General features: G+C 39.8%; 1 long non-coding RNA gene across 2 annotated transcripts; it reads right to left on the reverse strand.

The window, feature by feature from the left end:
• Positions 1–18,381: 18,381 nt before the first annotated feature.
• On the reverse strand, positions 18,382–20,096 carry LOC148852725 (uncharacterized). Of its 2 annotated transcripts, none has more exons than XR_016098719.1 (3): positions 19,796–20,096; positions 19,626–19,697; positions 18,382–19,543 (listed from the first exon to the last, which is right to left on the reverse strand). It is a non-coding gene; the product is annotated as an uncharacterized LOC148852725 (long non-coding RNA). The 2 variants fall into 2 exon arrangements; XR_016098720.1 differs by having other exon boundaries at positions 19,626–19,715.
• Positions 20,097–72,089: the final 51,993 nt, after the last annotated feature.

A 72,089-nucleotide genomic window follows, 5' to 3' on the forward strand; every position in this document is an offset into this window, starting at 1 on the left:
AGGAGATAAGCATCTTTACCACCTCCCTTTTAGGATCTCGGGATCTCCCCCATAAATAGAGATCCTCCTCGTAATGAAATTCATTCAGCAATCAAGTACCTTTGCCATCGATTCTCCGCTTCACCACCCGAGCTTGATGCCCTAACCTGAGATCCAATCCCCTCTAACTCTCTGTCTTTCTCTATCTTTCAAAGAGACCGTTTCCCCAACCTAGCTTTTACCCTACCTACACATCTTTTATCTAAGTTGTACACATGAATAGGTTGCGTTTATGAAAATACAACGGTTAGGAAAAGTCCTAATGATGACCGCCACATCATCAACACCTAATGTCTTCCTCGTCCCTTTAATGGCAACCGAATGCAAAAAGTCACCAAGTGATAAACTACTAATCAATGTTGTGTATTGGCAACAATCACGACTTCCACACACAAAGGGGGCTGAATGCATACTTCACATTTCCTTACTTATCTTTTGATAAATTTCTTCCTGCCATTAGGCAGGGGCACTAAAACTTGCTTACAAACCGGGCATAGAATTGCCTACTAATAGAAAGCAAATTATCAAAAGACAGGAGAGCTGAATCATAGAATGGATGAAAGCTAACCAAAAATGAATATCCAACTCCTATCCGAAGTTACTAATAAGCCAAATGCATGATTGCCTGTTGACTAGTTCCCAACTTGTCAACAGGCAGGGGGGCTAACAAAATGAATTTTTCCTCACCCACAAGAGATATAATCAAAATAGGAATGATCACCAGACCTAATGCAAAAAAATCAGTACACCACTGACCCCCTTGCTATGTAGATCCATCATAGAACCTCAAGGCAAATCTAAGGGGAAAATGCTTATTGGTAAGATTCCACTTTCTAATAAGTAGGGGGCTAATGTAGGTACATAGTAGTCGCTCAAACCATTAGAGCATAGAAGGTGTCGAATCTTGCAATGAGTTCATAACTCATCAGATGTATGCAATGAGTTCATAACTCATTAGATGCCATAACTCATTGCATGATTGCGATGAACCCGTACCCAAAATGGGTTGCGATAATGTCTGGCCAGAGTAAACTTATGATAAGCTTCAGACACCCATGGACTTGCGATGAGTTTTAGACGTGTGATCCCACGATGAGTTTTGCACACACGCGGATTTGTGATGGGATTCAAGGTTATTGCAGAACCGTGACAAGCGTAGGACTACTGCAGACCAGGGATAGATGCTAAAAACACGTGCACCTTTAATTTATGTGTGTGATGTGATGGGCCTAATAAAGACATGCTAGCTAAATAATGACATCATTTGTGCTATGCCGATTAAATGTGTCATGAAAGGAAGTAGCACACGTGGATTATGAGAATCCTCAAATGAAAGGAAAGCTCATCCTTAAGAGATCTCATAAGACACTTGGCAAAATCCTAGTAGTGCTCCTTAATAACCCACAACAAATCCTATATTCCCATTCCTAGTGGGAATCAAACACTTCTAGCTCCTTCCATTCGGGACCTCGGGATCTCTCCCTATAAATGAGAGCCCATCTCATAATGGCTTCATGGATTTAATCATTCTATCCTACCTTCTTATCATCTACATTTGTCCTAGCCTCCAACCTACCTCCTACATCTAGTCTTCCTTTGTCTTTCAAGGAGACCACTCTTGCATAGCCTAACAATCATACTTACAGAAGTTTCGACTAGCTAGGATCTCAACAACCTAGTTTCATCCAATATATCCAAAACATACTTTTGTTGGGACAAAGAGATTTCCCGCCGTGATCGAGCTACATCAATTTCAAGAAAACACTTCAAGGTTCCTAGATCATTAGTTTGAAAGTATTGTGTAGGAACTATTTTAACTCATCAATTCCATGTGTATCATTGCAAGTGAGAACAATATCACCAACATACACTAATAGAATGATTTTCCCAGATTAGAGTCCCTACTAAACACAAAATTATCAACACTGCATTGTTTTATGCCAAAATCTTTCACTACACTACTAAAATGACTGAACCATGCCTGCGATGATTACTTTGGCCCATAGATAGCCTTCTTCAATTGACACACCTTTCTTGACTACTGAGCAACACACCCAGGGGGTTGCTCCATATATACCTCCTCTTGAAGATCACCATGGAGAAAAGAATTTTTAACATCAAGCTGAAATAGGGGCCAATCAAAGTGGGTAGCTAAAGAAATGAGCACTCAAACAAAACCTATTGTAGCCATAGGAGAGAAGGTTTGTAAATAGTCTACACCATAGGTTTGAGTATACCCATTAGTATCAAGTCAAACTTTGAATCACTCAACACTGCCATCTTAATAGTGTTTAACTGAATAAATCCATCGACAACCAACAACCTACTTCCTAGGTGGTAAGGAAGTGAGATCCCAAGTATTATTGGATTGAAGAGCATGAAATTCTTCACCCATTGCCTTCTTCTAGTTAGGAGATGAGAGGGCTCCCTATAGAAAACACTATAGAGAAATAGAGGATAGAAGGGAAGTGAAATGTTGACGTTAAGGAGACATACCGAGAAAGGGATGATCTATGCTAGTACAGTTACCCTTACAAAGAACAATAGGAAGATTAAGATCTAAGGGTGGTGGATTTGTCAATGACAAGACTCTAGTGGCATGTCAGAAGCTGGAATTGGATTAACTACTCGTGACAATTTTGGTTATCTATCACGTCTAGAGTACACTTTATGAATAGATGGTCAAATAGGATCCTCCATAATAGGCAAGGGAATAAAGACATTACCAGAGTCAGAGAGAAGAGAAATAGAAAGAAAAAGTTCATGTCAAGAGAAATAGGGTAAACTCTCAAGGAAGGTAACATCCGAAGGAACAAAAGCTTTCCATAAAATAGGATCATAACAATTGTAACATTTTTTGAGTACAAGAATAACTAAGAAAAACACATATAATAGCCCTAGAGTTAAATTTATCATGGCTTAAACCCAATTTGTGAATAAAACACACATAACCAAACACACAAGGAGGAAGAGAAAGGAGAAGTTGAAGGAAACAATATAGAGAAAGATGACTCATTGTCTAGGATTGAAGAGGGCATACCGTTTATGAGAAAACAAGAGGCGAGAATTGCATCACTACAATAGATTTTAAGGGCTAACATTTGAATCAATCACATGATGATTTTTCCTCTTAGCCACACCATTTTTGCTGAGAATTGATGTATAATACCATGACAGTCAAAATAAGACTAAAAATTATTATGAACGTATTCCTTGGCATTATTAGAACGAAACACTTTAATGCATACACCAAATTGATTCCTTATCTCATCATGAAAAGATAGAAAAATAAACAATTTTGTACGATCCTTCATTAAGTAAATCCATCTCATTTTTGAATAGTCATCAATAAATGATACAAAATATCTGAATCCATTATAAGATGACACCTGACTAGGACCCTAAACATCTAAGTGGACTAAAGAAAAAGAACTCAAGACTCTCTTATCATTCCTAAGGACAAAAAACACTCTCTAATGTTTACTTAACTGGCATGACTCACAATGTAGCTAAGTTATAGACTCCAAAGTTGGGACTTGCTTTTTCAAAACACACTAAGAAGGATGACCAAGAGGACAATGCCACTAATGTGGTGTAAGAGAGGAATGAAGAGCCTCGTGAGGACCATGGTCATCCAAGTAGTATAGTCCTCTAACTTCACGACCACCACCAATTGTCTTCCCCGTCTTGAGATGCTAAAAGACATAGTATGAAGGATAAATTGTCACTAAACAATAAAGAGCTTGAGTAAGCTTACTTACATAAAAGATACTAAAGGGAAACTTGGGAGCATAAAAAGTAGAGTATATACTAAGGGAAAAACAATGAAACACTTTACTAGTACCAATAATAGTAGAAGAAGAACCAATAGCTAAGGTAATGATTTGAGAGGAACATGATGACAAGGATACAAACATATCTGAGGAGCCAGTGATGTGGTTTGAGGCTCTAGAATCAATTACCTAGGGTAAAGGTGAAGAACTAGAAACAAGGCAAGTAGTACCTGACTTCACAACTGTTGTAGTGGCAAAACTAGAAGAGGCAGACTGGTGAAGATTTTCATACTCCTCATGTAAGATTGAGATTGTGTCTTTATCCTTACAAACATTAGAAGTAAGAGCACTTTCAGCCACACTAAGACTCCCAAAGTCACCTTCCACCATTGCATGGTTAGCCAGGAAGATGGAGGGCCATAAAGATCATAACAAAAGTTGTTTGTGCGACCTTCTAGTCCAAAATTTGAGCACTCATGAGCTGAACCACAACCTCTACCACTATGACCACCAATACTTCTTGCACCACCGACCTCTCTACCACCTCCTCGTGCACTTTTGGGCCCACAACCGAAACCCCGCAAATTACCTCCACCTTTACCATGCATATTCCTACCTATAGAACCTCCTTTGGAAACCACCATGGCTAATCTCTTTGAAGGTGGGGGATGATCACTATGTGGATTTGAGACTCTCCCTATGCGGGACAAAACCTCAGACAAGGATGGAAGATCACTACTCCCTAAGATTTGGGCCCACATTAGTTCAAATTCAAACTTCAACCCAGATAAAAGTCTTACCACATTTAGATGTTCTCTTTGTTCTTGTTGGGTCTTCAAATCAGTGGATAGGGGTTGATAAACATTGAGCTCATTTCTTAAGATTTTTAGAGAAGCATAGTATTCTTCAACACTTTTATCCCCTTGTTGAAGAGAAAAATAATCTTAGTATAACTGGTAAATTCTTGTGACAATGTCTTGTCCATATTACGACTGTTTGGCATGGTCCCAAATCTCCTTGGTCGTGTCTAGAAACATAAGGTTCACACTAATGTGTTTCTCCATACTATTCCAAAGGGGCGTCATAGTTTGGGCATTCTCTTGTACCCATTCATTGTACTATTCTGATTCACTTTTCAATGGACCTTCCTTGATGTACTTCAACTTGCCTCTTGCAATGAGACATACCTCAATAGACTTGGCCCATGGGATATAATTAGTACCATTGAGTTTCATCATACTTAATTGAGAAGTCATTGAATTGGATTGCCCAACTATGTAGTTTTAGTGCTACTATTTTGATGAAGCCATGAGTGAGAAGAAATCACTGATTTGTCACCTAGGCAAATTGTCAAGTGTATGCAACTATTGTAACACACCTTTTTCTTTAGGGAAAACACTAAAGATCATCAGCCCTCTACTTTAAAACACTTGGGAAAGATTACACACTTACCACAAGGTGTCACCACACTACAAACCACTACAAAATCACCATATAGTGAGGAACATCTACCTCACAACTTGAAAAGTCACAAGGCTTCCCTCTTCGAACATCCAAATAGAGGGCTTTTAGAAAAACACCACCAACTCTCACAACATTGAAACTCAAGGCATTAAAGACTCTTCTCCAAGTGGGTGATCAGTCCTCTTAAGTCCTTTTCCTCTCCAACAAAGAATAGAGAAGATACTCTATTCCTATGTCACAAAAAGTTGAGATGTGAACAGTGCCATGAACAGTACAATTGACCTCAAGGCTGTGATACCATGTTCCAACTTTAAAAAAGAAAAGAAAAGGTGAATAAAATGATAGGAGAAAGAAAGAGAAGATAAGAAGAGAAAGAGAAGGGAAAGAGAAGAAAAGGAGAAGAAAGGAGGAAGACTAGCAAGGAGAAATCTAATCTTCTCTCCATAGTGGGAATGTAACTGCTTGAGGACAAAATGGGGGAGCCGCCTAGGGAGTCTCGAGGTGCTCCTTCCTTTTCTTTAGTGGTTGTTGCCTCTGCGATCCACTTTCCTATTGTTCTTAATCCACCAACGGTGGATATTCCTTTGAAAGTACCTTCAATCAAGTGGGGAGAACCTGTTGTGCTATTCTCAGAAGAAGATATTGAGAAATCTCTCTCCCCTCTCCAATTCGCATTGGATCGAAATGCTCATATGGTCGCCTTTCCCTTGCGAAAATCAGGGAATTTTTGTTAGGTACTTTCAGACTCCAAAAAGCTATTGTTGTCACTGCATTGGATCCAAGGAATGTGATTCTCAGATTTGAAAGTGAGGAGGAATACCTTAGGGTTTGGCTGCGAGAGGCTGTTTTATCAAGGATTTTCTGCTAAGATTTCTAAAATGGATGCCTGGGTTGGAGTTACGATTGGAACCTTCAGTGGTTCCTCTTTGGATCTCTCTACCAATGTTGCCGATTAATTTGTACAGTGACAGATATTTGTGATCAATTGCGTAGGTAGTAGGGAGAGTCCTAAAAGTGGATCCGACAACTACTCGTTTAACCAAAACAACGATAGCTAGTGTTTGCATGGAGGTTGATCTTTTGAAATAAAACCCTAGTTGTGTTCGGGTTGGGCTCGACAAGGAGGGTTTCTAGTAGAAAATAGTTTATGAGAACCTTCCCAAATATTGCACGTTCTGCTTCAAACATGGTCATAGTTAGGGTGAATGCAAACTGAAACTGAAGAGAACTTTGAAAACAAAGGGAGAAGTCACCAAGACCAAGTCCACTTCAAATTCAAAACCTGTAGATCCTAAACAAGCACCTAGGAAAAAACAAGTTGTGAAACAGGTTTACTAGGAAGTTCATAGAGCTCCTACGACTATTACAGAAAGGAAAGTGACAGAAAATCTAAATACAGAGGAGATCCAGATTCAATAAACTGAATTCCCATAATAGATGACAATTCCTATAGAGGGGGTGCGCAAATCCTTTGCTTCCAAAGACGACATTAGTTTGAAGCCTATTCGATCGATCAATTTGGAGATGGTCGCCTTTTCATCTAGGAAGCCTGACAGGATCTGGATTCTTGAGGATCTATGAAAATCCAAGCTGGAACTAGATGAAAGGCTCTCTCGTCGAGGGCACAATATTGACAACAATTCTGATGTTGAGTTGCTCGACAAAATTACTGAAAGAGCTAAGGGGTCTTCCTGCACCCTATCTGAAGATGAAGCTGGGTTAGAGATGGAGATGAATTGGACACAGGTGGTTCGCAAGAAAGGCCTTGTAAAAAATATGTGCAATGTGAGAATAGTCCAGTCACCAGATCACAGCCTTGCGAAGGTACGATTAGTTCTAGATGTTCTCAATGAATGGTCTATTCTGGGATATAGTAATCCCTCTTTGACTCATTTGATAAGACCTTGCAAGCTGCATAAGTTAGGTGTGGTAGCAATTTCTGAACCCATGATTGGGGATGATACTTTCCATGATTTCCAGGAGACTCAACATGACTAGTTTCATGGTTAATATCAGTAGTAAAATTATTTTGTTTTGTAATAGCTTTTTCTCTATATAGTTGATAAAGGACCTGCATATATTTTAAAAATAAAATATAATTATCATTTGAAAAAAATATAGTTATTACTTATATAAATATGCTAAACAAATAATATTTCACAAAATTAATAAAATAAAAAATTATAATTATAAAAACTAAAATGGACTGAAAATAATAGTTATAGTAACATAGAAAATTTATATATTTATTAAAAATAATATAACGAAAGCATACTTACAATTTATATAAATATATTAAACAAGTAAATTTTGAAAATTGAAATTATATTTAAAATAAAAATTAAAAATAAAGTGATAAAAACTAAAATAGAGTGGTAATTATTTGAAACCATATTGATTATTTGAAAAAATAGGATTAAATACTAAATATATGAATTTTTCCAAGAAATTTAGTAGAATTTAAAAATTATAATTATAAAAACTGAAATAGAGTGGTGATTATAAAACTTTAAATAATTTAATATTTACTTTTTTAGTAATTTAATAAAACTAAAAATTATAGAGTGGTGAAGGAAGAGTGTTAGGTGGGACATGATGAAAGGGATGCATAGGAGGCTGCAGTTACTTGCTAGCCTGGGCATTGTTGTATTTCTGTGATAGTGGAGGTGTGTTAAAATCTTAAGGCCAGATAGATTTTTAAGGAAGTTTGGGTACAACGTAGTAGGGGCCTTTTTCTTAACTTCTGAGGGTGACCTTGTATAGGTTTCTTATCTTTCTCTTCCTTTCCCTGCCTTTTCCTTCAAACCAAACATAACCTTATTAAATGTAGTGAGATACAAATTGTTGCTCATGACCTCAAGCTTGTTATGAGGTGCAAAGAGGTTTCTAGTCTTAGGCAACAATTCATTTTGTTAGAGGAATTCCTTGACTCGTGGGCAGAATTTGTGAAGAAATTCCTGTCCAAATGGTTCACCCTTGAATGGAGGTTGACGATGGTAGACCTGCGCAACACAGTGCAATGTGTCAGAGAAGACCTTTTGGCTTATGTCATTCAGTCTTCGATGAAAATGCGACAGAGAAGAGTTTCGTTGAACAGTGTGTGCAAGGGATGCACCTGGCCTATAGAATTGGCATCGAGAATATTGAAGTTGAGACCTTCAATCAACTATGGAAGTGTGCAGAAAGAACAACATGCACCATTTCAAATACCACACCTTAGTCAGTTTCAGCAGCAAGGGACCTAACCAAGGGCCTTATTATCGTGGTGGCAACCAGAATTGATGGAGTGGTCCACTACCATCAGCCCCTCCCCCTTTTTCCTGCACAAAAAGTGAGGTTATTATGATCATGAACAAGTTGGAAGAAGACCATGTAATCAGCTTGCCACCACCCCCACCTGGAGTTGATCCTAAGAAAGAAAGGCATGGGGGAGGTGGTGCAACTACCACCAATCACCCAACCATGATCTAATGGATTATTTCACCCTCTAGCATCTTTTTCTACAAAAAGTAAAGTTAGATGACTTTGTCAAGAGGAAGCCGACTCAAGTAGAGACCAACCCCCTCCCTGCACATCCCTAAGGGGGTAGTATAAATGTGGTAGGAACGCCAGGGGGTGACCATATAGATATGCTGATCCGACGATTTAAGAAAAGCCCAGATTTGCAATAGTTTCTTAGTAAGCAAGGGGCTAGTGCTACAATGCGGTGGCTTTCCATCAGGGCACTAGTAAAGGCCTTTAGGAGGCTACCCGAACCTCATCACATTCACAAGTACCACGTAGAGTTCACCCCGGATGACATGCTAGCCATAGACCCCCACCACAACCGACCTCTCTACATCATAGCCAAAATAATGGGATATGAAATGCTGTGCTCATTGATTGATCAAGGAAAGCTCCATAAATTTGATCTCCTTTCACACCTTGAAGCTCATGAAGATACAAAAGGAGATTGCTAAAGGGTTGCCTATGGAAGTCATATACTTTAATGGGAACACATTTGTCGCAGAGGGGTCAATTGAGTTGCCAGATTGAGCCATTCTGCATCAACCAAGAGTTCCATGTGATTTTTTGAAGAACATCATATCATGCCTTGTTGGGGTAGCCCCCTAATACTCGGCCTAGCATTGGTCCCATCCACATATCATCAATGCATAAAAGCCAAGCATAGAGGCTGCATTGATAGGATCCTGACCACTTGCGTCCCATTCGATGTAATAGAGACCTACCTCCAGGATGCCATATATTACACAAATCTTGCTGAGGAAGGGGAGACTAGAGTGGCCAACGTAGAAAGTGCCCAATTTCTGAACCCAGCGAGTAAGCCTCCAACAGCCCCAAAAATAAAGAAATGGTCTAGGTGTGTATGGGTGATAGGTGAGTGGTGTGTCCGGAAGCGTGTCGTTAATCACTTTAGAACACCAGTTTCAATATTTATAAATTTATCAATTCTCAAAATAACTACAAAACGTAGTTAGTGGTGAGAAAGGGGTCATATCCACAGGGAAACAAGGGAAAAATTGTTATGTACATCAATCCGGACAAAATAACAAGATTTGATATTGCAGAAACATAAAATTTAATTAACTAAATTGGAATCCATTAAAATAAAATCTAACAATGCTTCAAGTAAAAATTGCAGAAAAATGAATAAATAATAGAAAAAAAAAACTAAATAAAAGATCTGCAACTTAGTCAGAGGTAGTAGTCTCCAGATCTATCCTTTGACCATTGAACTCCTTGAGCTAAGCCTTCCATCTTACCTGGCCAAATTTTAGATCTGTAGAAAGGAAGACAAAAATTAAATTTGATAAAAATAAATTGCATAAATAAAACAAAACCTAGAAATTAAAGATCAGAAAATAAAAACACACATAAAAAGTAAATCTAAAACTATGGGAAACTGGTTGGGATTCGGATCCAGAGGTGGTAGTAGTGGCTAGACGAACTGCAAGCAGGAACCCCTCCTCTTGCCTAGGCATTCTCCTCTTCCTCTACCCTTGAACTTCTCAAGAACAACCTTCCATCTTACTTGGGGGCAGAATCCAACCGAAATTAAATCTAAAAGATTGCCAAAATAAAAATAACATAAAAGAAAATAAAGAAAACGAAAGGGATGGTTAATCAAATCCAGTGGCAGTAGTTGCAGATTGGCTAGACTGCTTGCAGGAACCCCTCTTGACAAGATTTGGGTGAATTTACCCAAGGGCCCTTTGAACTCTTGAAGAAACCTTAGCCTTATGAATTTGGTGAATTGACCAACCCCTCCTCAAGGGCCCCTTGGGTCCTTTTTATAGAGAAGGGTGGACATAACTGGGATTAGAGAGGAAGAGATAGGCAGCTCTTAGGTTTTTGCAAATATATGGGTGCCCTAGGGTTTGAGAATGGAGGATTAGGATTGTTTTAAGGAGATCCAAAGGTTGAAAAGAGAAGGAGAGGGTGCCCAATATTATGTAGGGCTGAGATTTGGGCGCCCAGAATGGAGGGAGCAGATTTGGGCACCTAGAGCTGGAGAAATGTGATTGGTTGGTGTGATGTGGCACCCTAAGGTGATTGGTTAAGGTTTAAGGAATGAGGTGTAAGGCTAGGATGCTATCTAGGGAGAGATCTAAGGGTATAAGGGGCTTCTAAGGCTTGGATGGTTGAGATTAGAGGCTAGGAGAGAATAGAGGGTGGAGATTTGATAGCCTAGGGCGGATAGGGTTTGTTAAAGGTGAAAAGAATGAGTGGGGAGGCACCCTAGGGTTTGCTAAGGAGAGGGGAGTATGTTAATACAGTAGGAGGGGCACCTATCTGGGTTTGGTAGATAGGAGGCGCCCTCTTGTGGTCAGTTTTTTCACAGAAACACCCCTTCTCTCAGCTAGAATTCACACTAGCTTCCCAAAAACTGCATTTCAGCCCTAAAACATTCCCAATTTTCTCCAGGATTTGCATAGAGACTTTTAGAGGCCACAATATTGAATTTAACTAAGAAAATGGCACGTTTTGACTATTCTAAGGCCTAGGTAACCCTAAAATGATGTCTGTTAGGACATCAAAATATAGAGTTACCAGTGAGAACAGGGAAAGCTACTACACAATCGTAGAGGAGTATGAAGACACAACATACCAGCCACAAAGAAAGCCATCCTGGAGGTATGAATTATTTTATTATTGCATAGCTTTCAAAAATTGATCAATCATTGTAATCTACATGTTTCCACAAAAAAGAAAATAAAATCTTACATACTCTAAATCTTATTTCAATCAGAATACACCACTATGAAATCTCTGTGCAAGGATATCGTGATGATCTCTTCGCAAGTAGACTCTAAATAGATAAAAAAAAAATCATCAACCTTGAAGGTACAATATAACATACTTAAACATACAAATAGCAATAAGAAAAATACTAAAGCTACGTCAATAACAGGAACACAACAAAGACATAGTGGAATATTACGATGAAGTCCACACACCTTCTAGGCACATGCAAGACTCTAATGGTGCATTGGAAGAACCCCTAGAAGAAATTAACAAGGCCACGAAAGGAGTAGATAAAAGGCCATTGTATGTGCCAACCAAATTAGATCCTGAGGAAAGAAAGAAGTTGTTGGGATCTCTTAAGAGGTACAAAAACTTTCTTTTCTCCAATGGAAAAACTAGAATACATGATGAACACAATTAAACTATCTTTTTCTCTCATATTGATAGAATTCCAGGATGTCTCCGCTTGGTCATATGACCAGATGCCCGGATTGGACTTATCACTAGTCAAGCACTCACTCTGCATCAATCCTAAGTTCAAACCTTTGAAACAACCATAGAGAGTTTTCAAGCCAAAGATCAAATAGGAGTTGAACGACTCTTGAAAATGGGTTTCATCAAACCAATTGCTCACCCACAATGGTTAGCCAATGTGGTCCCATTCATAAAGAAAAATGGTCAATTAAAGTTAGCACCTAGATCCTAACACACTAGCTCATGACTATTAGTAAAGGACCAACGCACTAACTTTTCCCACCCCTACCTTAGGTGTTGCATCAACTTCAGGGACCTAAACAAGGTCTTCCCAATGATGAATTCCCATTGCCAAACATGGACACTCTTATTGATGCAACGGACGAGAACCAACTGTTCTCCTTCCTAGATGCATACTATGGTTACAATTGGATATACATGGACCCTATGGATGCACCCCACACAACGTTCAGAATGCCAATTGGGAATTTCTACTACAAAATGATACCCTTTGGTTTGAAGAATGTTGGAGCCACATATCAAAGGGAAATGACAAGTGTCTTCCATGATATGATGCACAAGGAAATAGAATGCTTTGTAGACAATATCATAGTGAAGGAAAAGAAAAGAGGGGATCACTCCGACATATTGAGAAAAGTACTCACCAGATGTAGGGCTTTCAACATATGACTCAACCCACTAAAGTGTGCATTCGAAGTATAGTTAGGAAAGTTCTTGGGGTATTGAGTTGACCGTACTAGGATCCACCCAAATGCAAACAATGTGAAAGCAATCCTAGACTTACCACCCCAAGTACTAAGTCACAATCAAAAACCTTCTTAGGGAAAGTCTCCTACCTTAGATGGTTCATCCCTGGTCTAGCACACGTAGCAATGCCTCTAATTAAGTTGACCAAGAAGTCCATAGAATACAAATGGTTAACACAACATCAACATGCTTTTGACCAACTGAAGCAAACACTAGCCAAAGCCCCAACCACATCTCCTCCAAAGAATGACCGAGAATTCTGGGTGTAAATAGCATCAAACTCATAAACCATAGGATGTCTATTAGCCCATGAGAATGATGAGGGCATCGAGTGTTCGATCTATTACACCAATAGAACTCTGAAGCTAACATGAAAGAATTATTCACACATGGAACAATAGTGTATGGCACTAGTCTTCGCTATACAAAAATTCAAACACTACATCTTAGGCTAGAAGGTGAAGTTGATCACAAGAAGTGATCCAATCAAATACTTCATCGACAGACCACCACTCTCTAGAGGACTGGTGAAGTGGATGATGCAGTTGAGTGAATACAACATCGAGTACACCTAGCCCAGGGCAATTAAATGCCAACTAGTCGTAGATCTCCTATATGCCTTCCCCACTAATGATGATTTTCCCATTTCTAAAGAGGTACCTAAAGAACTACCTAAAGAACTCCTCTATAGGAGATAGAGTCACATTGACTTCACCTTCTAGAGAAACACCAGCCTTCTTAATTCAAACAATAATTCCCTTGCTTGCACAACATCATAGAATATGAGGCATTAGTGCTAGGCCTGATAGTAGCAAGGGATATCTGGGGCAAATAAGGTAAAAGTAATAGGGAACTCCAAACTAGTGATGGACAAATGGAAGGCTTTATAACAGTGAAAGAATTGACAATCCTGCCATATAGAACACTGATCCAAAGATTGACCAGAGATCTAGGAGTAAACTATGAGCACCAGAATAGGGCCAAAAATAGGTATGTTGATGCACTAGCCACCTTGGGATGTAAAATACAACCGAGTGAGAGCCCAATCACCATAACAATTCAGATGCAGTGTGAGCCATCAATAGAAAGATTGGGGCATTGGGTTGAGACAAAGGATGATGTCAAAGAAGAAGATTGGAGATATAGATTAATGCAAAAATTAAGTATCCAATGGTAGCGATGCAAGATGGCAAGATTTGTTTAAGGTTTCAATGGTAAATGGGGTGTTATATATTAGAATGGCAGATGGAGTAAGAGCAAGGTGCTTAGAACCCAAGGAAGCATCAATGGTCTTGAATGGAACTCACAAAGCCTATTGTGGAGATGTAACAATGCACTTTATTGGAAGTTGAAAAGGTTGGGATATTATTGGCCTAAGATGAAAGCTGACTCGGCTAAGATACAAAATGACTGTGAGAAATGTATATCAGAGGTAGATAAAAACGAATGCCTCATAGTGGGTGATGTGGATTGGCGAGACATGTACATAGGTTACATCTAGAATGGTATTACACCAGTCGACCCAGTTTTGCGAAGGAAATTTCTAACCAAAGCCAAAAGGTTTTACCTGCAAGATGGAGTGCTATATAGGAAGTCCTACATGGGGAAGCCTCTATGCTGCCTAGCCGGTGAGGAAATAGAAGAAACATTGGATGCAGCCCATAGCTCTGAACCAAACCCACACCAAGGACAAATGGCCTTGCATAACCATATTCTACACTTAGGTTTCTACTGACCAACCATGTTGGAGGATACCGAAAAACATGTATGAAGGTGCCACACATGCCACGTACATGGCTAGCAGATACACTGACATGCCAATGACCTTCACCCCATCATCACACTATGTCCTTTCCACACCTGGGGGTAGACCTGGTATGCAAGATACACCCACCCTCTAGAGGTTATTGCTTCATCATTGTGGCCATAGGTTACTTTACAAAATGGGCAAAGGCCATACATTTGAGAAGGATTTGTGCAGGGGCAGGCAGATGCAACTAATAAGACTTTGTTGAAGATGCTAAGCAAGATAGTAGCCAAAAACCAAAAGGACTAGGTCGATAAGTCGTCTGAAACACTAGGATTATCACACAACAATTAGGAAAAGCACACAGGAAACTCCATATACTCTTTAGTCTATGGCCAAGAAGTTGTCTTACCAGTAGAAATACAAACAGTTGCCACTAGAGTATCTTACGCAATGGGAAAGCGTTTTCAAGTGGATGAGATGAACCAGATGCTTAGCGATAAATTAGAATGTACAGAGGAGGCCAAAGAAAAATCACTACAAAAATAAATTAAATACAAACTCATGGCTTCCAACTTCAACAAACTAGTAAAGCCTAAAAAATTCAAAGAGGGTGATAAGATATGATGAACCTACAATTTATCTATATTTTATGAGGTTTTTGCATGAAATTTTATGATGGTTTAATTAGATTTTGCCCTATTTTAGCTTGATTGCAAGAAAGATTTCAGGGGGAGCCAAATCAACAAAAAGAAGGCAAAAGCAAGAAAAGAAAGCCCAAAATTTATCAAGTTCAGCCCGGCCCAGCCATGAGAGCAAGAGAATTTCATTCGGCCCAAGAAGAGCAAGTGAAACTCTTTGGAAAATCCAAGGGAAGAAGCCTAGCAAGAAGGAAATTTCGGCCCAGCCCATTTTTAGCCCAAATAACAGCCTAGAGTGTAGCCCACTTGAGCTCAAAAGCAAGCTAAATTGTAGCCCAAATAGCAGCCCAAAGGGAGATAGGGGCGGCAACTCCTAGAAGTTTCTTGAAGAGAAGGAGGGAGCACTCTAGAAGGTTCATGAGGGGTGTAATACACCCCATTCTAGAGGCTTCAAGAAGGGGCAAGAGCCCCTTTGAAAAACTATATAAGGAGGCCTCTAGGAGGGGAGAAAGGTGTTCAATTGCTTGAGAGAAAGGCTCTCCCACTCTTAGAGGTTCGGCCACCTTGAGAGAAGAGAAGAGAAGAAGGCTAGGCACAAGGAAGAAGAAGAAGAAGGGCTGAAGGAAGTTCAAGACAAGCAAGCTAGAAGAAGAAGGTGAGTTCGAATTGAGAGTTTGTGATTCAAAGATCTTCTGTAATAAATCATTTGTAGTTTCATTCTCTTTTGATTTGAATTCAGTTTCTTAGTTATATGTTCTTTCTTCTTTCTCCTTGTTTCCATTCTTCCTTGATGTATTTCAGCTTGTAAAATTTCAGTTCAGCAATCTAATTCTTTTTGATTCATTCAAATGGTCATGCATTGTATTTGAAGTTTCTTGAATAGGGGTGTGATTGTAGATTAATTCGGCCAACTAACCTTCAAAACTCATATCTGAATTCTCAGATCTGAGATTGCAAGATCTGAATTGCTTGAAAGAGAATTCAGATCTGCAATTTTCAGATTGGGCGAATTAATCTACAGCTTGGAATTCCTAGAGTGCTTGAGAGAGACTCTAGGAATTCAGATCTACTATTCAAGAACTGAATTGAGTGCAAGGTTAGAGATAACTTGCACAATTCAGTTGGTGATCAATTCAGATTTGAATTGATGCCTTAGAAGTGTTTGAAGAAATGCATGCATGGGGATTAGATTCTTGCTAGAGATAGAAGAACCGTCACTCATGCATAGGATGAACATGCACTTGAGAGAGGCTGTTCATGACCTTGGGGTTTCACCAAACCAAGGCTCAATCATGATTCATTCGAATGATCCAAATTGATAGATTGCTGAATTCTGAGATTGACATTTACTACTTACTCTTCTAACCTGAATTGAAGGCAATTGGACCAATGATTTAGATAGATTTTAATTTAGTATTTCTTAGCTTTCATTAGAGTTTTGATTTATTTGTTGATCAGATAAGAAGTGCTCAATTTAGTATTGGTAATTGTTTCCTAAATCCTCGTGGGAATGATACTTCACTCACTACTTTATTACTTGAACGGCTAGTGCACTTGCTAGTGTCACAATGAGCAACACACATCAAGATATTATAGACAACACTCCATTTAAGACAAGGAAAATTAGTTGGGAAGTTTGCTCCTAACTAGGTCGGACCACATCATCCAAGAAGCTCACCCGACTAGATAGTATGTACTAAAAGATGTAAACACAAATGAATAAGATGAAACAATGAATGGTCATTGTTTGAAGTCATATAATGAATGATATATGTGTAATTCCTGTCTGATTATACTATGTTACTTTTGTAGATGAGATTGATTCCAAACAAATGAATCATACTATGTTCCCTTTGCAATTGTGCAATTCCTCTCTGATTTATCTTGATTTACTAACCATGCTTTGTGCAATGAAATATTCCACGACAACCTCAAGAAGGCCTTGGCAACCCAAGAGTGATGCCATATGCCCTAGCAGCCTTGGGAATGCCTTGGCAACCCTAGGTGCAATGCAATATGCCCTAGAAACCCCAGGATGGCCCTATCAACCCCAGGAGCGATGCCATATGCCTTGACAACCCTGGGAAGGCCCTAGCGACCCCAGGAGCGATGCCATATACCTTAACAACACCAGGAAGGCCCTAGTAACCTCACGTGCAATGCCATATGCCTTGACAACCCTGGTAAGGCCCCGACAACCCCAGGAGCGATGCCATATGCCCCAACAACCTCAAGAAGGCCCTGGCAACCACAGGTGCAATGCCATATGCCTTGGAAACCCTCAGGAAGGCCCTAGCAACCCCAGGAGTGATGTCATATGCCTCGGCAACCCTAGGAAGGCCCTAGCAACCCCAGATGCAATGCCATATGCCCTAGCAACCTAGAGAAGGCCCTAGCAACCCCAGGAGTGATGTTATATGTCCCGACAACCCCGGGAAGGCCCTAGCAACCCCATGTGCAATGTTATATGCCCTGGAAACCCCAAGAAGGCCTTGACAATCCCAAAAGCGATGTCATATGCCCTAACAACCCCATAAAGTCCTTGGCACCACAGGCGCAATGCCACATTCCTTGGGAAATCCAGGAAGGCTACAACAACACTAGGAATGGTGGTATATAGCATATAACCTAGCATTCCAAAGTGTGATGACATAGTTTAACTACAATTGGTAGACCCTGGAACTGCGATGAGCAATTCACATACCTTGGCAACTCTAGGAGCTACTTTGGCGTTGGTTACTAACACCACAAGTGGGAACATAATGTTCCTAATTGCAAACTTGGATAACACTAGGAATAATCAAACAACAATATTCTAGGCAGAGACAAATCAACAACCCGCCATGACTAAGTACATGCACACAATCAGATATCATTTTCTAACTACATATCCCATCAAGAGAATATACACCTGAGACAGATGTTTCACCATATCCCATGATAACTTCGCATATTAGGATCAGCACACATACCCCATTGCAAAGATGGTATTGCAATGCCTTACAAATCGTTTACGAAAATCTTTTCTATCACTTTAGCATCGTCTAGTTATTAACAACACCAATTAAACACTTTGGTGCTCTAAAGGTTCCAGGCTCACAATTAAGACACACAATTAAGGCCAATGGGGACTCAGGACGCAACTTAGGGGATGATCACCCTAAAACGAAACTTATTAAGTCACCCATGAGTCTACTAATGATATATACTACACTTAACACAACCCACAACAACAAAAGCCCATCACGTATAGCCCAAGCGGATAACAACCGTGACAAAAATCAAAAAGGAAATATTCTAATCATCAAACCATTCCTTCCTCATTAACAATATTTTCTCTAAGCTTTGCTGCTGCGTCTGAATTTCGATAATCTCTTGCTCCTCCTCCCGAAGTTGCGATAGCACTTTCTGCTGCCGAGTAGTCTCATCAAGTAGGGCCTCCAACTTCTCCTCAGTCTTAGAGATATACGCTTAGAGAACCTTCAAACGGTTATGGAGATCATCAGAGGCTTGTATAGTTAACGGTCTAGATTCTTTATATCCCGCCTTCCAAAAACATGTGCCACACAAACCATCCGCTCTTTAATCCGCTCCATATTGAAGCCCATCGTAGCAAATGACATGCATGTCTTCAACCATCGGGCAAACCGAGACCATGAGAGCTCGTCTATTGGACGGGACTTGATCGAGTTCATCATACCTGCTATAGTGTTCAAAGAGGCACTCATAACCATAGGTGGGAATTTAGTAGAGGGCAACCACCTCTTCTGAATGACCAGCAACACCCTTTTAGAAACATTGTGTGACATGACATACTGCTCCCGCTTACAAACCCCTTGAACGATGACAGGATCAAACATTGAGAACCCAAGGCACAAGTTCCTCCCTCTTATAATGGTCTTTCAGTTCCTGGCGCACCACCCCTGCAAGCTCTTCAACAAGAGTTAAATCCCCGGACTGCAAAGCCAAATCGGCAACATCCACCTGAACCGACTTAGATGTAACTTCAGTATGTTCAGGACGGTTTACTAGAACTTCAAATGATGATAGCTGAACAACAGAGACATCCCCATGGACATTAGATGCCACATGCTCTGCAGGGGAAGTTTCCTAGCTACATTTAGACTCACCTACAATAGGTGCATCCACAGTCTCACTGGCTACAAGACCCCTGGGGGGTTCCCTTGATATTGCAACAATGGCTTCAGCATTCACACTAACGTCAGTAGGCATGGCATCCTCGTCACAAGCGATGATTTCCTAATGAACACCTCAGCCAATGTCTTGAACACTCGCTCTTCGACAAGAGGCTCAAGAGACTTCAAATCTTCGATTAAATGCCTAATGGTAGGTGCCACAGGCTCGCTAGCCAAGTTGATATCGAACACTCCCTGTGGCAAAATGAGCAGGGCATCACGAACATAAACAAAACAATATAGAAAAAGATTGAACACACAATATGCTTACACACACCTCTTTATCCACAACGCTTTCAAACGACACTTGTGAGGCGACAACCACAGGGGGATCCTCCCCAACCTCTACCTATTTCAACACGAATGACTATAACTATACATTTAGTCAAAGAATAAAAGAAAATACTAATCGAATTATGAATTGAATCAAATATCAAGTACACTTACCAATTCAGAAGCCTTTGGCTCCTTTCTCCAAACACAGGGATCCATCTTCTTCACCTGCCCACCGGTGACGAGAACTTCCACAATAGCAGCCGATGTAATAGGAACCGCCAACTGCACCGACTCTGTGTCATTGTTCTCCCGCACTTTAGGCGTAGAATCAGGAATATCCTAAGCAACATTTATGGAATGTTCCCTTGCAATTCCTTCATTAGCAACAACCCGTACCTTTGCTTGGGGCACCCTCATGTCAGACACGACCACCGAATCATCGATGAGCCTCGCTATCGATGGAAAAAAGGAATGAGAAATCCTATCTATCCTATGCTTCTTATGTACAACAAGGTGACTGCTCTCACCCTGCTCAACCGTAGGTCGCTTGCCCTTGTGGTCAGCACCCAGAGAACACTGCTCTTCCACAAACACCTAGGTTACCCGGGGACCACCAACCTCCAAAAGGAATTCTCCACCTTGCTCAGCTGCATGGCCCGGTGGTAAGGCCATCACATGTCGTGCGCGGGGCTCGGTCACCATGAACATCTGTAGCCTGCCAAGAAGGGCACATAAATAGCTCAGGCGAATGGAACCATGAACCTCCACACGTCTAAAGCTGACTAGTGGAAAATGAGTAACACTAGGAAATTCCGGGCTGTGATGACGCTGCCAAAAAGCATCATCGCCTCCTAACCTCAAAAACTGTGAACCCATATCATCATATCCAAATTGGCAGAGGAAACGATTAGGGCAATATGCCGTAACTTGTGGCTCTCCGGCACAATCGAAATAGGCAACCAGAGCAGGCCACATAATTAGGCACACAGCACGAACAACAGGGTTCTCAGCATCCACAACACATTGCTGGTCACCACCCTCGGGGACGTTAACTCTGACACAGAAAGGCATAGCGTGGTAGACTGGCTGAGCATATGGACGAGTAATAAAACGGTCCAACGAAGAAAACTTCAGTTCAATCTCAGCAACCCCAAACTGCCTCTCCCTCTTGGCATTGAGCCACTGTTTCCCACGACACACATCGAGGGAGACATCCTCAATTCTGTCACCCCCCACAGTCACCATGCTAATTGACAGTCGTGATAGTCAGCAGGAAATGATGCTCAATTGAAAACACTCACAAAAAAAAAAAAAGGAATGGGGAGAAGATGTAATAGGAGTGGCGCTTGCAGCTTGGGTCCATGGTCCAGTGGACTGTCTCATCCATTTTGTCGTATAGATAGCCAAGGAACATGGAGGCCAATGGAAGCTAATGTCTGCAGGTCGGTAGAACGGAAAAAGGAACTAACACGGTGTGAAAGCTGTAATTGGGATTACTAGGGAATATAAACCATGCCGCAATGTAGAGGATAAATGCTGCAAGGTGGCACCGGTTGTTGGCCTTTCAGACCATAACATCAGGCGAACTCTTGCCCTTGAACTAGAAGGCAATCCAGGCATCAAGAGGCCACTTCCCACGAGTAGTTGATTCTCGATAAATGCCTTGAAAATACTGATATCCTCCACCAACTCTGTGTACAACTCGGACAAATTGCTGGGGATAGACTCAGCATATTGGAGATGGTGGGTGGAAATAGCATCACCCAAAGGAAGCACGAGTAGGGCAGAAACATCCTCTACAGTGACGCCAAAAGCACCGACGAATGTATGCGCCCGACAGCACCAGTGGGAGAGGAGTAGCATCATGTAACTAAGCCCTTCTTTGCCAGGGAGGTCAATCCACAAACCTCAATATCCCAGTGCTATGGAGAAACCAACAGTACATGGGGTTCTCCGGTATGAAATGCACCCACGTCGAGAAATTCACTAGAGATTTGCATCTGTCTTTGGTTTGTGGCACCTAAAAGAAATGGTGTGCTCCATACGACCGTACAAAAACAATCATCTCCTTCGCCTCCATGGCATCATATTTGTTATCCTTCCCCTGGATTGCAGCATCGGGGGCCAAAAACTCTTCCTGCCATCAGCCACCTTAGCAAATTCGTACATTGAAAGAAGCTTCGTGGTGTCAATGTCCCTTACAAAATCAAGGAAGGGACAGTCAAACTTCATGACCTTCTTCTGTCCACTGGGAGCCATTGGTAGAAAAGAGGGACAAAAAAACGAAAGGAAGCAGGAAAACAAAACAAGGTGAAACAACAATGCCAAAGCAGACACAACAATAGACCAAATGTCATTCCTTTTATAGAAACCCCACAAGGGTCTGGCAGCACAAACAGCATTGTGGGAGACTAAAGGGAATGATTATCAGTCACCCGCCGATGCACAACCAAGAAACTGGCTATTACAATTACACTGCTGCCCTTATGAAAGGGTGGGACACCCAACAGACAGATTTAAATCAATGATGTAGCTGCCAATTCAATTAGATAACCACCAATCCCGATAAGCATGTGACCTGTTAATTATGAATGCAAATCGATAACTATATGTGAAGCATGGAAAATAACATGCCACACACATAACGGATAACCCTCCACCATAATGTAGCAACACTAAAAATGGAGAGGGAAAGACCACCCTCCACATGCTAATATACACAAACATCTAGGAACTGAGCATGCCCACTAATGCACATGGTGTTGAGAAACCCGCCAAAAGGCTCAAACATTTCCCAACAGAAAGTGCTTTTCCAAAAGATAGAGGGGCTGAAAATCTAATCACACGCTAGAGTTGTCTCTTGACAAAGCACTTTCCATTGAGAAATAGGGGGCTGAAAATCAAACCCTAACCTAAAAATATCTTTTGACAAAATACTTCCTATAGAGAAACAAGGGGGCTCTGAGTTTTGCCAGATGATCAAATCATTAAAATGTTTCTCGATAGAAAGCACTTTGTCAAAAGATAGGGACAGAGTATATATAATCAATCAACCCCAGTAGCTAGAACAGCCGATACCGAAATCCTTAGATAAAAAGCAACAACCGAGTGGAGGATGTACTCCAAATAACAGCCCCCATACACATTGCCCAAACAATACCAGAATACATCAAGGATAGAAAATGCTTATTGATAAGCTCTCAGTTACCAATAAGTAGGGGGTATAATAATCTACCCAAATTAATAGCATATCACCAGCCATGTGCCATTTCCAAAAATGAGGATGCTCGCACAGACCAACCAAATGAGTGCATGTTCCCTGCCAGGAAACCCTCAGTTGAAAGCCATGAGGGGCTGCAAAACCAGAAATAGTGACACCCATGACTTTCCACAAAACCCCTCTAGTCTTAAAACAATGAACCAACAATGCAATAACCCCATAACTCAAAACAAATTCTTTATGCTGCTATAGACTACCAAACCTAATCAATGACACAAATGCTTATTGATAAGCTCACACTTACCAATAAGCAGGGGCTAATTGTAGGTATATGTTGTTCACCATGACTACAATGGCATAGAAGGTACTAAACCAATGATACAAAAACATCTGTGATGAGTTCACAACTTGGCATAGATTTGTGATGAGCTCATAGCATGTACACACTTGTGATGAGCTCAAAGCATGCACAAACTTGCTATGAGCGTAAAGCCATCGTGAGCCACAATACCGATGACAAACTCGAGGTTTCCATGAACCTGCAATGAGCCTAAAGCCATCGCGAGCTTGCAATGCGCTCAGAGCCATTGAAAATCGGTGACAAACGAAAATACAACAACTAGCCAATGTCTTTTGTGATAGGACACTGGGTAGGATTAAGAAAGACATGTAAGACTATCACTGACATCATCCATGCCCCGTAAGTATAGGAAACTTGCAAAAGGAAGTAGAATACGTGTATTACGAGAATCCTCAAATGAAAGGAAACCTCATCCTAGAGAGATCATATAAGACACATGGTGAACCCCTTGTAGTGTCCCCTAGACAACTGACACCGAATTGAAGATTCCCTTTCTAAATGGGAATCAAACTCTTTTGGATCATCCCTTTCTAGACATTAGGATCTTTCCCTATAAAAGGAAGCATGGAACATAATGAACACATGACTCTATCAATAGAAGTCCTTATCCTATTCTTGCTTCCAACCTTCCTTCATTTTTCAAGGAGACCACTACACTTAGCCTCACTACACCACTCACAGGACCCTCACCTAAGGCAAGCATTTGCTCCCCTAGAAGGTAGTGAGGTGGGGAGGAAGGGACAAGGTGGGAGGAGAAAGGCAAAGGAGGTTAGGGGTGAGGGTGCTATCTCCCCAACACAAAAGAAGAAAAGGAAGGGGGAGGGTGAAAGGCCTAGGTGGGTTTAGACTACTAAGCCCAAAATTCCTCTTTTGCCAAAGAGGAAGGTGCCCTCTAGGGAAAAGACTATACCAAAGATGAGGGCTCTTGATGTTGGGAGCACCTCTTCTTCAAAGACGAAAGTGCTTCTAATGTTCTTATCAATACATAAAGAGCTAGACTAAAATTTGTGGAAATACTATCCTCTAGCGATGAAGAAAGGGGAGTTGAGGCCAGCCCCACAACTATGGCTAGAGGTGTAAATTGGTCTATGTTGGGCTAGCATGGCACTTCCCACATGCAGACTATGCAATGCCATGCTACACTCCCTTGTGATAATTTAGGGTGTTGGCTTGGCATGGCCCATGGTCCATGTCATGTCATGTTGAATCGCGGGCCTGGGCCATGCCGGGCTAGGCTACATGTTGGACCTTGGGCCTAGGCCAGTCTATTTTTTTATGGTTTTTTTAACATTTTGATTTTTTTTTATTTTTTTGTTAACTAAAACTAATATACTTAACTTTCAATTGGGAATAAGTTGGAAAAAAATATAACAAAGAAATGAAAAAGTACCTAACAAAATACAAAATGGACAATAAATTGAAGAAAATAGGAATTTTATTTCATTTAAAATTGAACAATACAATGGTTAATGGATGAATGAAATATGGAATATGGAATAAAATATAAAAAATATAATACAATTACATTATTGAAAAAATAACAAATAATTTAAATAAAATAAAAAAAACAAAATTCATAATAATTAAAAAAAAAATACCACATAATGATTGAGCACACAAAAAATATTGACCAGAATTTTTCTTTAAGTTCCACTTGCATCTCCATCGACTTGACTTTGGTCATCTTCTTTAGGTGAAACATCAGTTGTAGTGTCATTCCCTCCTTTATCTTGTAATTTATCCTCAGCATCCAACAAATCTTTAAAGCAGATGCACATCTCCAAACTTTTATCATTCATACAACTTCTCTTGTTGTCCAACACCCTAATACTTGCACTAAAAGAAGACTCATGTGGAACTCTAGAAGATAATGTGCCATGGTTGCAAAGACTGGATAATTTTTTTCATGTCCACTCAACTAGTTTAAAATATCAAAATTATTCATTTCCTTTGAGTCCAAGGAATCACCTAAACTACAAAAATTTGCTTTTAAATAAAAATTAAGTTCAATAAATGAACTTGTTGATGAAGTGGTAGTAGATTTCTACCTCCTACTTATTAGAGTCCAAACATTTTCTTTTCCACTACTAGAATTAGTTGTTTCAAAAGTGGAAGTTGTGTTAGACAGTGTATGCCCTTAGCTCCAATTAGATTGATGTACTGATACATTTATTGTAAATGAGTAAAAGTACATAAATGTTACATGTTATAAATGGTATGTTTCTGTGTAATTACTCTTATTATGAGATTCGTGTTATTTTAGAATGTTCTTAGCCATTGGATAGACTTGGGAAAATTTATCCTGCCAAGGCTGACACTAATGCGCTGCCAAGAAGGTTGGGGCAGCTTGTCTCAGTTGCCAGGGTTAGACCCGGAGCACATGTAGTGTGTGTTTGTTTGACACACTGAACCCAGACCATTTTCCAGTTGTGCCTTGGACCTTGTAGACTAGTGGGCAAAACTAGAAAGTTGCACATAACCCCTAAACTCGATTATGGTATTTTATTGGGTGTTGGATTGGGCTGTCATTGATATGACAATCAGTGAGATCCTTTGGGGGTCAAAACTTGGGTATGTTGGGGCAATCTGAGAATTCACTTGAGTAGGTAATCATAGTGACAAGATCAGCCCCTTTGTCGGACAAAGTGAATGATCCAGACTGCACTCTCTCTGATGGAAACCAAAATTGCCAACAATCAATTTCAACTATGTTTGAGACTTGTTTTTTAAAATATATTTATATGATAATATATATATATATATATATATATATATATATATATATATATATTATGTTTTAAGAAAAAGGTTTGTAAAAGGTTTTAATTCCCAAGACCCATCTGAGCAGAGAGTGTGACACTGCACCTTGTAACTAGGGGAGAGATCATTCCCTATCGGATAGTGTTTGATCATTATGGGCTGAGAGGTTAAGTGTAAGAGACCATTTAGGGTTGTTTTACCTATTGGGCTATATCTCACTTAAGTCCATTGTCCTTGGGCCTTCATAGGATGGATGGACTAAAGGATCATTTAGTGTAAATGTTGGGCCCATTAAGAGCCCATACTGATGGACTCAAGGGTCCACTGTACTTGATAGTAAATTCAACCAGGCTTTTTTCACAGAAGTTGGACTAAACCCATATGGGCTTATATGAGGTCATTGTTGGAGTCCCACTCCATATAAAGAGAACCAAATGGGGCCGCAACTATCTAGGGTCGTGAGCCACTTACGTAATGAGCCTAAAGCCCATGATTAATTAGATTAATCAAGTGGTCACATGACAGCTTAAGCAATCATGTGACATAGGCAAATATGGGTATGGATATTGGCACTACAAGAAAATTGTGCTATAGCTACTGAACTATAGCTACGAACATAAAAATCATAGCTAGAAGATGGGATATAGCTACGGATGATCTCATGTCCATAGCTATAAAATAAACTTGAGCTACGGACAGTTTGTTCATGGCTAAAAGCTAATGGTCTGTGGCTAAAAGACACCTATAGCCACAGCTATGGTCTTTCTGTTGGTGGCTAAAGATCTCTGTACCTATGGGTACAAATTATTTACAATTATAGCTATGGATTTTATTCATTCGTGGTTATAGTCATCAAGTTAATGACTAAAATTAAAGCTATTTATATGGAAAAATTTATATTGCCCAAAAGATATGATATTGAAAAGGCTTTGACCAATCAAAACCCTTGGTGAGTTTTGATAAAAATCAATTTTTTTTAAAAAATGACGTGAAACTGGAACTGTTCTAGCTAGCCGCCTATTTTCGAGTCGACGATTCAACCATTTGGTTCGAATAGACGATCCATTCTAATAAAAAATTTCAAAAATAATTAAAATTTTAAAAAAAGGCCAAAATCTTTGAACAAGTCAAATGGGTCAATGCTTTGATCACCTAGGTCAATGGGTCATTGATCGATTCAACGATTTTTGGCCAAGGACCAGGTTTGGGGGTAAAATGGAATTGGTTGCCTGGACAGTTCCTCGACCAAATGGTCTGACCAAACTATGATAGTTCAAAACAAGGTTCTAAAAACCGACCCGGAAATGGAACTGATATGGCCACCGGTTTCTGGATTAGCGGTTCGACTGTCTGGGTCAAACGGTTTGAATAGTTTAAATATGATAAATGGTGATATGTCATCTTACCCATTAGATTGGAATATTAGGGTAAGATGCATATAAATAGAAGAGAAAAAGGGTTTCATTGTTTGAGAATGAGAAACTGTCGATGGTTGAGAGAGTTTAGAAGAGAGAGAAGATCTAGAGAAGAAGAAGAAGAAGAAGAAGAAGAAGGAGGAGGAGGAGGAGGAGGAGGAGGAGGAGGAGGAGGAGGAGGAGGTTGATTATAGCATCGACGACGACGATATTAGATCTGACATTTCTCTCATTCTCATATCTTTCTTTCTTGATCAGATCTGTCATCTAGACTCTTAGCCTTCTCTTGCAGATCTCTCTCACTGATCTCTTAGCCTTCTCTTCCAGATCTTAGATCTGAGATCTAACAGATATCTCTTTTCATTCGAATACGGCTCTTATTTAATAAACCAAAAACCGTTCTCCTACTCGAATGGTTCAATGGTCAAACCATCTAGGTCAATGATTCATTGACAAATTCAACAGTTTTTGACAAAAGATTGGGTTTGGGGTAAAACAGAACCGATCGCCTAGTCAATTTCCGATACGAACAGTCCGACCGTCCGGGTCAACGATGGTTCGAAAACACAGGTTCAAAAAACCATAATAAAAGTGCATATTTGATTCATGTTCCCTTGGTATGTTTCTGTGTAATACCCTTAAATTGGACACTTAATGAGACTCATGTTAGTTTAGAATGTTCATAGCCAGTGGGTCGGTCTGGGGAGACCTATCCTAACAAGGCTGACACAGTGGTGCCACCAAGTCGGTTGGGGTGGCCTGTCTCAGTTGTCAAGGTGAGACCCTAGGCACATATAGTGTAGGATTAATTGAATCTTTGAACTGGACCAGATTTCCAGTATTCCCCTGGACCTTGGAGATTGATGGGCAAAACTAGAATGTTACACCCGACCCCTAGACTCGACTACGATACTGCACTGGGTGTCGGATTAGGCTGTCTTTGATGTACCAATCAGTGAGATCCTTAGCGGGGGTCAAAACCTGGGTATGTTGGGATAGTCTAAGATTTCATCTGACTGGGTGATCATAGTGATAGGATCGGCCCCTTTGTTGGACAAAGGTAATGATCGGGGATGCACTCTCACTGATGGAAACCAAGACTGCCGGCAGTCGATTTGAATCGTTGAGATTTGTTTTGCAAAATATATTTTATATGAGATATAAAAGTATATATATTATGGTTTCTAAATGATATGCAAAAGGTTTTAATTCCCGGGATCCATACAAGAGAGAGTGCAACACTGTTCCTTGCAGCCGAGGGAGAGGTCCTCTCTTGTTGGGCAGTGGATGATCATTATGGGCTGAGAGGTTAAGTGTAAGACCATTGAGGATAATACCTGATTGGCTAACCTTGCATCTACCCACAGTCCCTAGGTGTTATAAGGTGGCTTGGCCTAGGGACCACTTAGGGTAAGTGTTGGGCCCATAGAGACCATGAGATGGTTTTCAAGGGGTGCACTATCCATAACAGTGTATTCAGCCAGGCCTTGTAATAAAGGCTGTGCTGAACCCATGTGGCTGATGTGTAGATCAATGTTAGGGTCCCACACCATACAAGGAAGCCCAACTGGGCAACAGTTTGGAAAGCTAAATGAATACATAAACTTAAATGGGCCTTAAGCCCATTTTGAACTGGGCTAATTTGATTAGCCAATTAAAGAGGCGAATTCTGAGATGGATCAACTGATAGGATTGGGCCCAGACCCTATCCACTTAGAGAGTCCAAGATCTAAATAAGATTTAGATCTAGAAACCTCATAATTAGATTAGGAGATGGCTGATCTAATCTGTAGATAAGATAAGGGTTATCCCTTATCACTTAAAGGGACTTCTAATCGAAATATGATTTGAGTTAGCAACTCCTAATGGGATTAGGAGCTGATCCCTTTGAGATTATAAAAGGAGGAGGGGGCGGCAGCCTTTAGACATGCAAGCTACACACTCTTGTCTTTAGAGCTGAAATCACAAGAAGAGAGAATTCTGCATCCTACAAATACTCTCTTGCCTTCTCCTTCCTACAGCCGCCACCTCCAGTAGTTCGATCTCCAGTTCTTGGGAGAAATCAAGATTTGATCTTGATACCAATCTTTTGGAGAAAAGATTGGTTGAAGTTGTATTCACAAACCATCCAGTTGATTCTTACGAAGGGTCAAGTTCTTTTGGAAGAACATTGTTGATTCTGCTCCACCCTACACTGCGTCATCTTCATTGGGAGCAGATTTTGGATCCTTCCTTGGGTGTGAACACCTCCATTGGGAGATAGTGCTTCTCCGTATCAGGTATTATCCCTCCCTACTCCTTTTGGTTCAGATCTGGTTCAGTTTATGGTTTAAGAATGATCCTTGAAAATATGATTTTCTAAATAGGGAATTCGATTCCCAGTTGAAGGGAGAGAAAAAATTTTGAAATTCGCCCCTTATTCCACAATCTTTGGGTGTCCATGTGATGGATATCCTATCTCTCTAGTGGTATCAGAGCCATGGTTCAAATCTTGAACCATTCAGTTTCAGATATGAACCTGCACAAATAGGGAGAAGGCGTTCTACCCAATTTGCGCATATATGGGTTTTAGGATATTTGCTCCCAAAATTGATGGGCAAATAATCTGAAATTAATTTTATATAAATTTGATTTTTGTTTAGAATAGTTCTTTATGATTTTCTTGATTTATGGGTTGTTCATACAAGAGGAGGTCGAATTCTTAATTTGCAGTTTCTTGATTTGTTTATTACATTTGGTCATAAATAATTTTTTATTTTTATTTTTAGACTCAATGTATAGGCATTCGATCTTATGTAATTATTAATAGAAATATGATTTCTATTTTTTTTTAATTTTGGATCAAAGATGGCAGCGTAGAAAGGGAGATTTCGTAGAGAAGGGCATTTCGTAGATGGGACATTCGCTATCTGTGATTTGCAGTTTATGAAACTACAAATTGTGATCTAACCTCTATTTTGCAGGATGGGTTGTACGAACAGCCCTGTTTGACTGATTCTTGATTTTCTTTTATCAGTTCTTTAATTTCAGATTATTTTCTTGAATTAAAGATTTAATTAAAGATCAAAGCCTAGACCCATTCGAACCAAGATTGGTTCAAACTGTTTGGACCGAATAAAGAGCTTAATCAAGGCTGAAAGTCAGCCCTATTTTTTCCCACTAATGGGCCTGAGGATTGATATTTAATTAAATGATTAATTCAGCCCAACCTGTAAAGGCCTAGTTTTAAATAGTTAAAACTGCCAAAAGCCCACTTCAAAGGATAAAGCTATATGGGCTGAACTGGGTAACCCTAATTCAGCCCATATACCTAGATAATATTAATGGTTAATATTATGGATTTAAAATGGGCTTCCAATGGGCCTTATAGATAATTAATTGATTGGATCAATTTATCCCTGCATGAGATGTTTGGATGTGTTATGTGCTATGTACATGGGCCATAAGTGCTTGGCCCATGCTCATTCGACAGTGGCTCTTGCGTACACCATGGTTGAATGAACATCATTGCCATGGTGTCCCTTTTGGTCATTGGATGACCTCCTTTAGTGGTGGGCCCCACACCTCATCAAGAGGTTACGTGCAGAACCCTAGCCGATTTAAGCCCCATCGAAATCTGACTTTATGAAAGTCAGTGGGAGCCACTTTGGTTTGACCTAAATCAAACTAGGGCGTAATTAATTGTTCTCTCCAGCTAATATGAGTGCATGTGATTGGGAGATTCATATGATGAACTCTCTAAAGGCCTTCCATCATTAGCATTAGGATGAGCCCTTCAGTAATGAGGAAATGCACCAGAAAATGGGCTATCCATTTGCTGTTGGGCTTGTTTAAGTGTTTCATAAGATGATAGGGGCATCATAGACCGATGTGGGAGGGGCTTCACCAGAAAATGGGAACTCTCTCACGGTACCTTGGCGTTCACGAATATGATGGGTAAGCACTCACTGGACAGAAATGTTTACCTGAAAACGACTCTAAACCTTGTCTGACAGAGGCCAAAGGGAAAACTCATACGATGAGTGGATATGATCCTTCATAGAAAGGTGGTGGGGTTATGCAGCTGAAACAATTGGCTCCATGCACCCTATGTGATTTCTCACATTTCCAGAGACAACCCGTAGTCTTCGTCATTGAGAAAGGAGGAAAATCTCATAGATGAATAAATGGAAATGGAACGTAGATTAAAATCCATATCTATGTAATAAACATGAATCAAATTAGGTTGTGGACTGATGTTTGCTTTTTTATCAGAAAATGGCAAACGGATCTTTTGCAAAGCTTCTTGACGACAACAAGCTTAAGGGCCCAAACTATGTTGAATGGTACAGGAACCTTATGCTAGTCCTAGTTTTTGAAAAGCTGGACAAAGTGGCTAAGAATCCTGCCCCAGAGCATCTGGGCGATAGGGCTTCTGAGGCCCGAAGGAGAGACTATCAAGAATGGGAGGAGAAAAACTCCCTTGCCCGGTGTTACATCATTGCCTCCTTGGACAACCCAATACAGAGGCAGTTCGATCAGATCGAACTTGCCAAGGACATATTGGACAGTCTCAGGACGATGTATGAAGAGCAGAATTGTTCTACTCGACAAAAGGTCTTGAAACAGTTCATGACCGCACAAATGACCAAGGGCCAACAAGTTCACGACCATTGTCTTCGGATGGTGGGATACATCAACGAACTAGAGGCTCTTGGATCCGGGCTGGACCTTGCGACCCAGATAGATGCTATCCTTAATTCTTCGCCTCCTTCCTTTAATCTGTTCATCATGAACTATAAGATGAACAAGCTGGATGTCAACTTGCAAGAGCTCAGCAACATGTTGCAAAGAGCCAAAGAACTGATTAGAAAGGATGAGCCTGTAGCTATGCTTGTTGAAGCTAGCAAGACAGGCAAGAGAAAGAGGAAGGCAAAGAAGCTTTAAAAGAAAGCCACTAAGGGTAAGAAGCAGAAGAAAGACAAAGCATTGGATGCCTATCACTTCTGCAAGAATACCGGCCACTGGAAAAGGAACTGTCCTGCCTACCTGGAATCCAAGAAATGTAATTTCGAAACTTGTGTTATAGAAACCCATTTATTGGTAGCTTCTACGTCCTGGTGTATTGACTTCGGGGCATCAACTCATGCGTGTAACTCACTGTAGGGGTTCAAGATAAGCAAAAGGTTGAGTGAAGGAGAAGTCACACTCTACTTGGGGACTACTGCAACTGTTACAGCCGCGGCCATAGGAACCGTGGAGTTATTTTTGAGAGAAGTAATAATTGTACTGAAAGATTGTCTTTATGTACAAAATTTAAGGAGAATTTTGATTTCTGTCTCAAAACTGTGTGCAAATGGTTATTCTGTCTTCTTTAGTAATGCAATTACTATTAAAAGAAATAACAGATTCATCGCATACGGGGAACTGGAGAACGGTCTCTATGTTCTACATCCTTCTCTAGAAACTAACATAACCGAAACTACATCGGCTGAAATCCCCAAGAAGGGAGCCCGTGATACAGTTAATCCCACGTGTCTATGGCATTACCGACTTGGCCACATCAGTGTTAACCGAATCACAAGGTTGGTAAAGGATGGTCCTTTGAATTTTCTAACTGTAGAAGAGATTCCCACCTGTGAGCCTTACCTACAAGGCAAGATGACAAAATGGCCATTTAACGGTAAGCCTAAAAGATGTACAAACACACTTGACCTAATACATACTGATGTATGTGGTCCCTTGAGTGTTATGACACAAAATCAACACGTGTATTTCATCACCTTCACAGATGACTTCTCACGATATGGTTACGTGTACCTAATGAGACACAAGTCTAAATCCTTTGAAAAGTTCAAAGAGTTTAGACAAGAGGTCGAGAAACAGCTAGGGAGAGAAATTAAGGCCCTTCGATTAGATCGAGGTGGCGAGTATCTCTCTGATGAATTCAGGGACTACTTAAAGGACAATGGGATAGTATCACAATTAGCTCCTCCTGCTACACCACAACTTAACGGTGTTTCAGAAAGGAGGAATAGGACCTTATTAGATATGGTCTGGTCGTTTCTCATACACTCAGAGTTACCCACATCCTTTTGGGGTTACACATTAGAGACTGCGATTTACATGCTGAATCAGGTTACAACCAAATCGGTTCCGAACACTCTATATGAACTTTGGACCGGAAAGAAACCAAGTGTCAGACACTTGAACATTTGGGGTTGTCCAGCACACATTAAAAGAACGAGTGCAGACAAGTTGGAATCCAAAACCAGTCATTGCCTATTTGTAGGTTACACAAAAGGCTCTGTAGGTTACCTATTCTATGACCCAAGTGAGCAAAAAGTGTTCTGCTGTCGAAATGCACAATTCTTGCAGACCGATTACATCCTGGACACCCATCGTCAGGAAATTGTTCTTGATGAGGAGAGCTCAGGAGCAGTGGGAGATGTCCCACAAGTTCCAGGTAGTGACCAACCTAGAAAATCCACTTGGGTATCCAGGCCACTAGTCCGTTATGGTTATGACCAGGATAGTTACCTGGTGAAAATCTTGACTAGTGAGGAGGATCCCGTGACTTATGCGGAAGCTATGTTGGACATAGATTCCCAGAACTGGGTGGAGGCCATGAGAGCAGAGATGGACTCAATGGAGACCAATGGAGTCTGGACTCTAGTAGATCCATCCTCTGGGGTAAAAGCAATCGGTTGCAAATGGATTTACAAGAGGAAGAAGGGCCCCGATGGTAGGGTTGAGACATTCAAAGCTCATCTGGGGGAGAAAAGGTACACTCAAAAGAGGGCATCAATTATGAGGAAACCTTTTCGCCTGTGGCCATGCTTAAATCCATTAGGATCCTGTTAGCTGTAGCAGCATACCATGATTATGAGATTTGGCAAATGGATGCCAAAACTGCATTCCTGAATGGAGATCTTACTAAAGATATCTATATGCAGCAGCCGCAAGGCTTCTTTGCTGCGGGTTAGAAAAACAAGGTATGTAAACTTAATAGATCCATTTATGGACTTAAGCAAGCTTTTAGAAGTTGGAACATCCGTTTTGACTCTACTGTCAAATTGTTTGACTTTGAGCAGAATCCGGATGAACCCTGTGTCTATAGGAAGTACAATGGAGATAAGGTTACCTTCTTGGTTTAGTATGTAGATGACATTCTACTCATTGGGAATGATGTAGGAATGTTGACTACGATGAAAGTATAGCTTTCACAGCAATTCTCCATGAAAAATCTTGGAGAAGCCTCCTATATACTGGGTCTTCGAATCTATAGAGATAGATCGAAGCGGATAATAGGATTATCCCAATCTGCCTACATTGACAAAATAGTCAAAAGATACAGCATGGAAAACTCTAAGAAAGGAAATGTTCCTTTCAGGCACGGAGTCACTCTCTCCAAGAAGATGTCTCCCAAGACTTCTGAGGAGATTGATGGCATGAAAGACATTCCCTATGCCTCTGCCGTAGGGAGCATCATGTATGCCATGTTGTGCACTCGTCCTGACATTGCTCAGGCAGTGAGTGTAGTAAGTAGATTTCAGGCCAACCCAGGGCAGGAGCACTGGACTGCTGTGAAAAACATACTGAAGTACCTTCGAAGGACAAAAGAGTTTTGTCTATTATTCGATGGTAACTCACTACAGATCCTAGGGTATACAGATGTTGATTTCCAGTCGGATCCAGATGATAGAAAGTCTACATCTGGATATGTTTTCATGATAGGATCGTGTGCTGTTTCGTGATTGTTAGTGAACAGGGGTCCTAAGTAGCAAATTAAAAGTCCACAAACGAAGCCGAACACATTGCCGTAAGTGAGGCTGCCTTATGAATGAAGGAGTTCATTCCTGAATTTGGAATTCAGCACATCACCCATTCCACTGTTGTGTGACAACAGGAGGTTACTGATCAGAGGTAGCAATAGCAGAGAATGTGGTAGACCCATTTATTGAGCCAGTATCACAAATAGTGTTTGAGAAACACGTGGAAAGCATGGGACTCCGGCTAGTACCTGATTGGACCTAAGTGCAAGTGGGAGCTGTTAGACAGTTTTGTATGCCCTTAGCTTCAATCAAGATGATGTATTTTATGAGTTTATTGTAAATGAATAAAAGTGCATATTTGGTTCATGTTCCCTTGGTATGTTTTTGTATAATGCCCTTAAACTGGACACTTAATGAGACTCATGTTAGTTTAGAATGTTCACAGTTAGTGGGTTAGTCTGGGGAGACCTATCCTGACAAGGCTGACACTATGGGGCCACCAAGTCAGTTGGGGTGGTCTGTCTCAGCTGCCAGGGTGATACCCTAGGCACATACAGTGTAGGATTAATTGAATCTTTGAACTGGACCAGATTTCCAGTATTGCCCTGGACCTTGGAGATTGATGGGCAAAACTCGAAAATTACACCTGATCCCTAGACTCGATTATGATACTGCACTGGGTGTCGGATTAGGCTGTCTTTGATGTAACAATCAATGAGATCCTTAGCAGGGGTCAAAACCTGGGTTTGTTGGGACAGTTTGAGAATTCATCTGAGTGGCTGATCATAGTGACAAGATCAGCCCCTTTATCGGACAAAGGTAATGATCGGAGATGCACTCTCACTGATGGAAACCAAGACTGCCGACAATCGATTTGAATCGTTGAGATTTCTTTTGCAAAATATATTTTATATGAGATATAAAAGTATATATATTATGGTTTCTAAATGATATGCAAAAGGTTTAAATTCCCGGGATCCATACAAGAGAGAGTGCAACACTGTTCCTTGCAGCCGTGGGAGAGGTCCTCTTTTGTCGGGCAGTGTATGACCATTATGGGCTGAGAGGTTAAGTGTAATACCATTGAGGATAATACTTGATGGGATAATCTTGCATTTGCCCACAGTCCTTGGGTGTTACAAGATGGTTTGGCCCAGGGACCACTTAGGGTAAGTGTTGGGCCCATAGAGACCATGAGATGGTTTTCAGAGGGTGCACTATCCATAACAGTGTATTCGGCCAGGCCTTATAACTAAGGCTGGGCTGAACCCATGTGGCTGATGTGTAGATCAATGTTAGGGTCCCACGCCATACAAGGAAGCCCAACTGGGCAACTGTTTGGAAGGCTAAATGAATACATAACCTTAAATGGGCCTTAAGCCCATTTCGAACTGGGCTAATTTGATTAGCCAATTAAAGTGGCGAATTCTAAGATGGATCAGATGATAGGATTGGGCCCAGACCCTATCCACTTAGAGAGTCCAAGATCTAAATAAGATTTAGATTTGGAAACCTCCTAATTAGATTAGGAGATGGCTGATCTAATCTGCAGATAAGATAAGGGTTATCCCTTATCACTTAGAGGGACTTCTAATCCAAATATGATTTGGGTTAGCAACTCCTATTGGGATTAGGAGCTGATCCCTTTGAGATTTAAAAGGAGGAGGGGGCGGCATCCTTTAGACATGCAAGCTACACACTCTTGTCTTTAGACATGCAAATACTCTCTTGCCTTCTCCTTCCTGCAGCCACCGCCACCAGAAATTCGATCTCCAGTTCTTGGGAGAAATCAAGATTTGATCTTGATACCAATCTTTTGGAGAAAAGATTGGTTGGAGTTGTATTCACAAACCATCCAGTTGATTCTTGCGAAGGGTCAAGTTCTTTTGGAAGAACACTGTTGATTCTGCTCCACCCTGCACTGCGCCATCTTCAGTGGGAGCAGATTTTGGATCCTTCCTTGGGCATGAATACCTCCATTGGGAGATATTGCTTCTCTGTATCAGGTATTATCCCTCCCTACTCCTTTTGGTTCAGATCTGGTTCAGTTTATGGTTCAAGAATGATCATTGAAAATATGATTTTCTAAATAGGGAATTCGATTCCCAGTTGAAGGGAGAGAAAAATTTTTGAAATTTGCCCCCTTATTCCGCAATCTTTGGGCGTCCATGTGATGGATATCCTATCCCTTCACTTACATCTGAGATCTAAGAGATATCTCTTTTCATTCGAATACGACTCTTATTTAATAAACCAAAAACCGTTCTCCTGCTCGAATGGTTCAACGGTCAAACTATCTAGGTCAATGGTTCATTGACAAAATCAACAGTTTTTGACCAAAGACTGGGTTTGGGGTAAAACGGAACCGATCGCCTAGTCGATTTTCGGTCCGAACAGTCCGACCGTCCGAGTCAACGATGGTTCGAAAACACTAGTTCAAAATACCATAATAAAAATTCACTTGCATTGGTTATTACTTTTTTAGTTCTTGGTGGCTATGAATTGATTATAAACTAATAAATATATTTAAAAATAATAAAGTAATAAATATTTTAATAAAAAGATAAAAATTAATGAATATTGAAGTATTTACTAAAATGATTAGAAATTCATGTAATGCATGAAAATTAATAATAAAGAAATTATTAAAATAAGTAAATATGATTAATAATTAATAATTAATAATTAATATTTAATATTTAATTATTTCATTACTAATGAATAACAATAAAAATTAATGATATTAAATTATTAATAATTTCATAGTTACTTATTGCGTGGAATTTCCTTTCAGCTATGGTCAACAATTTCCTCCCGCCCCTGAAACCACTCTGCTCTTTCTATTTTAGTTTCGAAACTCTCTTCACTTCATTTACTTCTCCTCTTTATTTTTCTCTCTTATTTGCTTCATTGCTTGTTTTCAGTCACAAAACCCTCCTTTTCTTGTTCGTTTCTTTTTACTCACAAAACCCCCCTCTTCTCTTTCATTTCATATTTTCTCAAAAATCATCAATTGGTTCGACTACTGTAGGAAGAATCCATTGACTGTTTCAGGTAAGAATTTCAGTTCTATGATTCTTTATATCACTCTTTATCTCTCTCTCTTTCACTCTTTGCTTCTCTCACCGAAAAGAATCATTTATCTTCGACACAATGACCGGCTTGGGTTCTAAAGGTGTGCAACTTCGTTGGCTCAGCTCGGACGCCAAAGTGTGCAACTTCGTTACCTCAGGTTTGTTTTAATTGCTATATCTCTCATCAACTTAATTAGTTCTTCAAGTTTCCAATTTCTTTCATGAACCGATTGTTAATTAGGTATATTTATTTTCAAAAGATTAAAATTAGAAGTTATTACATGAAAAGGAAAAAATTGAAGAGTGTTCGTGGGTAATTCTTTAACTGATGGGATGGGGGTATCAAGTGAGGTTGTTCCATCTTTCTTCCAAAAGAAAGATGGTTGATAGGCATTTCTTTAATGGTGAGATTTATTTGAGTTTTTGGGTTTGGGGTTTTGGTTGAAAGAAAGATGGTTGGTGGGTAATTCTTTAATTGTGAGATTTATTTGATTTTATGGGTTTGGGGTTTTGGTTTGGTCATCAAAAGAATATTTTATAATTGCTGAGAATCTTTAGAGAAATCTTGTATAATTTGGTAGAGGCCGATGGGTGGTCTTGAATGGTTGCTCTGCCTTTTTCACCCCAACCACTGCTGCCTTGAGTTCTACCCTGATGGAGTCTCATTCTCCTATCAGGCCTGAGTACATCACAAGTAAAAAAACCACTCTCATTTCTTATTCCTCCCCCTATTCCATAATGAAAATGATTGCCCATACTGCTTCCATCAAAGTTCAGATTTATCCATCCCCTTTTCTGATAGTGTCCATTCCTTTATCAGCTTTGGCTTCTTGGAACAAGAGGCTATAACTGTACCCCAATTCTAAAAAAAAAAAAATCATCCATCATGAAGTCTGAAAACAAATTGAAAGTGTTTCACCAAATTTGCAACCTTCACCATGATGCTTTTAATAATAGTTTCCTTTCTTCTTTCCTTCCCTTCAAAGATTCTTGTGTTTTTTCCTCTCACAAAGTCTAGAGCACCACTACTGCTTTTTTTTTTTTGATAAATGAAGTAATTATTAGTTTATCTTACTAGAGCACTAAAACCCTGCATTTTTATGCCTTAAGGGCATTAGTTCAGGGGTCTTTTCGGCCTTAAAGTAGTCAAAGTGCACTATTTTTCGAATTAAAATCAATTATGTGACATCTAAGGGTCTTTGTGCAAATTAGGTAAAAAACTGGAAAGTTTTCATGGCTGAAAAGCAATTTTTGGGAAGCTGGTGTGATGCCCAGCGGAGAGGGGGTGTTTTTGTAAAGAACTGAGAACAGGAGGGTGCCTCCTATCTGCTTAACCCAGTTGGCGCCCATCCTATTGTATTACCATGCTCCCCTCTCCTTAGCAAACCCTAGGGAGCCTTTTTAACCTAATCTTTTCACTCTTAGCAAACCCTAGCAGCCCCTAGGTGTTTAATCTCCACCCTCCACCTCTTTTAGTCTCAACCACTCATTTAGAGCTCTCCTTTATAGCTTTTAAACCCTAGGGCACCACCTATTCTGCTAATCCACACGATTCAGCTCCCCACCATTAAATCTCAGCCACTCCATCCATCTTATATCCCAACCATTCAATCTAGGCCACCACCTATTCTTTTATTCTTAACCCTCCAACCCTAGATGTTCTAATCTATAACCTCTATTTTTGGGTGCCCAAATCTCAGTCCTACATAATATTGGGCACCCTCTCCTTTTATTTTCAGCCATAGGATCACCTCAAAACCATCCTAACCATCCATTAGAAACCCTAGGGAGTCCTTAACTTTGCTAAAACCTAGCTACCAACCCCATCTTTCTCCCTATTCCTAGTTGTGTCCCAAGACCCCTATGGAAGGAGTTGGTCAATTCACCTAGGTAAGAAGGAATGCTGATCTTGAGAAGTTCAAGAGTAGATGAAGAGGTGGACGCCTAGGCAAGAGGAAGGGTTCCTACTTATAGTTCACCAAAACCACTACTGCCACCTCTGGATTTGAATGCCAACCATATTTTCTTCGATTTTAGAATTACTTTCCATTCTTTAATTTCCAGTTTAATTTTTTTTCCTGCAAATTTATTTTTATTAGATTTAATATGTGTTTTATTTCTTTTTTGTAGATCTGAAATTCAGTAAGATGGAAGGCCTAGCTCGAGAAATCGAGGGTGGAAGGAACGATCCGGAAACTGCTACCTCTGATTGGATTTTCAAACAATTTTATTTTGTTTCTTTAATTTAGTTATTTATGTTATTTATTTATTTTTATGCACTTGTTATTCTCAGTACTGTTAGAATTTGGTTTTAATGAATTCCAATTTTTTAATTAATTAATTTTATATTTCTATAATTCCCCTTTGTGTTCTCTTCTCCGGATTTGAGTGTACATTATTTTTTCCCTTGCTTCCCTGTGTATACAATCCGTTCTCACCCATTTACTACGTTACTAGTTGTTTGAGAAATGGTAAAAATTATAAATATTTAAACTGGTATTCCGAAGTGGTTAACGACACGCTATGGATAACACCAAGTTTTTTGGCATCGTGGTCGGGGAAGCACGAAGAAAATTTTTTATTTGTTTTATCTGGATTTGTTTCATTATTATTTTATTTTTGTTTTATTACTTGATCCGTTATTTCGGTTTCATTCTTCTCTTTGATTTTGCAGGATGGAATAGCGAAAGGTGGGGTACCGGAGCATTGGAGGACTACAGGAGAGAAGAGAAGAGAAATTGGATTGCATTTCAGGTGCAGTCGCCCCATTTTATTTTTTATTTTTATTTTTAATTCAAAATCCTTTTTTTGGTAGAATAGTGATTTAAAAAATTTTTGAATTAATTTTTTTCTACATCCGATATTTTTGTATTATTTTGCTTCCATTTTGTTTCTAGATCTATTCTTTCTTTATTTTAATTTCTTGTTCGATTTTTTTCTTTATTAGGTTTGTATTTTTCTTTTATTTCAGATTAATAAAATCAAACAATTTTTTTTTGTTTATTTTATTTTATTTTATTCCTTACAACATAATTTTCTTTTGTTTATTTTATTTTATTTTATTTCTGGTTTAAAATTTAGATTCATTTTTTTCTTTTATTTCAAATTAAAAAACAAAAATAAAAAGAAATAAAAAAGAATTCGTTTATTTTATTTTATTTATTTTTGCAGCTTATTTTTCTTTCGTTAATTTTATTTTTGTATTAATTTTTAGATTTGTGTTTTTCTTTTATTAAAAAACGAAAAAATATAAATAAAAAATTCAGCATATTTTTTCTTTTGTTTATTTTATTTTCGGTTTAATTTTTTTAGATTTGTATACTTCTTTTACTTTATCTATTTCTTGCATTTTTTTTATCATTTTATTTTTAGTTTAATTTTTAGATTAGCGATGAATTTGTTAGAATTTATTTTTGGTAGTTGTTAATTCTGTTTAGCACAATTAATTTTTGTTTTATTTTCTGTTTGCAATTATTATTGGTTGCTTTATTTAATTTCTTTTCTTTTAGTTGTTTAATTGAATAATTAATTGCTAAATAGGAAATTGTGGAACTTTTTGAATTTGAGTTTAAATTTCAAAATTGAATTTAAATTTAAAATTTAATTCGAATCTGAATTTGAATTTAAATTTATTCAAATTTTGAAATTTAAATTTTAAAATTTCAAATTAAAAAAATTAAAAAATGTATGAAAAAATTCAAAAAAAAATTGGTTAATATTTTTCTTGCATTTTCATTCCAATATTTAGGGTATGATATTCTAGAGCATGCATCATATAGGTTTATTTAATTGATGAAATTACTATTGTTAGTTGTGAATGTGTTAGGTGTTCTTTTTATTATTTTAATGGTTCCTTCTGCTTAGTTGTTTGCTTTATTCTTTTTGGTTTAATTGTTAAATTGCATCTTAGAAATAATTATTCATGCATTGTAATTAGTTGCATTTGCTTTGTTTATTTTGTTTTATTTCCGTTAATCCATTTTAGGGCAATCCAACTTAAATAATATAAGGTGGGGATTTCATCACCCTTCCTTGGCCCAAAAATCACCACCATTCACATGCGGTTCACCCTAACCCTAATTTGAAATCTGGATAGAAAGATCCTTTAGGGAAGCCTCACATTTGGTTCAAAGGTGTGTTGAATTTTAGAAGAACTTGAAATTACTTTCCATAACTAGCGGTTGGTGTCTAAGGAAAGAGGTTAAACGGCTAAGCTAAAGCAGGTTTTGTGATTACTTAATTAGGTCCTTGAGAAAGCAAGGGAGCCTCCCACATCTTCACCTTTTATCTGGCTAACCAAAGGAAGTGGTGTAGTTCCAAGTGAACCTAAGAGGATTCACATTGGTTGAACCACTGGTTTAGGAAACCCTAGGTCAGCCCCTAGGTCGTGTGGTTTATTTTCTTGCATTTTTTTTAAATTTAAAAATTCAAATTTGAATTTAAATTTCAGGAATATAAATTTCAAAATCTGAATTTGAAATTAAATTTCAAAAATTTTAATTTCAAATTTCAGTAAAATAAAAAATAATAAATAATAAATAAAAAAATTAAATTTTAGAAATTTAAATTTCAAAATCCAAATTTGAATTTAAATTTCAAAAATATAAAATTTGAATTTCAAAAAAAAGCAAAAAAATAAAAAATTTAAAAAATAATATTTGAATTTAAATTTCAATAATTTCAATTTCAAAATATAAATTTGAATTTAAATTTCAAACTTCAAATAGAAAATTAAAAAAAAAGAACAAAAAGAAGAAAAAAATAAAAAAAAGAGGTTTAAAATTCAAATTTGAGTTTAAATTACAGAATTTAAATTTTAAAATTTAAATTTAAAATTAAAATTCAAAATTCAGAAAAAAGGGGAGGGGGTTAAAACAAAATGAATTCAATGGCTAGAGTTTGTGGAATGAGAAACTACTTCCAACCTGAGCCACAAATAAATTAGAACCATGTGTCTCGACAACTGGACAAGATTAATGGGATGCCCACAGAATTGACCAAGTCCTTGTCATCCTATCCATCATGTTCTATCTGTGTTAGCCCGACCCATCCTGTTAGCCAGTGCCCTGCTGTAACAAGTGTTCTCTTCGTTGCACCATCAAGTGCCAACCAACGTGTCTACAGCCGCCACTGCAATGTCCAAGTGTGTCATGGGTGGGCTATACATGTACTTTTGTATGGGGGGATTGCCAATGGCATTATTGTAATACTGTAGTATGATTTCCCACCTTTTTTGATGTTTCTTATTGTCACTCCCTCAAAAGCTTAACATACTCTTTGAGGGGAGGTAGGTAGTCGAGTGAGGTCATAAGCATGTAAAGGTTAAGCACGAGATCCCCTCGACACTGTACTGTGTGCTTGTGCTTGCCACTGATTATTGCAATACAAATAGCCTTTTGCTAATTCATGTTCCATCTTGTTGCCTTTTTGTGTGTGTTTGCTTTGTTACGTAGGCTTACTTGTCCCTTTCGAGTGCCGCACGGGGCCCCAACTATTATCCCCGTGACACTGTGGTGGGCCCATGTCAACTAGTCATTCTAAACCAAGTACATGTGGCCAATAGATCTTTCCAACTCAATGCTAGCCCATTCTTTAGCCCATACAACCCTAGGTGGGAAGATCAGCCCAACTTCACTTATAGGGCCCAAAACCAAGAAATCCCCTGCCAAAGAGGCACTCCCAGTGATATGAAGCCCAGACCCACTAGGAGTACAATGATTACCCTAGGACTCAATCTGCTAAACCATGTTAAACCTATACACAGTCCCAACAGTATCATCATCCATCTAACTTAATGGCCCAAAATTTTTAGAGGACACAAGTACAAAGTTCATTCTAAAAGGTGTACCCTAGGAACCAACCGGTTCAACCATATCAGGCTTACCCACAACCTCCTCAAACCCATGCAGTAGATGACCGATTCATACAGCTTCAACAGCTGATCCTAAATCAGCAGCAGTCCATTGATAGATTAAAGAGCCAAATAGGACAGCTAGTCGAAGCCAAGGCGAGAAGAGGAGTAGGACAACTACCAAGTCAACTGGTTGCGAACCCTAGAAATCAGCCACCAGGTTTTCCTCCATGACAAATCCAACCACCTCCTAAGGACCCTCAGCTTGAAAAGACCAAAGTTATTACAACCTTAAGGGTTGAGAGGATTTTAGAGGACCTGTGTGAGAAAAAGAAAATTGAAGAAGAAGAAAAGGAGCAGGAAGACCCTAAGTTGCGGGGAGAAGAAGAAGGGAAGGAAACTTTAGAAGAAGAGCCTATAGTAAACCAACCCGTAGTTCCCTTTCCAACTCCACTCACAGTCGGACCGGTGCTAAAGAACAAAGAAAGTCACAATGAGGAGAGCTAGAAAGTCCATATTAACACCCCTTTTCTCAACGCGATCCAACATGTCCCGGCCTATGCCAAGTTCTTGAAAGAGCTGTGTATTCAAATGATGGAGTCATAACCGGCTCCACAAAAAATGATGCTCTTAGCAAATGTTAGTGTAGCTCTCCTAAATCAACTCCCCCGAAACATGAAAGACCTTAGTGCTCCTCTCATAAGCTATGTCATCACTGGAATCACCTTCAATTGGACACTAGTGGATCTTAGGGCCAATATAACTTCACTTCCATCAATTTATGATAGATTCAGGATCAGCAAGTTAAAATCAACCCCGATAATTTTACAGCTTGTTGATCGGTCAGTCAACACTCCTCGAAGTGTTATTAAGGTCAGGGTAGAGTGTTTCACTTCCCATTGGATTTTATCCTAGACATGACCCCAATTGAGGAGCTGAACCGTATCCCGATAATCTTAAGATGTCTGTTTCTAGCAATAACCAATACAAACATCAACCGTAAATCGGGAGAAATGTACACTTCATTAGGGAAGTAGAAAGCCTAGTTAAATGTTTGTAATGCCCCTAAGTATCCAAACCTAAGGGAAAATAAGTGCAAGGTGGAATTAGTGGATGATCTTTTAAATGATCGGTTACCCCTTGGTTAGCCCAGTTTGAGCCCTGTCTGTCGGAAGATGAAAGTGAGTCAGAGAGTGTAGATGGAAAAAGTGCTTGAATATGTCCGGTTGAAGAAGTTAAACTTAGCGCTGGTTGGTCGGAAACCCAACATAACTTTTTTTGTTTAATTTTAGGATTAGAGTTTCTTATTTTATTTTCTTAATTCAAGACCAGGTGGCATACCTTGAACCTCTCGGGAAAACCCTACTCGTTGTTCCCTTTGGCCCAAATCTTCTTTGCATCATTCTAGTCATGCCATTAGGGACAATGGAATTTAAGTTGGGGGTGAGGAAAGAGAGAGAAAATTGAAAAAAAAAATTGTGAAGCTAAGCCTTTAAAGATGGAGAATTAAAATTTCACTGAAATTTTTATAATTTTCCATTAAAAGAGATTCCCAAACAGAAAAAGTTAAGAAAACTGATAAAAGAATATTGAATTCTATAGAAATTGGTAGCAAGTGATAGGAGTAAAAAATTGGTCTTGTTTGAATATTGTCGAAACCATTTAGAAATTAGAAAATACTCTCAAGTTTGCCCCTATCAAGATAGGAAGAGAAAGATTGAGAAATTAGACAAAATTCTTCAAATTGTTAAGAGATAGTGGACTACCCTGAACAGTGTTGCAAAAAAAAAAAAAAAAAACAAGAGAGAGAGAGAATAAAAGGTCAATGGACACCCTAGACTTAGAAACCGGGTCCCTTCACCTAAGTCAAGTGTCTAGATTCGTGTCAAATGGAAAAGGGAATGCCAAAGACACTTACCTAACACTTAGTAACCGGGTCTCTTCACCTAAGTCAAGTGTCGAGATTCATGTAAAATAGTGAAAGGTAATAACAATAATAAGTTCAAGGGTAGAAATCCACTATCAGAAATAATAAGAAGAATACCTATTTGATTTTAAAATCAATCTCATCTTATCAAAACAGTTTGCAAATGGAAGGATAAGATTTTTAAGCCATGTTTCGGTAATATTCAAAATAAGACAATTTTACCCCTAAAACCCAATACCGGTCTATACAGAGTTTGAGAATGCTAAAATCAGGATGCTTGATTAATTCTGTTAGGGATGACCTTGTAATGGGAGAGATCTATATACTCAGTGTAATTTTAAGGTTGCATTGCTAAGGAACTAGCAATGTTTAAGTTGGGGGGTGTGATAACCTTACATTTTGATGCCTTAAGGGCATCAATTCAGGGGTACTTTCGGCCTTAAAATAGTCTAAGTGCACCATTTTCCCAGTTAAAATCAATTATGTGACCTTTGAGGGTCTCTATGCAAATTAGGTAGAAAACTAAAAAATTTTTATCGCTAAAAAGCAGTTTTTGGGAAGCCGGTGTGAAGCCCAGTTGAGAGAGGGGGTGTTTTTGTAAAGAACTAAGAACAGGAGGGCGCCTCTTATCTGCTAAACCCAGTTGGCGCCCATCCTTTTGTATTACCATGCTCCCCTCTCCTTAGAAAACCCTAGGGAATATTTTTAACCTAATCTTTTCACTCTTAGCAAACCCTAGCCGCCCCTAGGTGTTTAATCTCCACCCTCCACCTCTTTTAATCTCAACCACTCATTTTAAGGCTCTCCTTTAAGCTTTCAAACCTTAGGGCGCCACCTATTATGCTAATCCTCACCATTCAGCTCTCAACCATTAAATCTCAGCCACTCCCTCCATCTTATATCCCAACCATTCAATCTAAGGCACTACCTATTCTTTTAATCTTAACCCTTCAATTCTAGATGTTCTAATCTACACCTTCCATTTATAGGCGCCCAAATCTCAGCCCTACATAATAATGGGCGCCCTCTCCTTTTATTTTCAGCCATAGGATCAACTCAAAACCATCCTAACCATCCATTAGAAATCCTAGGGCGTCCCTAACTTTGCTAAAACCCCACTACCGCCCTCATCTTTCTCCCTATTCCCAGTTGTCTCCACACTTCTCTATAAAAAGGGTCCCATGGGCCTTGTAGAAGGGGTTGGTCAATTCACCCAGGTAAGAAGGAATGTTGATCTTGAGAAGTTCAAGGGTAGAGGAAGATGAGGATGCCCAAGCAAGAGGAGGGGTTCCTACTTGCAATTTGCCAACACCACTACTACCACCTCTGGATTTGAATCCCAAATATATTTTCTTCAGTTTTAGAATTACTTTCTGTTCTTTAATTTCCAGTTTAATTTTTCCTTCCTGCAATTTTTTTATTAGATTTAAATTGTGTTTTATTTCTTTTCTGCAGATCTGAAATTCGGCCAAGTAAGATGGAAGGCCTAGCTTGAGAAGTTCGAGGGTGGAAGGAGCGATCCAAAAACTACTAACTCTGATCGGATTTTTAGACATTTTTATTTTGTTTCTTTTATTTAGTTGTTTATGTTATTTATTTATTTTTATGCACTTGTTATTCTCAGTACTGTTCAAATTTGGTTTTAATGAATTCCATTTTTTTAATTAATTAATCTTATATTTCTGCAACTCCCCTTTGTGTTTTCTTGTTCGGATTTGAGTGTATATTAATTTTTCCCTCGATTCCTTGTGGATACGACCAGTTCTCACCCATTTACTAAGTTAGTAGTTGTTTAAGAAATGATAAAAGTTATAGATATTTAAATTGGTATTCCAAAGTGGTTAACGACACGCTCTGGATAACACCAAGCACCACTGTATCAAAAAGAGGGGAAAATGTTAAAAAGTGTATATGAGTGGCCTTCCCACATGGAGAGCTTAAGGAAAAGAATTGTATATGAATATTCCACCTAGGGTAGAGTTGTCTAGTGATATAGGAAGAAATATGTTTGAATTGAAAAGAAATAAAAATCTATGGGCTCAAGCAGTCTCCTAGAGCCTGGTTTGAAAAGTTCAATGATATTGTCCATAGACTTGGTTTACTGGAAGCTGAGTTTATATATGGTATTTGTCAAAAGAGCAAGTAAATCTACTAGACTACTACAATATTATTTGTTTATGTTGATAGCATTTTGGTTAAATGTGATAGTGTCATAGTGTCAAGAAGATATAATAGCTTAAGCTATTTTTTGAAAAAAAAATTAAATAAATTAAAATCAAAGTGAAAAGAAGCAAACAACTACACCGTGATCTTTCTGGTTTGAAGTGAAACCTATCAGCCCAAAGACAATATACAAATTTGTTGAAATCAAGGATTTAGGACCTCATAGGTAGTTTTTTCTGAATTGAGATTACCATATCCAATTTTTTTCTTTTTTTTTCTTCATGACATCTTCAAGAAATTGGAATTTGGGTTCAAAACCTGCTGATGTGCCTACAGAACCAAATTTGAAACTTGATGATGTTAATGGCAACAAGGTTGAAGATGTAAGGATGTTTCAGTGGCTGGTGGTAAAGGCATTTATTTGTCTGTCACTAGATATAACATTGCACATGCTGTTGGAGTAGTGAGTCAATTTATGCATTCTTCTTGTATTTCTCTCCTCAATGTTGTGAATAGGGGGTGTCAATGGACTGGTTTTGTGTTGGACTCCGTCCAAATCAAAATCAATTTGGATGGATTTGGATGGACAAATAAGACATTGAATTAGACCAAACCAAACTTAATGGTCTAAAATATTTATTGGATTAGACTGGACACGGTCCATCCATAATGGATTTATATTGGATTGGGTCGGATTGAACCAATATGCAGTTCATTGATAAAAGATAAGAATACATGTGTGAATAGACTAGGTTTAGGTTGGAACCAATCTAAATTAAAACCAATTTGAATGGATTGGATGGTCCAAACATTGAATTGGACTGGCACAAGAATGGTCCAGAGTATTCATTGGATTGGATTGGACCTAATCTAGTCCAGTTGGCACCGTTAGCTGTGAACTTATTGAGCTACTTAAGGGTCACTTGGAAAACATCTCTTGTTTTATAACAATGGTCTTTTGAAGGTGGATATTTGTAGTGATGCTTATTGGATTGGATTTCTTTCTGTTTTGATAAATAAGTGGTATTTTATTAAGCATAGAATAGAAAAGTGTAAATCAACATAAGAGGAGGCATGGGATGTTACCACCCCTCAGAGCTAAGTAGTTAAGCACACATTCTATCCAAAATTACAATTATAAGGTAGCTCAGAACAGATCACCCCTTGATATCCCCTATTTACCCAAGGAATCAGTCATGGCATTTGCCAATCTGCTGACTCACTGAAAACTAACTGAGGGTCCATTTGGTTCATAGTTGGAATTGGAATTTGGAATCAGAATCGGAATGGCCTATTCTCATTGTCTGTTTGGTTCATACAGGAATGAGAATAGGAATCAGCAGGAATGAGATTTCATTCCCAAGGGAAGGGCAGGGAATGTCCATTCCCTCAAATTGGGGAATGCTATTCCAGCAGGAATAGGAATGGGGTTCCGATTCTGCCCAACCAAACAGCTAGAATCAGAATAGTCCATTTCAATTCCAAATCCAGACCCCTATTCCTACAAACCAAACGGGGCCTGACATATTCCTGATAAGCCAATGAACTTTCTTTAGAAGGTCCCTGTAACCCCAGTGTGCTGTTTCTGGATTGGATTGATGGATGACAAAAGGTGAACATCTGAATATTGCTCATTTTTTGGTGATAATCTAGTTAGTAGTTACTTGGATAAGTATGAAATAGTCTGTAGTATCAAAAGTAGGGTATAGAGCCTTGGCTGGTGGGCATGTGAGCTGTTGTAGCTTAAAACTATTATTTTTGAATTTAGTTGTCACGTTATTGGACCTATATCAATGGCTTGAGTAAACCTGATAGATCCTAATTTACGTGGACCTATTAAATAGGGTTTAGACCAGCATCTTGGGTTCTGATTATTAATAGGGTTGATTTTCGATTTGCTTCATTACAGTTATATATCAGGCTAGGGTGTAAATCAGATGCTCATTTGGGGATTGGCTTGGAGGTTCTTAAGTTCTTTTGATTCCTTTGTGGGCTAAAATTCTGATAGTCTGGAAAAATTAGATTTGATTCTGTTGTTTGGGAAGCAATTGGGAATTATTAAACCTTTGAAACAATTTGTTAAGCCCACAGCCAAGGCCCAGGCCCAGGTTATGTGGGGTGTGATCACTGGTACCATTGGTACCATTGAATCACTTTGCCTTTCAAGATGGATCGAGGTGAGAGGCACCTACTGGCTACTGCATTCCCAGAATCTGATTGATTTTAAAGTAGCGCTCCGCTTCATCGATCCAGGGAGTTGGGTTGTTGCTAAGGCTCGGTTTGGAAGGAGTACAAATACAAATATGTATAGTGTAAATACATACAAAATACAAGGTTTTGCACTCTACAAATTTGCATTTGTACTCCTTCCAAACTGAGCCTAAGGGAACTCAAGCTTCATCTGTCGCCAATAAATTGATCCTCCTCAGTGGTTGCTCCATTGACTAGATCCTTCATTATCTCTGTCCCTGCTCCCACCCACTGTCAGCTGCTCACACTTTGTCCTTCAGGTTGGTCACCATCTTGTGCATGTCTGATATCAATCTTGTCCACTCGGTCCTCCTGCTTATCGTCATCAGAAATAGTTCCGTGCTCTCATACTAATATGTTCTGTTTCTGCCTAACTCAAGGGACCTTCGGTCACCTGCCAACATTCTACCAACAATATCTTACACTGCACATCTCATAAATGGCGGGTCTCACTAGGCCCCGCTTTAATTTTATAAAGAGATGTGTGGTGCCGTTGTAGAGTGTGCCAACTCCTTCGAGGGTGCCAACCCAACCTCCTGAAATAGAGAACTTTCTTCACTGATTCCATCCGAATAACTCCAATTGCCTTTTATAGGCTTACACTATGTAAATATTTGGTTATAACTAACTCCTTGTCTGATCTGTGCAGGTCCAATGCTGACGTGGTCTCCTGTTGTATATCATGTTGTAGCATGAGAAATTAACCAGTCTAACTGGTGGTTTGCTCCCTGGGCCTAGGTCTTGGCTGTGGGCTTAATAGAATTCTTCTTCAAACATTTAGCATTTTACTTGGGTTCAAAAGAAAGAATAGGCATTTTACTAAAATACTCATTATAGTTTCTAATACTCATTACTAATCAACATGGACGTCAAAATCTCTCTAATTTGGTAATTAAAAGGAAAAGACGGATTTAAATACACAAGGGTTTTTTTTATTTGCATCTGTAATGACTTAAATATGATACAGATGACCTCCTATGAGAAATACATATTGCATAATCAATAACTCAAAATCTTCACGTGAGACTTACAACGTGAACAGCCCAGTATCTGCCAAATGCAAACTAATATCTATGCGTATTAGGTCGAACCTGATCTTTGTACACAGCATATGGATCTCCCGACAGAACTCCAGGTGCCATACTTGGTATTAGTCCAGGAAATTCACCACTAAAGCTATATGGCACTCTTGGCATAGGTTGCAGTCCAGGAAATCCATCACTAGAACTAACTGGCATTCTTGACACAGGTTGCAGCCTAGGAAACCCATCACTAGAACTAACTGGAATTCTTGATACAGGTTGCAGTCCAGGAAATCCATCACTAGAACTGACATTCTTGACACAGGTTGCAGTCCAGGAAATCCATCACTAGAGCAAGATGGCATTCTTGGCATAGGTTGCAGTCCAGGAAATCCATCACTACAACTAACTGGCATTCTTGGCACAGGTTTCAGCCAAGGAAATCCATCATTAGAGCTCATTGGCATTCTAACTCGTGACATAGGTTGCAGTCTTGGAAATCCATTGCTAGATCCAGCTGACATTGTTGGCATTGGCCGTGGTCCCTCAAATCCATCATTAGAGCCAGTTGGCATTCTTGGCATTAGATCTGCATATGAAGGATAAGTGTATCTACTCAAAGCAGGTGAACCAATTACTGCATCCAAATAAGGATCAACATATGGGTTCTTAACAGAAGTTCTAGTTTCAGTATCCAATTGAGGGCTCTAGGCATATTGATATCTAGCAGCAACCAATTGAGATAGTTCAGTAATGTATAGTAGTGGACTATACAACCGATTCCCTTCTGGCATCTCAGCAACCAATATCCACACCTATGTTTTTTTTTTTGTGATAAATAATATCCACACCTGTCTATTAATGAATTTCCTCTCAGATCTTCCCCATTCAATATGTTGATTGAGGCCTTATGTTTAACTGGGAAGGTGACTGAAGCAATCAGGCTACGATTGTTGGTCTATCATTCAGGCACTTTTGGTAGTCCTGTCACCTACACCACTATTATTCCAGATAAAAGGACATTACCAAATGTTCGTCCCAGCTATCTGGGGTCCGGGAAGGGGTAGCGGATATGCTAGCCACATTAGTGACTACTGTGATTTTCTGTTAGTGACAATCCTAGCTACCAGCAGCAGATGCTGCATATCATATGAGGGCTGAAGTAACCACAAATTGGGTAGGTTGGGTTTGTATTGATCCTAGAAAAAGCCACAGCATCTTCCAGGCTCCTTGCTGACTTCTGACCCTTTTTTGAACCCACCACCCCCTCAGAAACTACTTCCTGCTTCTTGTCTACCTCCTCACACTTATTAACACACTCTTCCCTCTCTAGAATTAAAGGGTTAGCAGAATTGTCCCCTTGAATCTTGTATTTTAAATATAGAGTAATTTGTTAGTTATTTGAGCTTTTCTATTTGATGTAGTTAATTTTCATGTCTATTTTTTTGCTTCTATGTGTAGAAAATTGAGGAAGCTGCACAAAAGAGTAAACAAACTAAGCTTGTTCTATTGGTGTTATGGAATCGCCTTGGTCTTGCTTGTCGTGATTTGAGTCTTCCTTTCCTTCTTTCTTTCTTAATTTGGTCCATGCAAGAATTAATGGAGAACAAGTAAATCATCATAATTCTTACCTTTGTTAAATGCTTTACTGAAAAGTGAAAAATCACCAATGACTTTAATTTGTATTTAAGGAATCAATATTTAGAGACGTGTAGATACTTGTTAATGATCACTGTTCACTAGAACTTCATTTTATTGATGCAAAATAAAAAATTATAGCATTACTATGTGAAGGACGATATGAAACCCAGACTCAATGTGACTCACAAAGGAAAAAACCTTGATTGTGGTTTGGGAAATTTTCATTAGCCTGAGAATGAGATGTCTTTTCAATTAAGATGGGCATAATTTCAAAGTTAGCACAATTGGAATGGGGTGTGATGTGGAAACTGATACTCCACATATATGTAGTTCATGTATCCCAAGGATTGCCTGGATTGCCCATGTTATCCATTTATCCATTGGTGTGGGCCCCGCGGGGAGAGGATTAGTTTATTGGGGTTCTATCTGAACTTTGAGAAAGGATTATAGAGAATGGGTCATGTCCAAGTCCAACAATCCATTTTCAAAAAATTCTCTTATTCCAAATTCTTCAGCTTTATTTATTTTTTGATATATGAGTTTCGTTTTATTAATTCCAACAAAGAAAGTACAGTCAGCCTCGAAGGAAGCACAAGGTGTTACCTGCCATGAGGACTGAACCGTTAACAATAAACATACACAAGCCTGAAACACAATTACAAAATAGCACAAAACAGATCTCCCCTTGACGCCCCTTACTTGGCTAGAGAATCAGCCATTGCATTTGCTGATCTATTGACCCATTGAAATCCTGACTATAATTTTTCTTGTTAGCCATTTAGCTTTCTTTAACAGATCCCTGTAGCCCCAACAACATGTTATAGGAAAAGCAAACAAGTTCACGGGCATTGCCAATTTATCTACTTAGTGATTTCTCCTTTAATAACCAAACTAGCCTAGTGATGCATGAAAGAATGGTAGGATCCATCTAGTGGACGCCATGAAGTGCGGAATGGGTGGGCGAATTTCAAAAATTTTTCTACATTCTCCCAACTGGGAATCATATTCCCTAAATTTAGAATAAAATATTCAAGGATTCTACTTGAACCATAATCGAACCAGATTTGAACCAAAAGAAATAGGGAGGATTATACCTGATCCGGAGAAACAGTATCTCCCAAAGTTAGTGTTCACTCCCAAAGAAGACACCAAGATCCGCTCTTGCTGAAGATGACACAGCTGTGGATGGAATGGAACTAGCAGGGTGCCTCCTACACACTGGATCCTTCGCAAGAACCCACTGGAAACTCTGAACACCGAATCCTTTTCAGTCTTTTCTGCAAGACTGATGTCAAGAACTAATTTCTTGACTTCTTTTTTCTGCAAAGATCAAATCTTGCAAGAGGGGAGGGCGGTGGCTGGAGGAGAACTCTTGGGACGAAGATGGCTGAATAGCGTTTCTTCTCTCTGGAGTTTTGTGAGATCTAATCTTTGTATGTAGAAAGGTTTCTTCCTTGCTGTAAAACCCTTGGTTTGAAATCTGATATGTTCGAATTGGTTTCTCCTCCTTTCTTCTTGATTAAGAAAACCTCTTAATTAGGACTTATCCTAATCCAAATCAATATTTGGATAGGGGATTATCTTAATCCTATCTACAGATTAAGTTAGTTTACTCCCGATCTTATTAGGAGGTTACCAGATTCAAATCTGATTTGAATTTGGTCTCCCATAGTGGATAAGGTAAAAAACCCAATCCTTCTACTAACATTAATCTTAGATTCGCCCCATAGATGGGTGATAACATCAGTCCAGCTCGTAATAGGCTTTTGGCCCATTAAGTGTTCAGTGTTTAACTAGTTTCCAATTTGCTGCCTAGTTGGGCTTCTTTGTATGACATGGGACCCAAGCATTGATCTACACACCAGCCACATGGGTTCGGCCCAGCCGAATTCACTGAAAAGCTCAATGACCCCTTGAGCCCATCACATGGACCCTATGGGCCCAACACTTACATTAAGTGGTCCCTAGGCTAAGCATCTTATAAAAACCCAGGGACTGTGGGCAGGTGCAAGATTAGCCCATCAGGTATTATCCTAAATGGTCTTACACTTAACCTCTTATCCCTTAATGATCAAGCATTGCCCGACTAGAGAGGACCTCTCCCTCGGCTGCAAGGAATAGTTTCGCACTCTCTACTCACATGGATCCCGGGAATTAAAACCATTTGCAAACCTTTTGAAATCATACATATATATTTATCTATATATATATATATATATTAATTTTGCAAAAACAAAATTCCAACGATTGAAATCAACTACCGGCAGTTTGGTTTCCATCAGAGAGAGTGCATTTCCGATCATTACCATTGTCCGACAAAGGGGCTAATCCTGTCACTATGATCACTCACTCAGATGAATTCTCAGACTGCCCCAACATGCCCAGGTTTTGACCCCCACTAAGGATCTCACTGATTGACATATCAAAGACAGCACGATCCGATACCTAGTGAAGTGTCATAATCGAGTCTAGGGGTCAAGTGTAACTTTCCAATTTTGACCATCTGTCTCCAAGGTCGAGGGCAATACTGGAAATCTGGTCCAATTCAAGGATTCAAGTAAACCCATACTGCATGTGCCTTGGGTCTTACCCTGGTGGCCGAGATAAGCCATCCCAACACTTGGTGGCACACCGGTATCAGCCTTAGCAGGATAAATCTCCCCAGACTTATCCAATGGCTGTGAACATTTAAAACTAACATGAGTCTCTATAAGTGTCCAGTTTTAGGGTCTTACACAGAAATATACCAAACAACATGAATCAAACATGCACTTTATTTATTTACACTAAATGTCAAAAGTACATCAAATTGGATTGAAGCTAAGGGCATACAAAATTGTCTAATAGCTCCCACTTGTACTTAGGTCCAATCCGGTATAAGCCGGAGTCCCATGCTTTCCACGTGTTTCTCAAACACCTTTTGTGTCAATGGCTTAGTCAATGGGTCCACCACTTATCCATTGATGCTACCTTTTGAATTAGGATGTCCCCTCTACCAACGATCTCCCGCAATACATGGTACTTCCTCTCGATGTGCTTTGACTTCGAGTGAGCCCGAGGCTCTTTAGCCTGGGCGATCGCTCCATTGTTGCCACACAACAATGGGATGGGTGATGTGCTGGACGAAATCACTCCCAATTCATGTATGGATTTCTTCATCCACACGGCTTCCTTGGCAGCTTCACTTGCAGCAGTGTACTCGGACTCGGTTGTGGAGTATGCAATGGACCCCTGTTTGCTGCTTTTCTAGCAAACAACATACTATCCTATCGTTAAAACATACCCAGATGTAGACTTTCTATCATCTGGATCCGACTAGAAATTGGCATCGGTATACCCTAGAACTTGTAGTGAACTACCAACGAATACCAGACAAAACTCTTTTATCCTTCGAAGGTATTTAAGTATGTCCTTCACAGTAGTCCAATGCTCCTGCCCTGGGTTGGCCTGGAATCTGCTTACCACACTCACCGCCTGAGCTATGTTTGGGCGAGTGCACAGCATGGCATACATGATGCTCCCTGCAGCTGAGGCATAGGGAACGTCTCTCATGCCCTCGATCTCCTCAGAAGTCTTGGGAGACATCTTCTTGGAGAGAGTGACTCCATGCCTGATAGGAACATTTCCTTTCTTTGAGTTCTCCATGCTGTATCTTTTGACAATTTTGTCAATGTAAGCAGCCTGGGATAATCCAATTATCCGCTTCGATCTATCTCTATAGAGTCGAAGACCTAGTATGTATGAAGCTTCTCCAAGATCTTTTATGGAGAACTGCTGTGATAGCCATACCTTGACCGAAGTCAACATTCCTACATCATTCCCAATGAGTAGGATATCATCCACATACAACACCAAAAGGGTGATCTTATCCCCACTGGATTTCCTGTAAACATAGGGCTCATCCAGATTCTACACAGAGTCAAGCGTTTTGACAGCAGAATCAAAATGAATGTTCCAACTCCTAGAAGCCTGCTTAAGTCCATATATGGATCTATTTAGTTTACATACCATGTGTTCCTGACCAGTAGCAATGAAGCCTTGCAGCTGCTGCATGTAGATATCTTCATTAAGATCTCCATTCAGGAACGCGGTTTTGACATCCATCGACCAAATCTCATAGTCATGGTATGCTGCTACAGCTAGCAGGATCCTAATGGATTTGAGCATAGCCACGGGTGAAAATGTTTCCTCATAATCGATACCTTCTTTCTGAGTGTACTCTTTCGCCACCAACGAAGCTTTGTAGGTCTCAATCCTGCCATCGGGGCCCTTCTTCCTCTTGTAGATCCATTTGCAACCAATTGCTTTTACCCTGGAGGGCGGATCTACTAGAGTCCAGACTCCATTGGTCTCCATTGAGTCCATCTCAGCTCTCATGGCCTCCACCCACTTCTGGGAATCTATGTCTATCATAGCTTCCGCGCAAGTCACTGGATCCTCTTCACTAATCAAGGCTTCCACCAGGTAACTATCCTGGTCATAACCATATCAAATTGGTGGCCTGGATACTCGAGTGGATCTTCTAGGTTGGTCACTACTTGGAGGCTATGGGACATCTCCCACTGCACCTGAGCTCTCCTCATCAAGAACTATTTCCTGACGATGGGCATCCAGGATGTATTCGATTTCTAAGAATTGGGCGTTTCGACTGCAGAACACTTTCTGCTCACTTTGGTCAATGAATAGATAACCCATCGAATCTTTTGGGTAGCCTATAAATAGGCAACAACTGGTTTTGGATTCCAACTTGTCCACACTTGTTCTTTTAACATGTGCAGGACAACCCCAAATCTTCAAGTGTCTCACACTTGGCTTCCTTCCGGTCCATAGTTCATATGGAGTCTTTGGAACCGATTTGGTTGGAACCCGATTCAGTATGTAGATAGCAGTTTCTAATGCATATCCCCAAAATGATGTGGGTAATTCATCAGAGAGATACTCGCCACCTCGATCTAATCGGATGGCCTTAATTTCTCTCCCTAACTGTTTCTTGACTTTCTGCTTGAACTCTTTGAACTTTTCAAAGGACTCGGACTTTTGTCTCATTAGGTACACATAACCATATCGTGAAAAATCATCTGTAAAGGTGATGAAATACACATGTTGATTTCATGTCCTAACACTCAGGGGACCACATACATCAGTATGTATTAGGTCAAGTGTGCCTACAGATCTTTCAGACTTACCGTCAAATGGCCTCTTTGTCATCTTACCTTGAAGGCAAGGCACACAAGTGGGAAGATTTTCTACGGTTAGAAAATCCAAAGGACCATCCTTTACCAACCTTGTGATTTGGTCAACACCGATAAGGCTGAGTCGGTAATGCCAGAGGCATGTGGAATTTACCGTATCACGATTTCTTTTCCAGAGAAGGATGTAGAACATAGAGACCATTCTCTAGTTCCCCGCATGTGATGAATTTGTTATTCCGTTTAATAGTAATCATATTACTAAAATAAACAATGTATCCATCAGCACACATTTTAGAAATAGAAATCAAAATTTTTCTCAAGTTTTGTACATAAAGACAATCTTTAAGTACAAGCACTCCTTCTCTAAAAACTAATTCCACGGTTCCTATTGCCGTAGCTGCAACACTTGCAGTTGTTCCCAAAAATAGTGTCACTTCGCCTTCACTCAATCTTCTGCTAACTTTGAACCCCTGCAGTGAGTTACAAGCATGAGTTGAAGCCCTAGAGTCAACACACCAGGACACAGAAGTAACTAACATATTAGTTTCTATGACACAAGTTTTGATGTTACCTTTCTTAGAATCCAGGTAGACAGGATAGTTCCTCTTCTAGTGGCAGGTTTGCTTGCAGAAGTGACAGACATCAGATGCCTTGTTCTTCTTCTACTTGGGTTTGGTAGCTTTCTTCTAAGGCTTCTTTGCCTTTCTCTTTCTCTTGCCCGATTTGTTAGCTTCAGCAACAATAACCACAGGCTCATTCTTCTTGAGTAGATCCTTGGCCCTCTGCAACATATTGCTGAGTTCCTGGACGCTGACATTCAACTTATTCATGTTGTAGTTCATTGTGAACGCATTGAAGGAAGAGGGCAAAGAATTCAGGATGGCATCCACTTGCATGCCAAGATCTAGCCCGGATCCAAGGGCTTCAAGTTCGTTAATGTAGCCCATCATCCGAAGACAATGGTCATGAACTTTTTGCCCCTTGGACATCTGCGCGGTCATGAACAGTTTCAGGACCTTCTGTTGAGTAGAACGGTTCTACTTTTCATACATTGTCTTTAGATTGTCCAATATGTTCTTGGCTAGTTCGATCTGATCGAACTGCCTCTGTATTGATTTGACTAGTGAGGCAATGACAAAGCAGTAGACTAGGGAGTTCTTATCCTCCTAATCTTGGTAGTCTCTCCTACGGGCCTCAGAAGCCCTATCACCCGGACGCTCCGGGGTAGGATTTTTCACCAACTTATCTAACCTTTCAGAAGTTAGGACCAGCATAAGATTTCTGTACCAGTCGGCATAGTTTGGGCCCTTAAGCTTGTTATCATCTAGAAGCTTTGCGAATTGACCGTTTGCCATTTTCTGATAAAATAGCAAAATCATTAGTCCACTACCTTAGTTTGATTCATGTTACCTACATAGATAAGGCTTTTAATCTATGTCCCATTCCCATTTGTTCATCTCTGAGATTTCCCTCCTTTCTCAGTGACGGAGACGACGAAATGTCTCTAGAAATGTGGGAAATCACATGGGGTGCGTGAAGCCAACTGTTTCAGCTACATAACCCCACCACCTTTCTATGACGGATCATATCCACTCATCAGATAAGTTTCCCTTTGGCCTTTGTCAGACAAGGTTCAGAGCCATTTTCAGGTAAACCTTTCTGTCCAGTGAGTGCACACCCATCATATTCAGGTTACGCCAAGGTACCGTGAGAGAGTTCCCATTTTCTAGTGAAGCCCCTCCCACATCGGTCTATGACGCCCCTATCATCTTATGAAATACTCTAACAAATCCAATAGCAAATGGATAGCCCAATTTTATGGTGCATTTCCTCATTACTGATGGACCCATCATTGTGCTAATGACGGAAGGCCTTTAGAGAGTCCATCATATGGATCTCCCTATCACATGCATTCATATTTGCTGGAGGGAACAAAATTACGCCCTAGTTCTAATTTAGGTCAAACCAAAGTGGCTCCCATTGACTTTCATAAAGTCAGATTTCTGGTGAGCCTTAATCGGCTAGGGATTCGATACGTATCCTTTTTCAGGGTTGTGGGGCCCACCAAGAAAGGAAGGATCATCTAATGACCTTAAGGGACACCATGGCAATGATGTGCATTCAGCCATGGTGTGCGCAAGAGCCACTAACGAGTCATCATGGGCCAAGTGCTTATGGCCCATGGTCGCAGCACATCAAGCATCCAATCATCACATGTAAAGGAGGAATTGATCCAAACAATTAACTGCTATAGAGCCCATTAAACGGCCCAGTTGAAATCCACAACATTAACAATTAATGTCTACTAGGTGTATGGGCTGAATCGCAGTTAGCAGTTCGGCCCATATAGCTTTTCTCACAAGAGTGGGCTTTTGCAGTTTTAACCCTTTTAAAACTGGGCTTTACAGGTGGGCCGAATTAACCCTTGTAATTGAACAACAGATTTGGAACAGCAAAGTGTGAGAAAAATGGACTGAAAAATAGTCCCTTTCGAACCCCTAATTCGGTCCAAACAGATTTGGTCCAATCTAGTCCGGAATGGCCCAAAACTTATTTTCAATTCAAGAATTAATTCATGAAATATCTGAAATTAATAATTTTGATTTTAGACAAACATAAATCAACTATGGACTGTTCACACCACATGCAAAACAAAGGTTAATCACTAGGGTTGCAGTTTCACAAACTGCAAATCACAGAGAACGATTTCTCCATCTGCAAATCTCCAGCGTTGCCTTCTTCTTCCTTCTTCTTTAATCAAGAAAAATAAAAAATAGAAATCCTATTTCTATTAATTACATTCTTGATCAAATCCTATACATTCAGTCTAGAAAAATAAAAAAAATTATTTACAGACCGAATTGAATAAAAAGAAAGGAAAAAATGGTGCGCAGACCATCTGCACCAAATCTGCACTGCGATCTCCATGTTCGAACAGTCCATTAAATCAAAATAAATAAAGAACAGTTCTAAATTAAATTTGGATTTAACAAATAATTAATTTCAGATCAATCACCCTTAACAAAACACCATTTCTTGAAATAAAGAAAACAATCTGCGCAAAACTTGGCAGAACATCTTCTGTCCATCTGCGCAGGTTCAGATCTGATTTTCTTTTGGTTCAAGATTCGAACCTGTGGCTTTGATACCACTGAAAGAATGGTAGGATCCATCTAATGGATGCCATGAAGGGTGCGGAATGGGTGGGCGAGTTTCAAAAAATTTCCTACCTTCTCCCAACTAGGAATCATAATCCCAAAATTTAGAATACAATATTCAAGGATTCTACTTGAATCATAATCGAACCAGATCTGAACCAAAAGAAATAGGGAGGATTATACCTAGTCCAGAGAAGCAGTATCTCCCAAAGTTGGTGTTCATGCCCAAAGAAGACACCAAGATCCGCTCCTGCTGAAGATGACACAGTTGTGGATGGAACGGAACCAGTAGGGTGCATCCTACACACTGGATCCTTCACAAGAACCCACTAAAAACTTTGAACACCGAATCCTTTTCAATCTTTTCTACAAGACTGATATCAAGAACTAATTTCTTGACTTCTTTATTCTGCAAAGATCAAATCTTGCAAGAGGGGATGGTGGCGGCTGGAGGAGAACTCCTGGGACGAAGATTGCTGAACAACTTTTCTTCTCTCTGGAGTTTTGTGTGATCTAATCTCTGTACGCAGAAAGGTTTCTTCCTTGCTGTAAAACCCTTGGTTCGAAATCTCATATGTTCGAATTGGTTTCTCCTCCTTTCTTCTTGATTAAGAAAACCTCTTAATTAGGAGTGATCCCAATCCAAATCAATATTTGGATAGGGGATTATCTTAATCCTATCTGCAGATTAATTTGTTTACTCCTGATCTTATTAGGAGGTTACCAGATTCAAATCTGATTTGAATTTGGTCTCCCAGAGTGGATAAGCTCAAAAGCCCAATCCTTTTACTAACATTAATCTCAAATTCGCCCCATAGATGGGTGATCACATCAGCCCAGCTCATAATGGGCTTTTGGCCCATTAAGTGTTCAGTGTTTAACTAGTTTCCAATCTGCTGCCCAGTTGGGCTTCTTTGTATGGCATGGGACCCAAGCATTGATCTACACACTAGCCACATGGGTTCGGCCTAGCCTTTATTACAAGGTCCAGCCGAATTCACTGAAAAGCTCAGTGACCCCTTGAGCCCATCACATGGACCCTATGGGCCCAACACTTACATTAAGTGGTCCCTGGGCCAAGCCATCTTATAAAAGCCCAGGGACTGTAGGCAGCTGCAAGATTAGCCCATCAGGTATTACCCTAAATGGTCTTACACTTAACCTCTCAGTCCTTAATGATCAAGCACTGCCCGACAAGAGAGGACCTCTCCCTCAGCTGCAAGGAACAGTGCCACACTCTCTACTCACATGGATCCCAGGAATTAAAACCATTTGCAAACCTTTTGAAACCATACATATATATTATTTTTGCAAAAACAAAATTCCAACGATTGAAATCAACTGTTGGCAGTTTGGTTTCCATCAAAGAGAGTGCATTCCTGATCATTACCATTGTCCAACAAAGGGGCTGATCCTGTCACTATGATCACTCACTCAGATGAATTCTCAGACTGCCCCAACATGCCCAGGTTTTGAGCCCCGCTAAGGATCTCACTGATTGACATATCAAAGACAGCACGATCCGACACCTAGTGAAGTATCATAATCGAGTCTAGGGGTCAGGTGTAACTTTCCAGTTTTGCCTATCTATCTCCAAGGTCCAAGGCAATACTGGAAATCTGATCCGGTTCAAGGATTCAAGTAATCCCATACTGCATGTGCCTTGGGTCTTACCCCGGTGGCCGAGACAAGCCAACCCAACACTTGATGGCACACCAGTATCAGCCTTGATAGGATAAATCTCCCCAGACTTATCTAATGGCTATGAACATTTAAAACTAACAAGAGTCTCTATAAGTATCCAGTTTTAGGGTCTTACACAGAAATATACCAAATAACATGAATCAAACATGCACTTTATTTATTTATACTAAATGTCAAAAGTACATCAAATTGGATTGAAGGTAAGGGCATACAAAACTGTCTAACAGACTATGATGATTCACTTTAATATTTTTTAGTGAGTTGCGTTTAGTCTCTGAATATTTTCTACTTAGTGATTTCTCCTATAGTCTTTCATCTTCCAAGTACTCTTTGTTGGAAATAGAGAATGGCAGAAAAGAGTTGGGTGTATATGCCAAGGTATAATTACTATGAATTAGTACTCTCAAATACTTAAGTCAAGTACAAGAATTGTAAGACAATTCTTATTTTGTTATTAAATACTGTAGGGATACAGATGCATTTATAAAAGGAGTAGTTGAATTTGTCAAGCAGGCTATGCTTAATGCATCCCAAAATGGGAAAATCGCTTGTCCATGTAACCGATGTTGCAATTTGATTTTTAGAACACGGGATGAGGTAGAGGCACATCTTATAGCTAAAGGTTTTGTAAAGGATTATATGTGTTGGGAGTTTCATGGTGAAGATGCTAGACAGTGTATGCCCTTAGCTCCAATCAGATTGATGTACTTAGTGTCATTTATTATAAATGAATAAAGTGCATAATCGATTCATGTTGTTATGATATGTTTCTGTGTAATACCCTTAAACTGGACACTTATGAGACTCGTGTTAGTTTAGAATCTTCACAGTCGTTGGATAGATCTAGGGAGCTTTATCCTAACAAGGCTGACACTGATGTGCCACCAAGCTAGTTTGGGTGGCTTGTCTTAGCTAACAGGGTAAGACCTGAGGTGCATGCAGTGTGGGTTTTCTTGAAACCCTGAATTGGACCAAATTCCAGTATTGCCCTGGACCTTGGAGATAGATGGGCAAAACTAGAATGTTACACCTGACCCCTAGACTTGATTATGGTACTGCATTAGGTATCGGATTAGGCTATCTTCGATATGCCAATTAGTGAGATCCATTACCGGGTCAAAACCTGGGTATGTTGGGATAGTTTGAGAATTCACTTGATGAAGGGATAGGATATCCATCACATGGATGCCCAAAGATTGTGGAATAAGGGGGCAAATTTCAAAAATTTTTCTCTCCCTTCAATTGGGAATCGAATTCCCTATTTAGAAAATCATATTTTCAAAGATCATTCTTGAACCACAAACTGAACCATATCTGAACTAAAACGATTAGGAGGGATTATACCTGATACAGAGAAGTAGTATCTCCCAATGGAGGTGTTCACGTCCAAAGAAGGATCCAAAATCTGGTCCCATTGAAGATGGCGCAGTGCAGGGTGGAGCAAAATCAGCAATGTTCTTCCAAAAGAACTTGACCCTTTGCAAGAATCAACTGGATGGCTTATGAATACAGCTCCAACCAATATTTTCTCCAAAAGATTGGTATCAAAATCGAATCTTGATTTCTCCCAAGAATTGGAGAACGAACTGCTAGAGGTGGCGGCTACAGGAAGGATGCGGAAAAAGAGTATTTGCAGGGTGCAGAATTCTCTCTTCTAGTAATCTTAGCTTTGAAGACAAGAGTGTGTTGGTTGCATGTCTAAAGGCTGCCACCCCCTCCCCTTTTAATAGACTTAAAGGGATCAGCTCCTAATCCCATTATGAGTTGCTGATCCAAATTAAATATGGATTAGAAGTCCCTTTAAGTGATAAAGGATGACCCTTATCTTATCTGCAGATTAGATCAGCCATCTCCTAATCTAAATAGGAGGTTTCCAGATCTAAATCTTATTTAGATCTTGGACTCTCTAAGTGGATAGGGTCTGGGCCCAATCCTATCAGCTGATCCATCTTAGAATTCGCCCCTTTAAATGACCAATCAAATTATCCCAGTTCGAATGGGCTTAAGGCCCATTTAAGGTTATGCATTCACTTAGCCTTCCAAACTACTGCCAAGTTGGGCTTCCTTGTATGGCGTGGGACCCAAACAATGATCTACACATCAGCCACATGGGTTCAACCCGGCCTTTGACACAAGGTCTGGCTAAATACATTGTTAAGGACAGTGCACCCCCTGAAAAACATCTCATGGTCTCTATGGGCCCAACATTTACCCTAAGTGGTCCATGGGCCAAGCCACCTTGTAACACCCAGGGACTGTGGGCAGATGCAAGATTAGCACATCAGGTATTATCCTCAATGGTCTTACACTCAACCTCTCAGGCCATAATGATCATACACTGCCCGACAAGAGAGAACTTCTCCCTCGGCTGCAAGGAACAGTGTTGCACTCTCTCTACTATGGATCCCGGGAATTAAAACCTTTTGCAAATTATTTTGAAACCATAATATATATACTTTTATATCTCATATAAAATATATTTTGCAAAACAAATCTCAATGATTGAAATCGGCTACCGGCAGTCTTGGTTTCCATCAGTGAGAGTGCATGTCTGATCATTACCTTTGTCCGACAAAGGGGCTGATTCTATCACTATGATCACCCACTCAGATGAATTCTCAGACTGTCCCAACATACCCAGGTTTTGACCCCCGCTAAGGATCTCACTTAATGGTACATCAAAGATAGCCCAATCCGACACCAAATGCAGTATCATAATCGAGTCTAGGGGTCGGGTGTAACTTTCTAGTTTTGCTCATCAATCTCCAAGGTCTAGGGCAATACTGGAAATTTGGTCCAGTTCTTAGATTCAATTAATCCTACACTATATGTGCCTAGGGTCTCACCCTGGCAGCTGAGACAGGCCACCCCAACCGACTTGGTGGCACTACAGTGTTAGCCTTGTCAGGATAGGTCTCCCCAGACCGACCCACTGGCTGTGAACATTCTAAACTAACACGGGTCTCATTAAGTGTTTAGTTTAAGGGTATTACACAGAAACATACCAAGGGAACATGAATCAAATATACACTTTTATTCATTTACAATAAACTCATAAAGTACATCATCTTGATTGAAGCTAAGGGCATACAAAACTGTCTAACAGCTCCCACTTGCACTTAGGTCCAATCAGGTACTAGCCGGAATCCCATGCTTTCCATTTGTTTCTCAAACACTTTCTGTGATAGTGGCTTTGTCAATGGGTCGGCTACATTTTCCGCTGACGCTACCTTATGAATCAGGACGTCCCCTCTACCAACAATCTCCCGCAGTACGTGGTACTTCCTCTTGATGTGCTTCGACTTCGAGTGGGCTCGTGGCTCCTTACCCTGAGCAATAGCCCCATTGTTGTCACACAACAATGGGATGGGTGATGTGCTGGATGAAACTACTCCTAACTCATTAACGAACTTCTTCATCCACATAGCTTCTTTGGCAGCCTCACTTGCGGCAATGTACTCGTCCTCGGTCGTGGAGTCTACAGTGGACCCCTGTTTGCTGCTTTTCCAACAAACAACATATGATCCTATCGTGAAAACATATCCAGATGTAGACTTTCTATCATCTGGATCCAACTGAAAATCAGCATTTGTATACATTTGGATCTGTAGTGAGTTACCATCGAATACTAGAGAAAACTCTTTTGTCCTTCGAAGGTACTTAAGTATGTTTTTCATGTGCTCCTGCTCTGGGTTGGCCTGAAATCTGCTTACTACATTCATTGCCTGAGCAATGTTAGGACGAGTGCATAGCATGGCATACATGATGCTCCCTATGACAGAGGCATAGGGAACATCTTTCATGCCATCAATCTCCTCAGAAGTCTTGGGAGACATCTTCTTGGAGAGAGTGACTCCGTGCCTGAAAGGAACATTTCCTTTCTTGGAGTTTTCCATGTTGTATCTTTTGACTATTTTGCCAATGTAGGTATATTGGGATAATCCTATTATCCACTTCGATCTATCCCTATAGAGTCGAAGACTAGTATATAGGAGGCTTCTCCAAGATCTTTCATGGAGGATTGCTGTGAAAGCCATACTTTCACCGTAGTTAACATTCCTACATCAGTCCCAATGAGTAGAATGTCATCTACATACAGAACCAAGAAGGTAACCTTATCTCCATTGTACTTCTTGTAGACACAGGGTTCATCCGGATTCTGCTCAAAGTCAAACGATTTGACAGCAGAGTCAAAACGGATGTTCCAACTTCTAAAAGCTTGCTTAAGTCCAAAAATGGATCTATTGAGTTTACATACCATCTATTGCAATAAAGCCTTGCGGTTGCTACATATAGATATTTTTAATAAGATCTCCATTCAGGAATGCAGTTTTGACATCCATCTGCCAAATCTCATAATCATGGTATGCTGCTACAGCTAGCAGTATCCTAATGGATTTAAGCATGGCCACAGGTGAAAATGTTTCCTCATAATCGATGCCTTTTTTTGAATGTACCCTTTCGTCACTAGACTAACTTTGAAGGTCTCAACCCTACCATTGGGGCCCTTCTTCCTCTTGTAAATCCATTTGCAACTGATTGCTTTTACCCTAGATGGTGGATCTACTAGAGTCCAGACTCCATTGGTCTCCATTGAGTCCATCTCTGCTCTCATGGCCTCCACCCATTTTTGGGAATCTATGTCCAATATAGCTTCCGCGTAAGTCATGGGATCCTCGTCACTAGTCAAGGTTTCCACCAGGTAACTGTCCTGGTCATAACCATAACGGACTGGTGGCCTAGATACCCAAGTGGATCTTCTAGGTTGGTCACTACCTGGAACTTGTGGGACATCTCCCACTGCTCCTGAGCTCTCCTCATCAAGAACTACTTCCTGATGATGGGTGTCCAGGATGTAATCGGTTTTCAAGAATTGGGCATTTCGACTGCAGAACACTTTCTGCTCAATTGGGTAATAGAATAGGTAACCTATAGAGCCTTTTGGGTAGCCTACAAACATGCAATGGCTGGTCTTGGATTCCAACTTGTCTGCACTCTTTCTTTTAACATGTGCTGGACAACCCCAAATCTTCAAGTGTTTGACACTTGGTTTCTTTCTGGTCCAAAGTTCATATGGAGTGTTCAGAACCGATTTGGTTAAAACCCGATTCCGCACATAAATTGAAGTCTCTAATGTGTAACCCCAAAAGGATTTGGGTAACTCTGAGTGTATGAGAAGCGACCGGACCATATCCGATAAGGTCCTATTCCTCCTCTCTGAAACACCATTAAGTTGTGGTGTAGCAGGAGGAGCTAATTGTGATACTATCCCATTGTCCTTTAAGTAGTTCCTGAATTCATCAGAGAGATACTCACCACCTCGATCTGATCGAAGGGCTTTAATTTCTCTCCCTAACTGTTTCTCGACCTCTTGTCTAAACTCTTTGAACTTTTCAAAGGATTCAGACTTGTGTCTCATTAGGTACACGTAATCATATCATGAAAAATCATCTATGAAGGTGATGAAATACATGTGTTCATTTTGTGTCCTAACACTCAGGGGACCACATACATCAGTATGTATTAGGTCAAGTGTGCCTATACATCTTTCAGGCTTACCGTTAAATGACCGTTTTGTCATCTTGCCTTGTAGGCAAGGCTCACAGGTGGGAAGATCTTCTATAGTTAGAAAATCCAAAGGACCATCCTTTACCAACCTTGTGATTCGGTCAACACCGATGTGGCCAAGTCGGTAATGCCACAGACACGTGGGATTAACTGTATCAAGGGCTCTCTTCTTGGGGATTTCTGTAGTTTCAGTTATGTTAGTTTCTAGAGAAGGATGTAGAACATAGAGACCATTCTTCAGTTCCCCTTATGCAATGAATCTATTATTTCTTTTAATAGTAATCGTATTATTAAAGAAGACAGAATAACCATCTACACATAGTTTTGAGACAAAAATCAAATTTTTCTTAAATTTTGTACATAAAGACAATCTTTTAGTAAAATTGTTCCTTCTCTAAAAAGTGACTCCACGATTCCTATGGCCGCGGCTACAATAGTTGCAGTAGTCCCCAAGTAGAGTGTAGCTTCACCTTCACTTAGCCTTCTACTTACCTTGAACCCCTGCAGTGAGTTACACGCATGAGTTGAAGCTTCGGAGTCAATACACTAGGATGCAGAAGCTACCAATAAATTGGTAGGGTGCATGGAGTGTAACTTCTCAGTGATGGAGACTACGGGTTGTCTCTGGAAATGTGGGAAATAACATAGGGTGCATGGAGCCAACTGTTTCAGCTGCATAACCCCACCACCTTTCTGTGAAGGATCATATCCACTCATCATATGAGTTTTCCCTTTGGCCTCTGTCAGACAAGGTTCAGAGCCATTTTCAGGTAAACCTTTCTGTCTAGTGAGTACTTACCCATCATATTCGTGAATGCCAAGGTACTGTGAGAGAGTTCCCATTTTCTGGTGAAACCCCTCCAACATCGGTCTATGACGCCCCCATCATCTTATGAAACACTCAGACAAGTCCAACAGCAAATGGATAACCCATTTTCTAGTGTGTTTCCTCATTACTAAAGGACCCATCCTCATGCTAATGATGGAAGGCCTATAGAGAGTTCATCATATCAATCTCCCTATCACTTGCACTCATATTAGTTGGAGGGAACATTTATTATCTCCTAGTTTGATTTAGGTCAAACCAAAGTGGCTCCCATTGACTTTCATAACCTCTTGATGAGGTGTGGGGCCCACTACTGAGGGAGGTCATCCAATGACCAAAAGGGACACCATGGCAATGATGTGCATTCAGCCATGGTGTGCACAAGAGCCACTGTCGAATGAGCATGGGCGAAGCACTTATGGCCCATGTACGTAGCACATCACACATCCAAACATCTCATGCAGGGATAAATTGATCCAATCAATTAATTATCTATAAGGCCCATTGGAAGCCCATTATAAATCAATAATATTGACCATTAATATTATATAGGTATATGGGCTGAAGTGGGGTTGCCCAGTTCGGCCTATATAGCTTTATACTTTGAAGTGGGCTTTTGGCAGTTTTAACTATTTAAAACTGGGCCTTTACAGGTTGGGCCGATTTAACCATTTAATTAAATATCAATCCTCAGGCCCATTAGTGGAAAAATTAGGGCTGACTTTCAACCTTGATTAAACCCTAGATTTGGTCCAAACAGTTTGAACCAATCTTGGTTCGAATAGGTCTAGGGTTTGATTTTTAATTAAATCTTTAATTCAAGAAAATAATCTGAAATTAAAGAACTAATAAAAGAAAATCAAGAATCAGTCAATCAGGGTTGTTCGCACAATCCATCCTGCAAAATCTCATTCTCTACAAAATCTCCCTTTCTAAGCCGCCATCTTTGATCCAAAAATAAAAATAAATAGAAATCCTATTTCTATTAATGATTACTCAGATCAAATACCTATACATTGAGTCTAAAAATAAAAAATAGATGTTAGATCATAGATTGCAGTTTCATAAACCGCAAATCACAGATTACGAATGTCCCATCTGCGAAATCTTCTTCTTTGCGAAATCTCCCTTTCTACGCCGCCATCTTTGATCCAAAAATAAAAATAAATAGAAAACCTATTTCTATTAATGATTACATCAGATCGAATACCTATACATTGAGTCTAAAAATAAAAAAAAAATATTATTTACAGACCAAATGTAATAAATAAACCAAGAAACTACAAATCTTGCAGGTTCCCTGCGCAAACCAAGAATTCGATCTCCTCTTGTACAAACAACCCATAACTCAAGAAAATCATAAAGAACTATTCTAAACAATAATCAGATTTAAATAAAATTAATTTCAGATTATTTGCCCAACAATTTTGGTAACAAATTTCCCAAAAACCATATCTACGCAAATTGGGTTGAACGCCTTCTGCCCATTTGCTCAGGTTTAGATTTGAAACAAACTGGTTCAAGATTTGAACCTGGCTCTGATACCACTGAAGGGATAGGATATCCATCACATGGACGCCCAAAGATTGCGGAATAAGGGAGCAAATTTCAAAAATTTTTCTCTCCCTTCAACTGGGAATCGAATTCCCTATTTAGAAAATCATATTTTCAAGGATCATTCTTGAACCATAAACTAAACCAGATCTGAACCAAAAGTAGTAGGGAGGGATTATACCTGATACAAAGAAGCAGTATCTCCTAATGGAGGTGTTAACGCCCAAGGAAGGATAAAAAATATGCTCCCACTAAGGTGGCAGCTGCAGGAAGGAGGCGGCAAGAGAGTATTCATAGGGTGCAGAATTCTCTCTTCTTGTAATCTCAACTTTGAAGACAAGAGTGTCTTGGTTGCATGTCTAGAGGTTGCCGCCCCCACCCCTTTTTATAGACTTAAAGGGATCAGCTCCTAATCCCATTACGAGTTGCTGATCCAAATCAAATTTGGATTAGAAGTCCCTTTAAGTGATAAGGGATGACCCCTAATCTAATTAGGAGTTTTCCAGATCGAAATCTTATTTAGATCTTGGACTCTCTAAGTGGATAGGGTCTGGGCCCAATCCTATCAGCTGATCCATCTCAAAATTCGCCCATTTAAATGACTAATCAAATTAGCCCAGTTCGAATGGGCTTAAGGCCCATTTAAGGTTATACATTCACTTAGCCTTCCAAACTGCTGCCCAGTTGGGCTTCCTTGTATGGCGTGGGACCCAAACATTGATCTACACATCAGCCACATGGGTTCAGCCCAACCTTTGTCACAAGGCCTGGCCGAATACACTGTTATGGATAGTGCACCCCCTGAAAACCATCTCATGGTCTCTATGGGCCCAACACTTACCCTAAGTGGTCCTTGGGCCAAGCCACCTTGTAACACCCAGAGACTATGGGCAGATGCAAGATTAGCCCATCAGATATTATCCTCAATGGCCTTACACTCAATCTGTCAGTCCATAATGATCATACATTGCCTGACAAGAGGGGACCTCTCCCTCGGCTGCAAGGAACAGTGTTGCACTCTCTGC

Source organism: Nelumbo lutea, chromosome 5 (assembly GCF_056320005.1).
Source record: "Nelumbo lutea isolate HS-2025 chromosome 5, American lotus-T2T, whole genome shotgun sequence".
Taxonomy (NCBI): Eukaryota; Viridiplantae; Streptophyta; class Magnoliopsida; order Proteales; family Nelumbonaceae; genus Nelumbo; species Nelumbo lutea.